Source organism: Cibotium barometz, chromosome 14 (assembly GCF_041138505.1).
Source record: "Cibotium barometz isolate CiBa-2024 chromosome 14, ASM4113850v1, whole genome shotgun sequence".
Lineage (NCBI taxonomy): Eukaryota > Viridiplantae > Streptophyta > Polypodiopsida > Cyatheales > Cibotiaceae > Cibotium > Cibotium barometz.
This window is the reverse complement of record NC_141059.1, coordinates 18,298,816-18,370,904: the sequence shown is the minus strand read 5'-3', so window position 1 is coordinate 18,370,904 and position 72,089 is coordinate 18,298,816. Positions and strand designations below refer to the sequence as shown.

At 41.8% G+C, this 72,089-nt stretch overlaps 1 protein-coding gene across 12 annotated transcripts; it reads right to left on the bottom strand.

The window, feature by feature from the left end:
• Positions 1-14,903: 14,903 nt before the first annotated feature.
• Positions 14,904-39,736, bottom strand: LOC147631736 (homeobox-leucine zipper protein HOX32-like). Of its 12 annotated transcripts, none has more exons than XM_086808264.1 (20): positions 39,092-39,702; positions 38,956-38,995; positions 37,394-37,671; positions 37,085-37,292; positions 34,836-34,939; positions 34,645-34,738; positions 34,346-34,441; positions 34,103-34,216; positions 33,204-33,287; positions 32,946-33,101; positions 32,769-32,843; positions 32,575-32,678; positions 32,289-32,484; positions 32,072-32,212; positions 31,668-31,742; positions 31,426-31,560; positions 31,012-31,328; positions 15,699-15,801; positions 15,424-15,573; positions 14,904-15,232 (listed from the first exon to the last, which is right to left on the bottom strand). In XM_086808264.1, the coding sequence occupies exons 3-20, from the start codon at positions 37,606-37,608 to the stop codon at positions 15,074-15,076; spliced, it is 2,526 nt and encodes an 841-aa protein (XP_086664390.1). In that variant the 5' UTR covers positions 37,609-37,671; positions 38,956-38,995; positions 39,092-39,702; the 3' UTR covers positions 14,904-15,073. The 12 variants fall into 12 exon arrangements, with proteins under 12 accessions (XP_086664390.1, XP_086664398.1, XP_086664397.1 ...); XM_086808272.1 differs by having other exon boundaries at positions 34,645-34,735; XM_086808271.1 differs by lacking the exon at positions 38,956-38,995 and having other exon boundaries at positions 39,092-39,736.
• Between the last annotated feature and the right edge of the window lie 32,353 nt (positions 39,737-72,089).

The following is a 72,089-nucleotide window of genomic DNA, read 5'->3' as shown; positions in this document are numbered from 1 at the left end:
CATAACAAATTCAAGTATTGAATTTGGGTCATGGAGACTTGAAGAAAAATCAAGAAATTTATTTTTTCTCAAAGGTCATTGGGTTGGAGCAAATTTGAAGGCTTTTCTACAAATTCAAAATACTTGCGGGGAAGAGGAGAATTTACAAAAAGCATGCAGCAAGGGTACAAGAGCTTTGGACAAAGATAGGGTTCATTCAAAAATCCCAAGGGCAAAGGGGGAAAAAGCAAAAAGACCTTTGGTCAATGGTTTATGGGAAATTTTTGGACCGTCGGATCAAGACTTCGATCAAGGGATCAAGGGTTGAGGTTTAAAGCCACCTTCATACATAAAACCACTTTTTCTTGAAGTGAAACCACCCTTCTTCTCCCAAAACCACCTTCTTTAATTCTAATCCTCTCCATAATCCATCTGTATGGACCATCTATATGGATGAGATCAGATCTTTGAGGAGATTATTGGTCTAATTTCAGAATTGCTAAACTTGCCCTCCGCTCAATTTGTATAATGGAAGGCTCTTATTAATCCTGCAAATACCATGAATTTCCAAATGTCCTCATGGGAGATTTTAGCACTGCATACATAAAACCACTTTTTCACCTTCATGCATAAAACCACTTTTTCTTGAAGTGAAACCACCCTTCTTCTCCCAAAACCACCTTCTTTAATTCTAATCCTCTCCATAATCCATCTGTATGGATGAAATCAGATCTTTGAGGAGATTACTGGTCATGGGAGATTTTAGCGCTGCATCAATTTCAAGAGAGAGGGAGAAGTCTAAAGTTTTAAGATCAAATCTTTAAAAATATGTTCCTTCTCTCCTCTCCCTCCACTCCACGGAAGCCCTTCTAAACTTCTTAATTTTCTCTAATTCGCACTACGCACGAGGGCAGGTTTTCGTTTGTGCACAGTCTACAGGGCCTTAACACAAAAGCTTAGTTTAAAATCTTTAAAAGTTAAAGCTTTTGTCTCTCTTTAAAGCCTTAACACAAAAGCTTACAAAATAAAGCTTATACATAACAACAAGAGGGATTACCAACTACACCTTGCTCCAAATCTCAGCAACAAAAATTTCAGATTTTGGAAAGAAAAAAAACCTCATAACAGAATTTTTGCAAATTGTTCAAGGTGGAAAATCTAGCAAGTGTTCTCGAACTTCTTTCCGAATTGTCGACATCAAGGCAATATTGGATTATTATTCTTATTGTTCATTGGATGCCATCAACTTCGAGCGCTTCAACAAGCCTTTGTTTGAATACACGGGAGTCAGATAAGCTTGTTATTTTCCTATTTTATTTCCGCATTATTTTGCTTGCTTCTACTATAATGGCAACCTATCCTCTACCGCCAACTATCCAAGATCAATTAAATGCACTTCAAGCTCAACTCGTCAGTGAGGGTAGTCAAAGAGAATAACTTGAGAGAAGAATTTCACACAAGAAAAGAAGAAGGTTGTCTTCCGGATTCGATTCTTCAAATTTCGAGGGGCATCGCATACGCGAGACAATACATGCTACTCTTTAAGCACATGCAAGGAAGAAGGAAAGTAAGATTAGCCGTAAAGCTTTCACTTTTCAAAATTTTGATGGTAAGAAGGAACCAAAGATTGTATTATCATGGCTTAGTCAACTTGACGACTATTTTTCTAGGGAACAATTTTTGGAGAAAGACCAAGTCAAATGTGCTACCAACCATTTAGTTGAAAGTGCATCTCTATGGTGGATGCCGTCAAGCAAGGAAAAAATAAACCAAGGACTTGTAAGGAATTTTAAAAGCTCATTAAATAAATTTTCCAATTAATTATACAAAGGCATTGTGAGTGAATCCAATTATTATGAGAAGACATTGTGAGTGAATCTGATTAATTATGTGTGATGCATGGTTTATGTGTGTTGCACGGTTTATGTGTGAAGCATGATAGTGAATTTAGATAATGATTTTCACTTGTCAGTATTATTTTGTGATTCCAAAGTAATTGTGATCTAACACTGTGGACTGTCTTTTGTGAGTGATTGCGATCTAACAATGTGGACTATCTTTTAGTATAGATCATAAGCTTGGGACAACAAAGGTGGACATTAGATGGAATTATCTAGCCGTGCACATGTGTGTAAAGTAATTAATTTTATATGGTTTGGCGCATTGTACATATGTTGGGCAAGGTTTATTTTTTATGAGATACTTCAAAAGCATTGGACTATGGTTTAATTTTGTAAAAGCCCAATTTTGAAAAAGCTATGCTATTTATGGCTCCAAGGGTTAAATTTATGAAATATAATTTAAATACCGTGTGTGGGAGTGGAGCCACACGTCGGGGGGAGGATTGCACCCAATTTTGTGTTCTTTGATATTCATGCTCTTGAGTTATGCTATGGTATCTATGGTTTATTTCTTTTATTATTCAATTTGTGGAATATTCAAATCTCCATGTACTAAAGGTCCTGTGACAATGCATACCACTTTTAAAGATATGATTGTTGATACCAACTTCTGGAGGTCACTCTATTTTCTTCACCAAACCCTTCGTGTCCTCCAAACAAGGAAGAGCCGCTACTAGAAAGAGTATCTAGGGCAGCAGGTCCTACATACTCTTTGTGTCCTCTATTTTCTTCACCAAACCCTTCATATCCTCCAAACAAGGAAGAGCCTACAAAGAGTATCTAGGGCAGCAAGCCCTGCAGCAATAGATTCTGAGGATGAAATCTCCATCAAGTAGGGGGGATGTTAACCCCATTTTGAGGTTAACCTAGTATCTCTCCATTTACATAAGGAAGATAGCACAATAAATGTCGTGAAACGGCACTATAAACACTGTAATTATGAGAATGGCTAGTAATGCCATAAATCTATGTTCCTTGTAATCATTGAGTTCATCTTGCATTAAGTTTTGGGCTCCTAAGTGTGAATAAGAGCCAATTGTATAGATAACAACATTCTCATAATGCAAGACACAATCCCTATTTGTGCCAATTGATTCTAGTCTTATCTCCTTTCTCTCTTGTGTTTATGGGAGGGAGAGAGAGAGCTTCATTCTTGGTGCATGTTCCTCTTATGCTTGTGTTCATAAGTGTGATAGTAGAGAGGAGTGGGTTTCTTTGTATAAAGAAAGATAATCTCATGGTGATAACTTGAGGAGGAGGCAAGAGAGTGGAGCTAGCTACCACTATCATAGCTTGAAGTCTCCAGAGATACACGCTTGGATATCAGGGCAAGTTCCCCATGGCGTGTTAACGCAAGCATTGTCCATTGCATTAGAAGAGGGATGGTGTAGCCTGTAAACAGTACTAACTTTAACATCTCCATTCTCGTCTACATTTATGGTCGTTCTTTTGTCCTCACAATTCCTTCATCATAGCTCCTACTTATGTTATCCTAACCATTTCTTTATCATAGTTCCTAATGTTATCATCTAATCTATGGAACTCTTGATATGCCCTAGGCCTTCTTGATCTTTTTATCCTCCTATACATGCTCATATGTTAGTAGTGAGATTCCAAATATTGGAATTTTTCTTCTTGCTTAGCCTCTATTTCTTCTTCCTTAGCCTCAACAAATAGAATTATGTTGGCCAAGTGAAGCCTTGTGAGATTCAATGTAGCAATAGATAATATCATGCATGCTTAATTCTAAGAAGCTCCTTATAAGACAAAGCATGTGTAGAGTTGATGCATCATTAAATTGGCATGTGCAACCTCTCTCAAAAGTACAGGTGTAATCTAGGTAAGCCAATTTCTATTAAATATCCAATGGCATCTTTAGTACTCTCTTCCTTGCGCTAAACCCATACTATGAAAACTCAAGAAAGGAAATAGATGTTGAATGCTTTAACCTTCTATTTTCCTACATAACTCATAGTATCTAAGTGTGTAAGAGAAAATAATACTCAAAATATAAAACTCGCATAATAATATGTTAATTACTCTCTCTCTCTCTCTCTCTCTCTCTCTCTCTCTCTCTCTCTCTCTCTCTCTCTCTCTCTCATACATACAATCACAAGTTTTTTACATTAAGATAAACCTAGCAATAGGGGTTTGATCATGTGAATATTATTAAAAGATAGGGAGGAATGTGATAAAGCCCATGCCTATAGAAGATTACAAAATTTTGGACTTTCTTTTTGCCTCTTTATAAAAAACATAAGGTTCCTAAATGTCTCTAACTTTATAAGAAATTTTGAAAGCCAAGAGATTAGGTTTAATGAAGACTACCAAAGCCACTTAACATATAGTGTACACATGGTAACATAAAATGTCAATGATGGGGCAATGTCTTGAGCCTCTTGAGATTAAGGATGACATAATAGCCATATAGAATGTGTGTAAAGGTGATAAAGAGTTTTGTAGTAACTATATAGAATGTGTAAAAAGGTGATAAAGTGTTTTGTAGTAACTATATAGAATGTGTGTATGTGTGTAAATATGTGTAATAACTATATAGACTATGTGTAATAACTATATAGAATGTATGTAAAGGTGATAAATAGTTTTTAAAGCCAAAAATGTCACTTTTAAAGATGATAATTCCATTTCATTTCAGTGGTATCTCATTAAAAGATTTTCTCACAAGTTCATTAGATCTTTCTAAAAACATGGGAAACACATCAAAGCTTGAAATAGGGAAATTGTAAGGATACAAGAATTGAAGCAATTTTTTAGAATTACTTTATTTGGTAGCTTATTACACACGAGCTCCACTTTTATTAGCAACAAATTACTTGAAATATAATTTAAACAAGCACATTAGGATATAATATTAATGTCACGTATAAATTACAATTACCAATATCATATTAATGTCACATTAGCACATTAGGCTAGAATATTAACGTCACATATACATAACAATTATTAGTATCATATAAACATTGTTGTCAAGAGTGGGAATACATAAAAGTGATCGAGAAAAACTAAAAAGAAAAGAGAACTTGAAAGAGATAACATGCCTAAGTGGGAGACAAATAAAGGTAGCTCAATGTCCTTTTTTTACATTAAACAAAAGAAAAGAAAAAGAAAAGTTTCATATGTGTTGCCCTATGAGTAGTTAGCCTATGCAATACTTTATTCACACTTCTATTATACAAAATTCCTTGAGAAGTTAAATAGTATTTTTAATATTCCTTGTTGACATTGTTTCAGTCCCATTATTTTAATGCTAAATAGATTGTCTTGTCCAAAAACTGTGAACGTTGCAACCACACCACATCTGAGTAATTTTTTTTCTTCAACCTCCCATCATGAACCTTATATTCCTTTATTTTTCCCTTTCTTTTTTGATACTCTCCATATATTAGCTCGCCTTTTCATATCACAACATCGTGTGTTACTTTTGTTATTATGCATAAATAAAGTAAAGTGGTCTTTACTTTTGTTACTATGCATAAAGTGGTCTTTACTTTTGTTATTATGCGTAAAGTGGTCTTATTATATTAATTTCTTTAATTGTAAGTCCTTTGTGAGAAGGAGAGGTCATGAATTATCATATACAAAACATCATGCACAAAAGGACTATAGGATCCACATTGAGTTTCAAACATGAAAGAGCACACACCCTTATTAGAGGCCACTAGGGATAAATGTTACAAATTTCAATGCTAATTTCCATGTAAAATTTGATGGGAAGACCAAAATATTACAAGTGACATATGTCCAAAACAGCTAAAGACATGCATTTAGAAGATCCCTAATTTTTGTGTTTCTTATGGTATCACTAATACAAAAGTATCATATGTCTTGACCACACAAGAGATGGTTTTTTCGCTAGGTATAATCATAATCTTCAAAGTTATAGGAAGTTTTGCCTTGTGGCAAGAGTGTTCAAAAATTCATCTTACACGTGTGCACACTTTTCTTGGGATTATTTTCAAAAACATGTGAATACGACCTATTTTTTATTGCCTTGTGATTACAGAGACTTCTATAGAGCGAGGCCCTTGGTGCCATGTAGTATTATCCATGTTTTCCTCAAATAATTATCAGGATTATTGATATATGCTTTTTTGAATAAGCACTTGGCTTCTTTTATGTAAACACCTTTGTGAATTTACAATAGTCTTTCAAAAAAGTTCGGAGTTTTGTCTAATGCCATATATTCTACCTTTTTGAGTTTCAAAACATTCTCCAAAAAGTAGCAAAGCTTCTTTTGTAAACTCTAGTTATTTGAAGGAACTTCTTTTCTACACCAATCAAATGTTGACTTAAAAATGACACACACTTCAATGGCACTATAAGGCTTGCTTCTCCGAACTGCCTTTGTTTTGTGAGGACTAGTCTTCACCCAAACTTTTTTCTTCAATGATCCGCATTGACACCAAATCTGTAAAGTTGGGAATGTTCTCCTCCCAAGTCTAAATATACGTCTTGAATGCCTAGAAACACCAATAAATGCAAGTGATTCCACAATGTCCTTGATCTTCAAGGCATGATCATTCACAGACATGTTTTTCTTCTCCACAGTATGAAGCTCATTCTTCAACTAAATCTTTTATGCCTTGGTATTAGTTTCATACAACTTCAACAAGGTGTCCCATGCCTCCTTGGGTGACTTGGCAGCTTGTATATGCCCAATCATGGTGTCATGTATACTAATAGAAAGCCAATATATGGCTTTCCTTACTCCTTGATTCCAATCCTTATATTCTTTTATATCTACAGAAGTTGGATTAATCCCAGGTATTTCTAGAACCTCCTCCTGTTCACCCTTCAATGTAGACCCAGTAGCCTTTTCCCATCAAAAAATTTGTTAATCTAAACCTCCAAGCATGGAAGTTATTCTTGTCAAGCTTCTCTGCAACAATCTAGTTAATTCCATCATTTGACATCTTATCTACAACACAAATTCACCAAGATAGCACTCTTGTTTAACCTGCACAAATTGATGTATTCTCTGCCAGTGGTACTATAGTGCACCCATTCTGTCACAACCAGTGACCACAATTTGCATACATACACCCAATAACACCTGTAAGACCTCTTTACAGTACACACAATGTGTCTACACAACCAAATTTTCTTCCTACAATTCTAAAAATAGAGTTCTGCTGTGCAGAGTATCGAAACTTACCTGCAGTACATGCGAACGCCTGCTAACTCAAAAACGGAGGTCATGGCGCGCTCAAAACGATAGCACAGCTACCCTGAAGCTCTACTCCCCTCGCGAAGAAAGCTCCTCAATCGGAGTTCATGGCCGATGCCTCCTGAACCAGGCAATCGATAGCAACACTTTGTTAGCTACCAAGGCTCTAGAGGCCAAATCAAGCTTTGTGCTACTGGGTTCTTGACTGCTCTAGACTAATATCGCAAGTTTCTAGTAACAAGATCCTCGAGGAGAAGGAGTCAAAAAGGTGATAATAATAGGTGCATTTAGGTAGACAACCATTCATTAAATGTCCTAGTTGATGGCATCTTAAACACTTACATTCCTTTCTAAGCTGGGAACTACAAATTCAAAGGCATTCTAGGAAAAGAATCATGTCCTTTAGACCTACTAAATTTTGATGCTTGGTTCCATCATTTCCCCTATTTATATTTTACTTTAGCAAACCAGAATTAGATGGAGCTCTCTTCGTGGGAGCGAGAGGGGGGAAAAAGTTCTTTTGTTGCGCAGCCTCCTTATAGGAAAAGCTTACACAAAAAGTCCTCAACCATACTTACTACTTCGATTATCAAACAAGGTTTTGCATTCTTTACTAATCTATTGAGGGGAAGGCTCCACTGATAAACCAATGGAGAAGGGTCTCATCATTCATTTTATAAGATCATATCAAACTAGGCTTGCATAAGACTTGCAATATGCTTTGTGATAGGTTTTCTTACCTGAGATAACTCTAGGAACTCATTCACCTTCTCTTCTTGAAATCTAGGGGGACAAAACATTTGGTGGAGGTAAGTCTTCATGTCTTCCCATCTTAGCTACTCCTGGTTGAGATGGTTAGATTCAATGCGGTTACTCCAAACTGTCTTCCCATCTCAGTTGGTCCAAGTTGAGATGGAGGAAAGTCTACATGTATTCCCATCTCAGTTAGTCCTTGTTGAGATGGTTAGATTCAATGTGGTTCCTCCAATTTTCTTACGGGCACAACAACACTAGTAACAAGATCCATCTTACTTCTATCATTGTATATTGTATTATCAAAGTACTCTATCCAATTCAACACTACATCTATGAGGTTATTATGCTTGCCTTGCAATGGTCCTGGGTTGAGATCTATGGAGCACCTCCTTGACATTGTTGTCCAATGCCTCAATTTTGGGTACAATGTTAATCATGTCCCCTATTTCTTTGCTCCTTGGCATTAGGAATTCCATTTTAGATCTATTTAGAGATGGCCAAGGAGTCCATCTTGTGGTTGGGAAACCATTTCTTATTTCGAAGTGCTCTCGCCCAGTTATGGTAGCACATATCTAGAGCCAATATGTAGCTACTTATGAGAGGATGCCACACCATCGCCAATTATGTAGCTACTTATGAGAGGATGCCACACCATCGCCAATTATGTAGCTACCTTATGGGAGGATGCCACACCATTGCTAGTTATGGTGGCACATATCTAGATCCAATATGTTGCTTACGGAAGGATTTCACACCATTGCCACATTCCCTTTTACTTTACAAAGCAATTATATATAGAGTTATGGTGGCACATATCTAGAGCCAATATGTAGCTGCTTATGGGAGGATTATTCTTCACCATTTCAAGATTCCCTTTTACTTTGCAAATCAATTATATATAGAGTTTGTATTGGGATTAGTGGTGGACTATAGTACCGCACATCCTAAGGGTGGTGTAGTAGGGATTGCTTGGGTGAGTACGGTAGGTTATGACCCCCCCTCCCCCCCTTCCGCCGAACCTTTGAGATGTTGAGGCATACTCGAACTTTCTACCACTTTTGAGTGTTGAGGGTCTTGGATTTCAGTTTGGGGTTGATGTACGGCTTGCCATAGAGAGCATCCCAGCACATGGTGTGGCTATTTTCACACATAGTGTGACAACACCAAATCTTTCAAGACGCCATAGCAAGAGGCCATCCAACTCCATTGCGGGCTATGTGCATAGCCATGCATAAGTCCGCTACTATGCCTCCAACAATCTAATGATCTTGACTCCCCACAAAATGGGTTATTAGAGAGTTGAAGAAAGAAGTTGAGTTGGAGAAGTACACACACGGGCAACTCATCACCTGCATATTTCACTATAGGCATCACATTGTTTTTCACTTCTCGCATTACGACACACATATACAAATGCACCTGCACCTAATCTCATTCTTGAATCCCCACAAAATGGGTTATCAAAGAAACTAGCAAGACCTACATATTTCACTATGGGCACCACATTTTTTCCACTTCTCGCATTACATCACACATACAAATGCACTTGCACCTAACCTCGTTAATGCCAACCCTTTAGGCACATCTCTAGATGGGGAGACCAGCACAGGCACATTCTTGGCCCATGGTCTGATCCATCACCTAGAAAACCCTCGACCTTGCAAGTACTTCCAAAGCATTTTAATGCATATAACCTCTTCTTTGCCTCCAAATCAACACTAACACCACCAACGTATAGTAGCCCAATGTCAAGCATTACACTATATGAGATCCAAATATAAGACCCTATCACACCACGATGTCCTAAACCTCGATCCATCCATACCAATCATTTTCATGGGGACTTGGCACTCATTTTGCCTCTAAAAACTACCTCATCTATCTCATGTTAAAGGGTTCACACCACTTCCGCAACCAATAGAGGCTCGTCAGCATAAAGCACCTCTACATCGTCTATCACTTTCCATGTCACCTTGACAAGCTACCTGTCTCATATCAGGGATGTGAAAAAATTGGGGGAGGAGAGAGAGCGCTTGAGCTGCAAGCACACACACACTCACATAACAATGGATAACACACACACACACACACACAAAGATGGAAGGCTAAAATTTTTGTCTTCTTATTGCTCTCCAAAGAGTTCTATAAATGATAAGTGAAAACCAACATAAGTACTACATTACTATGTATAAGTGGTCCATAATGTGTACTTACTAAGTAGGTGAGCTGGCAAGATAAGTATGCCATAACTCGATTAGACTAGGTAAGTGTAGTCCAATTGTAGAATCACTAATGAAGCTTTCCTTCTCTAAAGGCCTTGGTGAAAATGTCAGCTACTTGCTCCTCTATGCTGACATACATGAGATCAACATCTCCTTTCCAAGACCTTCTCTCTTTTGTGAGGAAGTGATAATGGACCTCTATATGTTTGGTCCGCACATGAAATACTAGGCTCTTAGCCAACTATATGCTACTACTAAGGTTGTCGCAACAATAGATGACAACCTATATGTCCACATGTATCCCCAAATATCCAAGTAGCTTACGTAACTAGGCTACCTCACATCCTATCACCATGGCCAGCACCCTTTTACTCTGCAGAGTCCTTGGCCATGTGACCAAGCTTGCCATAGTAGTAACATATATATTTTTTTCTCTGGATGCACCTCTTTCGTAGGTGCCTCCTCCTTGTCCTCTGCTTCTTCCTACATAGACCCCCTGGATGTGAAGAGGGCTTGATCTCTGGATGTTGATGTAGGAACTCCCTCAGTGCCTTGTTTTATCTTCTTCAAATATTGTAGCTTACACCTTCTCTAGTGAGGTCTAGTAAGTTTCGCAAGGTGGTGACAACTGTTTTGAACTCTTCTCCTTCCATGCTCTTGAGAGAAGGACTATCATAGCATCATCTTCTGCTCTAGTGATTCAATGATGGCTAATTGTTGTGTCAAGGACTTTAATTTGCTCGTGTGATCTGGAAATAATTCTTTTTCTTTCAGCCTCAGACCATAAAATTCAATCGAATATCATATTCTGATAAGGCAATTGTTGTCTACTTCTTGTTGATCTATGTAATAGCACCACTCCCAAAGAAAAACATATATCACTAGTAGATCTTCTGTCCAAGATACTACTAGCCTAATCTGTATCAATGGATCCATACATCTGCAACTATATGCTAGCCTCATAGAAGAGACCATAATCGCTACTAGTAGATCTTTTGTCCAAGATACTACTAGCCTAATATGTATCAATGTATCCATACACCTGTAACTATATGCTAGCCTCATAGAAGAGACCATAATCCATAGTGTGGACCTCACGTAGCATAGTGTGTGCTTTAGACTATCCAAATATGGCTTCCGAGCGAGGAACCTACATAAACTGACTCTCCAACCTAACTGTGTAGTTCATGTATGGCCTGGTGATCATCATGTAAATCAAGCTACCTACTATCTTCCTGTACATAGTGGCATTCTCCAATATCTCACCTGAGCTTGCACTCAACTTGCCATTCAGGTCTAACGGTATAGAAATCGACTTACAGCCAGCCATACCATATTTGGACAACATATCCAATGCATACTAACTTCACCACAGCCATATGCCCTCAAGCATCCTAATGACTTCAATGCCAAGAAAGTATCTCAGCTCACCCAAATCCTTCATGTCTAACTTCTTCCTGAGGAGACCCTTTGCATTCTCAATTTCCTCTTCATTGTCACCCCCAACAATCAAGTCATCCACATAGATGGTGATGACCACAATCCCCTTATCACTCTTTGGCACATGGAGTGAATGATAGCATCTACCATATGAAAGCCAATGGTGATAAGATATTGTGCAATCTTATCATGACATGCTCTCGGTGCCTACTTCAAGCCATACACGGCTTTATGTAGCTGGCATGCATAATTCGGGTGACTTAAATCCTCATAACCAAGTGGTTGTTCCAAATGGATGCAAGAACACATTCTTGCATCCATTTGATGTAAAACCCAATGTTTTGATGCAGCCCACTGCAATAATAGCTCTCACATTTGCCATCTTGGCAACAAGGTTGAATGTCTTATCATAATCAATGATGTAGGTTTGAGCATAACCTTAGGAAATTAATCTCATCTATTGTACTTGCTAATGCTTTCATCTAAGTTATGCTTCACTTTGTAGACCCACTTACATCTAATAGCCTTTTTTCCCTCAGGCAAAGGCACCAATTTCCCTATCTTATTTGCATGCAATGCAGCCATTTCTTCATCCATGGCTTTCTCCCAATGTACATGCCCAATAGCATCCTCAAAACATGTGGGTTCAACCACCTAGACAACCTTTGTCATGTATGCACAATGGTGAGCTACGTAACCATCATACATCAATCTTTGAACAAGGTTTTTAACCATATTTGACTTGCATGGTCCTAGATCTATCTTTGTTGTTGTGTCTACTTTAGACTTTCTTGCACCAGGTGTCCTAATCGCTAGAATCCCAAACTCCTCATCAAAGCTATGCTCTAAGCCACTAGACTCTACATTAACATAGGAGGGCCCTTCTGAAATGTCAGGCATACCAAGAGACTCATCAACCTTCTCTTTACCTTTATATGATGTATGCTAAACCTGCACGACTAATTTTGCCATTAGGCTCTGCCTGTCAGTGAGAATAGGAGTAGGGGTGTCTGAACGGACACAAACATCCTCCGTCAATCTTCTCAACCACACACATTCAACTATCACAGTGAATGTTTTACAGAGATGTTGGCCAACATCTCTGTCAAATCGTTGATGATAGTTAAATCGAATCGACGATAGAAAACTGCTGAAAATCTAGTGTAGTGTACGCCCAAAGACTAGAGCTTCTGGTGTGGTAATTGGCCTCCTCTGTTGCCTCCTCTCTGAACTAATCATAGGGTCCTTTCTTGCTCCCTTTCTCTTCCCTTGCCATCTACTTCTCCTACCCTTATAATAGGTCCACCAAGTCAAGAGCCCTTAGTTATGCGTAGGAGATGTGCAAGTGAAGGTGCTGACCTCCAAAGGTGCTAGATGTTGAAGGCTTTGTGTGGGAGTTTCTCACAGTGTGCGCTCTCATGGACCCAACCAAAGATGATGGCACATCTAGTCTAGTACCTGACTACCAATGGTACAGTCAATTCCTCGCCTTCTTGAAATGGTCTACCCTTAGCTATCATCTCCTGGCTAACTTTCTTCTAGCCAAGGAACTACTATGATCTAATCACCCGATCTAATAGTGCCCCAACTTGTTTATTGGTACCTTTGGTAACTTCTTCCTTCTTTGATACTAGAGTTAGCACTATGACTTTGTTCTTAGCCCTTTCCTACAACCTTCTCATAACCTCCATGTGAATTCCCTTTCATCCAACCCTTTAGATCATTCCATGGGCCTAGGTTTCCTTGTAGTGACATTCCTATAGGAATTCTCACTTTAAAAATGAGGAGAAAATTTTGACATCGTGAGGTCTACACTCTCTCACTAGGTATTGGACTTGGACACAAACAAGAATGTGAAATCGGTAGAAGCTCGTTGGATGGAGGAATGTGAAATGTCCTCAACGAGAATCTTTGTGACTCTCAAGAGTCACGGATTTGACTCCCAATCATAGCTCTAGGGTAGACCAATTCATGACCTTGCTAGCCTTGAGCTTACTTGAAAAAATTTCCTGGACAAGGTTTTGCACTTCCTCAAGTTTACGTTCGACTACAAGAGGAAGCCCCCTAAAAGTAAGGGATTCAAACGAGCACGTGTCACTTGCTTTGTTGATAAGGTTCTATGCAAGTTGATCTTAGACTTGACCTTCCTTGCCTTGCCATCAAGGCATTGGCCTAAAGTCCCACCTTGGTCAAGTCATCTACATGCCCAAATGCTTTGCAAACCTAATAGAACCTCTCTAAACATCAAACTTTAGTCGTGAAGGCTGCTCATTAGCCTTGTCGGTTAGCTTCAAGGTTTCTTGCCACTTGAGCCACTCACATGGCCACCCTTCTTCCCATAACTTGTGCCAGTCTAAGCATATCTATTATACAGGCCAAGGTTGGAGGTGTGCATGCAGGTGATGGGAAAATTACACCCCCTCTTATGAAAAAGCTCACAGAGGAGCATGTTAGGGTTGGTGGAGCAACTGAGTGGGAGATACCTATGTCAAATGACTATGCGCAACTCATCTCCCAAGTGAGGGCTTGACGTCTCTTTGCCATTGCTACTCTAAACTTCTTAGCGGGGTCGGGGTGGGGGGGAAGGTGGGTGGTGGTGTGTTAGTTTGGGTCTCTACACGTGGGCATGAGCCTAAGCTCGACAGACAGTACGATTGGCCACCCATAGCAGTAGGTGTATCCAAGGTCGAGCCAGTCAGCTCTGTTGGTCGATGGCAAAGAGCAGCTTCCATCCCACCAACATGAAGGAGACCCTGCCCAGGTGCAAGTAAGGCAAAGGTCCAAGCTATGTTAGTGCCCTCTCAAAGACCTCAGACCAGAAGGACCTCCATCCAGAAGTCAGTAAACTTTTCTATTGAGAGGGCATTACCATAGCTTGGACCTTTGCCTTACTTGCCCAGGTGCAAGTAAGGCAAAGGTCCAAGCTATGGTAGTGCCCTCTCAAAGACCTCAGACCAGAAGGACCTCAATCCAGAAGTCAGTAAACTTTTCTGTTGAAAACATTCACGCTTCCTCTCTTGATTATGAAACCGGGAAATTCGAAGAAACGGCCATATGTTATGAAGTTTCACACTAATATCACATTTTGTTCAACTATGTCAAATCTTCTTAGAGAGAATCCCATCCAATTCTTTTGAAATTTCAACGGGCTGAAGGATAAGCTAAGGCACCACTTTCTGCAACACTGCCTCACTGCACATGGCAATGATGTTTGACTTTTTATGGGAAAAGACAGTGTATGGCATATAGTGTTTGTAGAAAATGTGCCTTCAATTTATTTCCATCTTAATTATGTTTTAGTACAAAAAATTTGCAGGACTGCAAAAATAGCTAATTTTTAGACAAGCTGCTATTTTCTATGCGCACTTGCCTTCATTCCCGGTGCTACGAAATATACCTTTAAGCAGGGCAGCATTAAAGCAAATTCTGAAAATCTCTATTCTCCTCCATCCATGTTATTTATCAATTTAAAAGAAGCTTAATTAAATAAAGCCTTGCCTACTACATGAGAAACCTTTCATCTAAAGAGCTCTTCTCCAAATAGTCAAATGACAACTGCTAGCATAAAAGAATCATATACAACATCAACAAGACCTTGTGAAAGACCAGTTATTAAACATAAAGGCTGCAACTTGCATTTTTCCATCATCTACCAACACCTTCCATCCAATAGCATGCTGAAAAGAAACACCTCGGCCTTTGCTAGTAATGCACATCCCTGCTTGTAGATGCATGTAGCCCTGCTGCAAACATTAACACATATGATCAGTTTCTTTCACTAACAACACACAAGAATTTTGGATCTAGATTGTGTTTAAGCTGCATTGCATATGGCGAAGAGCAGGAGCGGGAGAGCGGGGATCATCCAAGTCCACAGCATGCTTGTGCAGAAAGTGTACAGCATATATAATGCGCCCAAGTCAGGTTCACTAACCTTGTTATGCATGAAAGGGGGAGGTTTTGAATAGTCAGTACTTGTATTGTCAGTGAGCATTCTTTGTAAAGACATTTCTCTCAAACCCAACGGACTGGTTTCCAACATCTCCATGGCAGCACAATTTGCAAGTAGGAACTCTGGAAAAGGCTGCCCTTGGAAATACACACAACACCACGAAACAGAGAAAATAACTATGATGGAACCAAACAAAGTTGTGATTAGGAAGCAGAATGAGACTTTTTCTCAAATGAACCACAATATTTGATACAAACCTTCCACACGCAGCAAATGATGGCTTCCTTGAGAGAAAAAAAATTCTTCACAACTGCTTCCGCACTTCCAATTGTTGTTAAGAGCTCCACACCTACATGAAGCCTATACAAGAGCAACTGCTTTAAGACTCTCTCTCTCTCTCTCTCTCTCTCTCTCTCTCTCTCTCTCTCTCTCTCTATTTATGTTTTCTTTCTGTTTTATTTTCCATTCCATGATGAGATATGCCATGGACATTATTGTATCACTTTGGTCTCATAGGCCCATTGGGTCTTTAGTAGACGCTTAATATATCTTTCTTTTTTTCTTTCTCTCTCTCTCTCTCTCTCTCTCTCTCTCTCTCTCTCACACACACACACACACCCACAGATCATGGACGACACACCCGAGTTTGCCAAGAGAGGGCCCATGGGACCCAAGATCTACTCCCGCTTCGCACACATGGACTCATCAGGGATTGGGCACAGTCACTTTAGAGAGCTTCACACCAAGATCCAGCCCATCTGCCCAACCAGCAGATCCAGATCTGGGATATACTCCAGCACCATAGAGCAGCACCACCCTTGGTGGTGGACATTGACCCCATGTATACTTTATTAGAAGAAAACGACACATGATAAGACACACTGGTTTCATTTGCCTCACCTTTCATTGTACATGAAGGACCCACGTAGTACGTGAGCCTTTTTCCTTTTAGCACTTTTTAATGTTTGTAATATACACATTGAACAAGTGTACTCTTTGGTCTCATATACTCATTGAATCTTTAAGAGAGATTAATAAACACTTTCTTTCTTTCTCTGGACGCCAGAGACCCTCACCACAGGAGGCAGCCATACACACACTCTCCAAACAACTAACTGCCTCTAAGAGCCCTTAGACCAAAGCAAGGATCTCTCATACCACGAGAATATCAAAAGGGACCCAAAGAGCAATCAGAGAAACATTCCTTAGGCACACCAAGCGATGAGCACAGCCCCTCAAAAGATTACTTTTTCAGACTATCAATAATCACCTACATACATCATGTGTACACAGTGGATGCGAACCGCCTCCTGTGGCCAGCTGGTTTGAGCAACATGGCCTTCAAATGGACAGCCTCTCCCCCTTTTACTTTGGTCTTGACTCACCTTTCTCTCCCAGTAAGAGATCAACCACTGCACCGCCTTATCCGCCTCGACTTGACAGGGCTCAACACGAACCACACATGAATGCCCCCCTCTGAGCTCCCCACAAAACTCCAGTTCTACAGAGAGCTCTTCCTGCAGGTCTCCGATGATGGATTCATTATGAGTGTTGGATACCTTCACTGGCACATGTCACATGCCATGCAGATCACCATTGGCTAGTCGAGTGTATCGTCACACTGGGTTGATTCTAGCACAGCAGAAAGCATCCATTGGGGCACGGGTATGCAAGGTATGCACGACCGGGGACAGAGGAGCACTACTTGTGTAGATGCCTACCCTACTATGAGATTCATAAAAGATTACAGTGTCTTTTCCAAGATGGATTTGGCCCTATCTCACGGGTTATGGAGAATGAGAATCAGAGATGCTTGGCTTATGGAGAATGAAGATCAGAGATGCTTGGGGTATGTCTTTTCCGAGATGGATTTGGCCCTCTCACAGATTATGGAGAATGAGGATCAGAGATGCTTAGGTACATACCTACCGGAGCTCCATCGACACCGGGATGCAGTGCTCAGGCAGCGCCCAAGGCATCAGCACAGTAAGATGCTTCTCGGACCTCCAATACAGACTTCTTTGGGCTGCCTCAGCCTGCGACAGAGGAGACCACTCAAGACCCACATGTACAGAGGGATCACACAAGCCATCGACTAAACAAAGCGCGGGACTCTTTGGCCCCACAGAGTCACTAGGGAGAAATCCCAATACCTTATGAGAGCCAGCCCCCCGAGATCCCGACCTTCCACCCGTCAGCTGCAGATCCGGGACATACTCCGGCAACATGTACCATGGGAAGTAGACTTCATCACAGCTCTGTGATCGGTTATGGAGGATGGTACTATTATTGGATGAGGCTGTACATGCTGGCACCTTGTGTTAGCCACATGGCTACCAGCACTACCTTTTGGACGTGTGCTCATGGCATAGGTAGCTAGTTTCTTCTTCAATTTTCATGTTTTTCCCCATGGAGCTATTGTACTACTCTTTGGTCTCATAGACATCAGCATAATCTCTCTCTCTCTCTCTCTCTCTCTCTCTCTCTCTCTCTCGGGGGCTGATGCTCCTCTCATGTTTCATGTTCCTGGTATTCCATGATGAGATTTCCATGGACAGTTTCGTATCACTCCAATGAGATAGTTTTGCTTTGTTTCTATATCTCCTGAGTAATGCACATCGTGCAGACCCTTTCTTTTCATGGAAAACCCTCTACTCCTACCTCTATGCACAGCTGGTGGGAAGATACTCTGAGCTGACCAATGGAAATTCTCATGGCATGAGACATGTCTCTTTAGAGATATCCAGGCTTTGCAACGAAATCATCATCTGTGACTCTCTGGAAAAGTAATCTATAAAAGTGAAGTTTCGTAAGAAGTTCCAAAAGGGTCAGCCAAGTCTAATGTGTACGGAGTTGGATCAAGCTAGCCGGATGCTGCACTTGATCACCTGCATACATACATACGTGCATATATATGAGACAGAAAGAAAGAAAGAAAGAAAGATCTATTGTTGTCTACAAAAGACCCGAAGGGCCTAGCAGCAGAGCACTACTTGTTCAGATGTCCAATCTATTATGAGATACTGAGGAGATTCCATTGCCTCTTCAGAGAGGGTTTCGGTCTTTTTTCACAAGTGGTTGTCACGTAGCTTGTAACCGGCTACGTAGTGCCCAACCGGACATGGAGCCCGATCGCCAGAGAGCGATTGGCGAGAGTATCCGGGGTTCAAGGGTGAGGCGCCGGGTCGGAGGACTGCGGGCGGCCGGGCAAGTGTGGACAGGCAGGCCACTACATAAGCCCGGCAGTGTGGATTCTTATCCACATTCCTCTACGGCTGGGTGGTTAACAAGAGCCCTCATCTCCTCCCTCATCTCAGTGGCTTCCTATGGGCAATGCAACATTGGTATTAGAGCCGCGTTCTGATAGGCTCTCACTCTCAAATCACTCTGCGCGCGACCTTGCTCCAAAACAAGATAAGATTTTTGTGGAATGGTTCAAATCTCATCATTTTTTTTCTGTTGCTGTGTGGATAAGGTTTACACAGAAAAACAGAGCGAATTCTTTCTCTTGAATTGGAAGCAGAACTTTTTTTTTGGGTGCATTGGCGAACAGACCGTGTTTGTCTTTGTGGCCTATACACAAAGAAAACGAAAATTTTCTGGAGTGTGTGTGTGTGTGTGTGTGTTACACACACAGCTTGCTAGCTCTAGTTGTCAAGGGGCTGGACTGGATCTCTAACAACTGGCTGGGCGCCTTCTACAGCCGTGTGTGAGCCTTGTGGAGAGGGTGACAGCACGGCAACAGTAACATTGGCAGTGCACAAAACCAACAGCAAGACTGTCCGGCACAACCACTGACAAGGGTGCGCAGCACATGCACCATGTTTGGGTACAAGGCAAGGCCCAAGCTGCCCCGCGCAACTATACTACCAACGAGCAGCGCCAACATCACCTGCCACCAACAAGGGGTGCATTAGTGCCTTCAATCCACATGAGCGGAGGGACGTGAACTGGTACCGGACGCGTGGCGCCGCTGTGCAGGACTGGTTGCTCGTATAACTTGTGGCACGCCCATCTCCAAACATTGTCTACCGGAGGGTGATGTTGTCTACCATTCCTTGCAGTGGGGAGGGGGACAGCATGTCAGGCCAGAACGTTCACCACCTAGAGAATGTGAGGGCGGGCTTCATCTTTGCAACAACAGTTTCATCGTAGCCTGCAAGCTTGAGAAATGCAAGTGGGCGGTGAAAATGGCATGTGAAATGAAAATGCTACTGCTGTAGAGAAGATTAAAGAGAAGTTCGTAAACCTTTCCCCCCAACAAACTTTATCACCCCCATTAAAAAAAGGTGCCAAATGGTAGCAAAGGGTCCACCCCCGAGCTCTCCGTCTTAAGAGACCCGTCTAGTCTCTCTGGACTAGAACTGCAAATGCGCACACCTACAGCAAGCCAAACCTCTGAATAAGATGGATCATGCTCACACAAACCACGTCGTGAATCCAAGAACTTGTTCTTGAATATGGTGAAGCTCAACTCGCATGCGACTCGGTGCATCCACTACTACGTTAAATTTACCTCTTTGGTAACGAAGTTGAAGGTCAAACTCTTGTAGGATCTCCGCCCACCTTGCTTTTCTACCTTTCAACTCATTTTGGGTTGAAAGCCATTTCAAGCTTCATGGTCCATACGGACATCAATATAAATAATGTTGCCACTTTTTTAAGAGCATGAACTACTGCAAGTGTCATGACCCTGTGAAATTGGTATAGCACAAGTGTGGGCATGGTGGTCGGTGAGCAGGATAAACATTTAATTGTTCATACTTGGGTGCCCGGACAAAAGGTTAATGTGTGGACATCCCCAAGTGTGAAGGGGGACCAAGGGATTTAATATTTTAATGTTTATAACCTTGGGTGGCCCCTAGGCATAAGTTTTAATAAACTTATGAAGGGCCTTAGGGCCTTAGGATTTTTATGGAGGGAAGGGGCTACTCCGTTTTTGGAAGTACACGCCTCTCTCCCTTCTTTCTCTCTCTTGCTTTTAGAAAGAGCAAGGCTGGCTGAAGCATGGAAGGGCAGGCGTGGAGTTTCTAAGAGAGAAAAAGTGCAAACAGCAGGCTGCAGGCTGCACCGCTTGGATTCCTGCTTTTGGGGGGATAGTGGACAGGCTGCAGGCGTGGAGATCTTGCTGGAAAAAAAGAAGCGCATACAAGGCTGGGCTGATGGCAGGCGTGGAAAAGACTGATGCACAGAACCGGCTGATGGGCTGCGCTGAAATACACACAACCTGAACTCCACAGACAGGCTTGCTTTTTGGGAAAAGTACACGGGCTGGTTGCTGTTCAGCAGAGAAGACAGGCGCAGACTGAATCCTTCTTCTTCTTCTTGGCTTTTGGAGGGCTGTCTGGCCTGCTGCGCAACAGTATACACAGGCTAGACTTTCTCCTTTTCCTGTGTGTTTGGCAAGGGACTGGCTGGCTGTACTGCTGTCCATACAGGCAGAGCTGACATCGAAACGTGGACTGTAGGAAGGAGAACAAGGCTGGACAGCAAGTTCACCTCAAGTGTTCTCTCTCTCTATCACGTCGAATCAGGTGTTGGACTGCAGGCGGCTACAAGACAAGAAGGCAGGACAGAACGGGGCTTTTCCTCGTGTCTTTTTCTTTCTTGTGGAAACCGACATCAAGTCTGTAAGTTTCTCTTTCTTTGTGAGCAAGTGGGACTGCAGGTGATGTCTTTTGAAGTCTCTCTTTTCACTGGCTCAAGACTGCTCTAGATCTCTAGCCCTTTGTGAGAGGAAGGGTTTGGCAGTTCAGAGGGTGGAAACAGGACAAGTTTGTGGGCTGTTTTGGATGAGTTTGTGGACTGGTTTTCATGGCTGAGATTATGGTTATGTGCATGGTTCAATCAGATGCTTATTCAAAGCCTCATGGATGTACAAACTTAGCAGTTTAGAGGTGATAACAGTGTGGTGTTCTTGGGACACAAGGCTGTGTAACTTGTATGCCAAGAGGTACTGAGGATTGGCAGATTGGACTTGCAAACATACAAGCCATGGATGGTCATGTTGTAATCATCTAAATCTTTCCATTGAAATTGAATAAAGAAGTACCGAAAGGGGCGCCAAGCTTTGGGGCCAACAGGTGTCGTTCTTCTTTTTGTTTTGGACCACTCTAGCTCCTGTTTATTTGTTTATTGTTTGGACTACAATTGGATTGGGTGACTGCTAGTCTACCACACTTTGGTTTCTACCAGAGGCCGGTTTCAGCAAGCAACACTTGCTCATAGGCCGAGTAGTTACATTTGTTTCTACGACAAACACTTCATTAGGGTCCACTATACTCAAGGTAGATGGAGTTGCGATTGCAACCTTGAGTTTCTCAAAACTACTTCGTTGTGGATCCTCCCAACGGATAGTTTTGCCTTTAGTTCTCAGCTGATCTGTCAACAGGACTGCGGTCTTCGCATAGTCCTTTACATAATGTCAATAAAACCCCGACAAACCTAGAAAAATTTGTAGTTCTTCGAAGTTTTTTGGCTTGGGCCTTTTGAGAACAGAATTCACTTTCTCAAGATCCATCCGCGTTTCCTCAACAGATATAACGTCCTAGATAATGAATTTGCTTAGCAAAGAATTCGCATTTACTTTCCTTCGCAATAACCTGTTCTTTCTAAGTAATTCGAACACTAAGCATAAATGCTCTACGTATTTCTTTCTCGACTTACTGTAAACAGTTGTCCATAAGCATCATAAATGTAGCTGAAGCGTTAGTTAAACCAAACGGCATGACCAAAAACTCATAATGCCCAAATCAAGTTCTAAATGCGGTCTTGGGAACATCCTATTTTCTAATCCTGCCTTAGGTCAATTTTGAAAAAATATCGTGCACCATTGAGTTGGTGAAAAAACTCGTCCATGCGGGACATAGATACTTGTTCTTAATTGTAATCTGATTAAGAGCACGGTAATCCACATAGAACCATCTTTCTTTTTACCAAAAGAACAGACGAAGCCTATGGCGAAGAACTAGGTTTTATGATACCTTTTCTCGCATAATTGGCCAATTGCCGCTCCACCTCCTTTGCTTCGAAGTGGCTAAGTCTATAAGAAGGCTTGCTGATAGGCTTGAAACCTAGTAGTACATCAACGGAATGGTCTACCTCCCTAGATGGTGGGACACCATCCGGAAGATCCTCATGAAAAACATCCCGATACTCTTGCAATAAAGAATTTAAAGTAACGAAAACTCTTCTCAAGGGGGAGGTAATTGAAAGAATGCAAAGTAGAAGATGGGAAAGTGGAAACACAGGAGAGAGAGAGAGAGAGAGAGAGAGAGAGAGAGAGAGAGAGAGGAGAAGATGGAGAGAAAACACAGGTGTATACCTGCTCTCAATATCACTAAACAAGAAGCACAAGCTGGTACAAGTCTTGAGCAAGAGGAAAAGATGGCCTCGTATGTGAGGGACTACAGCAAGCCAATACGCAGAGGCACTAAGGCATGCAAGAGGCACATAGCCAAGTCAAGTGTGAGAAGGGAATGGCCCAGCTATATATATGCCAAAGTAGGGACAGCCAACCAGCTGTCTCACGACTAGGGAAAAAACCAAGACTCCATAAAATGGAGAAAAATGGGAATATGATGTGAGGGTGACCAGCCCCTCTAGCTAACATGGTTAGCACTAAAGGCTAAAATAGGACACCACAAAGGAAGCCAGCAACAAGGGGATGATGATGTCAACACCCCCTCTCAGCACCGGATGGGTGTGGCACCATTATTTGGAGCAGCACGATACAGCCTACATGGTTGCTTTCTTCCAGAGGAGCGGTGTACCTGGTAGCTCGTTCTGTTGCCTTTGTAGCTGAGTTGTTGAGGAGATTGCTTGTGGAGCTTTCCTAGTACCTATTGCTGTAATCTTTCATCTTTGATCGAGGACGACATCTCTGGCTTCTTGGAGTTCAGTGTAAGAACACTCCCCGAAGTCGACTATCATGTTTCCAGCCTAGAGAAGGTCTGTAAAACCTCATAACCAACCAAGATCAGATCCTGTAGATAATCAATCCTAGGAGAAGCAGGCTGCTCCTCACTAGAACCCTCTGAGTCCATCTACTCAAACTCCGTAACAAGAGTTGCCAAACGCTGAAAAGAAGCATCCTCTGGAAAGGTCGGCATCACAAGATGTAAAGACTCTATAGAAAAAAATGGGGTCCATCTGCTCAAACTCTGTACCATGAGTTGCCCAATGCTGTGCATAAGCACACTCCACTGAGGTGGGCATCACCAAATGAAAGGACTCCACATCCCCCTCTAAGTTGTCGGACTAGTACAAGCCCAACCTAATTATGATCATTGTGCCACTGTGCCCCAGGCACAGTAAACAACCACAGATCCAAAGCATCCCACCGGGTCCAAAAGTCCATCCTCCAAAAGTCCATCCTCCAAAACAACAACCCTGCACACCGCATCAAACCAAATGCAAAACTAGCGAGGGGAGGGGCAACCTCAAAAGCATCACAAAGAGAGGCAGAGGTAGACTCCTCACAATGAGGAAGGGAAGCAGGAATATAAACTGCAGTGGTAACAAAGTCCTCAAAAGCATCACTAAGAGCAGAAGACTCTTCCATAGAATCAGATCCCAAGAATCAGCCAACAAACAAATGATCCCTATGAAAGGATCACCTCACAGGCAAAACACCCGCCTTTCTCTGCAAACACTGCAAAGAACATAGGCTCGGACAAAATAAACTCTGCTCAGGATCTCTGAAAAGATCACTACTCTCATCAAAAAAGAACTACTCTCCTCCAAAATTTGTAAACTCCTGTCACAGAAGAAAGTCTCCACAGATACAAAACAGCTCCTGAAAACTAATCCTAAGTGAAGTAGCTGGAGATGGCGTAGCAAACTCCTTTGGGAAGCAAAACACAGCCAAAACACTGCTGTCCAGCAAAAAACAGCACTCCACCGCCAACAGAAGGCAAGGAACATGAAGAAACCGGGAAACCATGTAGGCCAGAAACAAAACGCAAGTACAGATGCTCCAAAAAACAGCAAAACGCAGACCGACATCAGAAATTCAGTGTCCTCCTCAGGTACCAAACCGTCACCAAAGCCACAATCCACACAAGACCCCCTCTGCAAGTGATATGTGTCCATTGGAGAAGAAAACGCAGCCAACCAGAGGGCTGCAAACCTGAAAATACAGGCCAACCAGCTTCCACACCTCATATGAGGCTGAAGAGAAGGTACCTTCGGGTCCAACTGATGAAGCCCAAGTGAATGTAGAGCTACCAGCAGGAACAGTCCTGTGAAAGGGGTAGTAGATAGGGCAGAATCTGGAAATGCATAAGTGAAAGGTACCACAAAGCCTCGGATCAACCAATCAGCATCAGCAAACAAGCCTGTAGGAGGAAAACGCAGCACATACACTGCTGCTGCCCTGCACAGAGCAGGCCGACAGCACTACAAGAGTCCTTGGGACAGATGCTGATGAAGATTGACAACAAAACTGCAACGGTGTAGCGCCACGAAGAGGGCAAACTGACCAGCAGCAGATCTGGAAAAAAAACGCAGGAAAGAGGAGGGAGCAGGTAACACTGCAAGTCACCGGCGCTCTGATACCATGAAAGAATGCACAGCGGAAGATGGGAGAGCGGAAACACAGGGGGGGGGAGAGAGAGAGAGAGAGAGAGAGAGAGAGAGAAAACACAAGTGTATACCTGCTCTCAATATCACCAAACAAGAAGCACAATCTGGTACAAGTCCTGAGCAAGAGGGAAAGATGACCTCGTATGTGAGGGACTGTAGCAAGCCAATATGCAAAGGCACTAAGGCATGCAAGAGGCAAATACCCAAGTCAAGTGTGAGGAGGGAATGGCCCGGCTATATATATGCCAAAGTAGGGGCAACCGACCAGCTCTCTCACGACTAGGGAAAAAACCAAGACTCCCTAAAATGGGGAAAAATGGGAATATGATGTGAGGGGTGACCAGCCCCTCTAGCTAACATGGTCAGCCCTAAAGGCTAAAATAAGACACCACAAAGGAAGCCAGCAAAGGGGATGATGTTGTCTGGCACGTCAAGACACATCGGTAGGGGAGCATTCCGTCTCAGGTAGAAGCACCAGTGTAAGCAAGTGTGGACAAAGCGGAAGCGAGAATGTCGACTTGAGTAACGCAAACATTGGTGAGAATCCAATGCCTCAAAAACTAATAGTAATGTCACGTAGCTTGTAACCGGCTACGTAGGGCTCGACCAGACATGGAGCCCGATCGCCGGAGAGCAATTGGCAAGAGTGTCTGAGGTTCAGGGGTGAGGCGCCCAGGTCGGGGGACTGCGGGCGGCCGGGCAAGTGTGGGCAGGCAGGCCACTACACAAGCCCGGCAATGTGGATTCTTATCCACGTTCCTCTACGGCTGGGTGGTGAACAAGAGCCCTCCTCTCCTCCGTGGCTTCCTATGAGCAATGCAACAGGTGCACTACAGAGATCAGAGATGCCTCAGTATGTACTTGATAGAGCTTTGTCATCATAGAGAGTCTTTGATGCTGCTACACTCCAGAGGGCAAGATCAGCAGGATACTACACAAACAAACCACCATCACAAATTTCTTTGGCCAGCTCCAAACAGCCATGACGAGTAACCAGTTGCGACGGCACCAAAGAAAACACGTAAATCGTGGATGATACTACCTCTCCTCTCACCAATGCTACCACTCAGCACACCCAGGTCACCAAAGCGAGGGCCTAGTATCTCCAGAAAGCCAGCCACCTACATCCGTGGAGATTCCGACCCTCCTCGCATCAACTCCAAAATAGAGACTCTAGCAACATAGAGCTGCACTGACGCAGGCAATGGAGGTGGGGGCTATGTATTCTGCTATGATGAGGATGACATATGATTCCCCCTTTTGTTTTGGATACAAGTGACTCTTTTGTATAAAAGGGTTCGCGTAGTATGCAATCCTTTAGCTTCTTAGGTTCTTGCTTTTTTTTACCATGTTTTGATTTTGACAAATTAGTCCACTCATGCAACACGTGCTACCTTTTGGTCTCATAGACCCTTGAGTCTTTCATAGACATTAATAAAATCAATCAATCAATCGTGTCTCTCTCTCTCTCTCTCTCTCTCTCTTCCATGGACATAATGTAATCTTTTGGTCTCATAGGTCGTTTTGGCCTTTTGTAGACATGAACATAACTCTCTCTCTTTTTTCTTTTTTCTTTTTCGTGGAAAACTCTCTCTCTCTCTCCCCCTCTCTCTCTCTCTCTCTCTCGGAGGGTGATTATCACTGAGCGACGTGCCCAATGACGATGCGAGACCCCTGGAACTACAATGGCGCCTTGAGGACACATGCAGGTCTGTTCGAGGAGACATTTAGAGGGAGAGACTTGGTCTTATACACAGAGACATTAGTGCCAGGGGAGTCGGCTTCCAGAGGTGAGAGGATACAGATGGGAGTATGTTCACCGCCCACACCCACGCACAACAAGGGGTACCCGGGGGTCGGGAGGGGTGGCTTTCCTATACAGGGAGGAGCTTCAACATGTGATACAGGTGGTCGGACGGGATGAGGCTGCACGGTTTTTGTGGGTGAGGATCCAAACAGAGAGGGCCCGAGACATCTACCTTGCAGTGTGCTACTTTGCACCCTCCACTTCTAAATATGCCACCCATGGAGAGTCCCCGTACCTACCCCTTTATGATGACATTATGAAGTTTTCCAGTCTAGGGGACATCCTCCTAGCTAGAGACTTCAATGCCCGCACCACAGGTGCACAGGTACCCTTCTTTGAGACAAATGATCCCCTGTACCACGAGATTGACACGGTGGGTACGGATCTGGAGCGGACATCACAGGATACAATAGCCCGCACAGACTATGGAGAGTATCGCTTAGCCCTCGTGGGGCTCATAGGCTAGCCATTTATAATGGCCTGGCTAGATGGCCTAGATCCAACTCCTTCACCTCCTACCCCTTCAAACATGGAGCCAGTAGACTATCTAATGGGATCCCTCTCTCTAATCCCACTCATTCCGGAGTTTACCATCTCGCCTCGCCCATCAGTGTTGGGGCCGACCATGCATACCTGGCCTTCTCCCTCACATGGCGATACACCATCCAACCACCTGCTTTGCCCCATCACCGTTCGAGATACCACTTCACCAAAGAGACCTCTTCCATATATTCTAGTCACGTCTACCACATCCTCTCCGACCTCGACCCCCACATCCCACTTGATGAGCTTACCACACACCTCTGAGCCACCCTCCATACGTCCGCTGCAGCCGCCTTCCCGCACTCCAGAGCCAACCCTACATCACCAGGAGGGACTGTCCCGCATAATAGCTGGTACGACGAGGAATGTCATGATACCCGAGTCCATCTACATCAGGAGATGGCGCTAGGATCCACCACTCACCAACAGGCGCAAGTGATCTTTCGACATCTCACACAAAGAAAGAAGAAAGCCTACCTAGCCAGGCTTGAGCAGGAGCTATACCAGCTATTTCTTGGAAGGGACTGTAAGGAGGCCTGGAGGATCTTCCAGGATCATCGCCTTCTGACTCCGATTACTTCACCCGGCACCTGCTGGCACACCTATGCCACCTCTCTCTACCATGCCCCCGAGCACCCACCTCTCCCCCATCCACCCGAACCTCGTCCCCCGCACTCTTCCTTCTTTCACCTCACCATGGTGAGAGATGCTATTGACAGGATGCAGACTGGGAGAGCACAGGATCATGATGGACTCCTCACCGAGCATTTCTCCCATGCTAGGGACACGCTAGCCCCTTTACTGGTTCACATGTTTAACAGGGCTTTATGTGAGGGCTTCCCCGCCAGCTGGTCATCGAATACTACTGTACCTATCTTGAAAGCAGGTGACCCCATGGACCCCAACAACTACAGGACTATCATGATTGGTCACACCTTGGCCAAGATTTATGGTTCGATTTTGGAGTATGAGCTTAGTAAATGGTCCGAGGAGAAGAGACTCGGAGCACCAGGGCAGGCAGGCTTCAGGAGAGGGCACTCCACACTAGATCATATCTTTACACTACGGGGGATCATTGAGCAGGGGAGAGCTCATGGGCATCAAATATACTGCTGCTTTGTGGATTTCCTCAAAGCTTTTGATACCGTCCCACGGGCCAGACTGATGAGGAGACTGCAGGATATGGGAGTGCTAGCAGAGATGCTTTGGGGGATCATTACACTCTATGAGTCAGTCATAGGCAGAGTACGAGCTCTAGAGGTGACTTAGAGATCATACACAGCACTATCGGGGTGAAGCAGGGCTGCCCCTTGTCTCCTACTCTATTTGGTCTATACATTTACGAGATCTCGGATTACATAGACATACAAGGAGGACCAGGAGCACATTTGGCAGGAGCCTTGATACCGAACCTCTTGTATGCAGATGATATTGTTCTTATTTCTGATTCACCAGAGGGGCTGCAGAGGCATTTGGATGCATTATGGGCCTTTTGCGAGGACCCGGACCTCACTGTGAACCTTGGAAAGACCAAGGTCATGATCTTTAACACCTCCTCACAGTGGATAAGTAGATCTGCAGTACAGTTTTCATACAGTGGAGAGCCTGTAGAGTATGTTACCTCATATGTATACCTTGGGATCACTTTTGTTTGACCTGAGTTCTTGATGCGGAAGGCGGCCGAAGCTAGATTAACGAGGGGATATGCAGCCCTTGGCTCGCTAGAGAGGCAATGCTCACAGGTACAATTTCAGGAGCTGAGGACGAAGCTTTGGCTACTTGATACTCTAGTTACACCTGCACTACTGCATGGTGCCCCCATCTCGGGTCCTAGCTTATACCACAAGAGGAGATAGAGGAGAGAGCCGGCCAAGACAGATACAGAGGAGGTATATGATGGGTGGAAGCCGGCCAAGACAGATACAGAGAGCCGGCCAAGACAGATACAGAGGAGAGAGCCGGCCAAGACAGATACAGAGGAGGTATATGATGGGTGGAAGCCGATGGAGAGGCCCCTAGTGGCGATGATCTCACACATGATTAGCAGTAAGCCATAAGTGCCACATGAGATTGTGCGGGCAGAGATGGGGGCTGCACCGATAGTGACAGAGGCTCTATTCCAAACAGTGACATACTGGCACAGGCTATGGGAGCTTCCACTTGATAGATACCCCCGGCTAGCCATGGAGTCCTCGAGACAGCTGACACTTGAGGGAGATACATAGTGCTGGTATGCACAGGTAGGCACTTGGTTTGGCATGCACGGTATGCAAATGGAGGCACTCCCCCCATTCCAGTACAGCATAGAGGCCCCGTCATTTGCTCTCAACCGCACAGAGTGGAATAGGGTTATCAGGAAGGACATTGTCAGACTGGATACTCAGAGGACATGGAGTTCACCTAGTCGTCCACTGGGAACGAAGATGGCCTTCTACAAAGATCACCTCCTATGCCTGACAGAGGATGGTTTCATCATCCGCCCACGCTACATGGACACACACCTATCCTTTGGGGTGAGATGCGCGATCGGCCCAGATCCGCACCTCGTCCCACCGACTGAGAGTGGAGACTGCCAGATATGGGCCAAGGGTGGCCGCACCAGAGGACACGATATGCCAACTCTGTCACACATAGCCCGAGATAGAGGATCATTACATATGCCGATGCCCTGTATACTATGAGATTCGGGGGAGGTTCGACTGCCTCTTCCGAGCTGGGTTCAGACCCACTTTCCAAGATCATGGACTTCCCGGATCAGAGATGCCTGGGACTTTTTCTTCTAGATCTCTGTAGACACAGGGAGTCGTTAGTGAGATCCAGATCAGTTGTACTTGCTCGAGGACCAGCACAGAGAGCTCTCACCGACTTCTTCCATACCAGCACCCCGAGGGCCGATCCACCCATCATACCCAAACCACAGGCTAGTGCAGGAGCTCGGCCGAGAGGTGTGACACTCGACAGAGCCACTGAGTTATGCAGAGCTCAACGCCCCAGACCCCATGGCCCTCGCCCACGGCCACGCCACCACAGGAGGATCCAGGCCATCATCACAGGACCTTCTCACGCCAGCCCAGTTTTACCACCTTGAGCACCATGTCACAGCGGCCCATGAGGGATGTATTAGGGTGATATGAGAGCTCTCTGCTCATGTACCTAGATCAGATTTTATAGTTCTAGATTTTTATTATCTTTCTTTATTACTATTTTGTACCCAGGATGATGTACCTCATGGATATGATGATGTAACCTTTTGGTCTTATAGGTCATTTTGGCCTTTTGAAGACGTTAATACAACTCTCTCATGTACCTAGATCAGATTTTATAGTTCTAGATTTTTATTATCTTTCTTTATTACTATTTTGTACCCAGGATGATGTACCTCATGGATATGATGATGTAACCTTTTGGTCTTATAGGTCATTTTGGCCTTTTGAAGACGTTAATACCCAGAGTGGAATGTAAATGGATGTACCTGATCTGTCCCATAGGTCGGATTCGGCCTCCCGTGGACGTTAATATAACTTTCTCTCTCTCTCTCTCTCTCTCTCTCTCTCTCTCTCTCTCTCTCTCACACACACACACACACGCACACATACACCCTTTATCTTTCCTTCTCTCTATCTCTCAAGACACACCTGTAGCTGTCAGCGATTCTGCATACCAAGTTAAAGCCATCCACATCTGGAAAATGGCCCTTGTTGTGCAATAATCCAGAGGAGAACAAAGGAGTAGCAGTATGAACAAAATCTAGAATTCCTTGCACATGTTGTTGCGCTTTGAGAGCAACAGTGTCGTGCAAGTTGGCTTCATACACAAATTGGAAAGCCATTGTTAGAACATATTGCTGATGATGTGATGACAAGCCAGGGTGGCTGTCACTTTGTCTACCACTAAGTACTCCATCCTCAAGCGTGGAAGTCAAATCCAAAGTCTGTGAAAAGCATGAAATGTCCTGCATCAAAGACATGTAGCAAGAGCAGTCGTATAAATCCTCAGGGATGTCAAAGACGTATCCAGAAGAAAGCCTATTCATATGATAAGTTACTCACCTTGCTGTTATCCAAGCGGAAGATACGAAAGCCGGAGGGCAGAAGGGGTGCATCATCAGGAATAGATGCACTTATAGGAGCATAGATCATTTGAGTAGAACCACCAGCTGATTCTTCACCTAGACCACTACACAGCTTCAAAAGCATGAAAAACAACTCAACATGGTCAAATGTACAGCAACAGAATCCCATCGGCTCTGCTACAGCAGCAATGATATGTCAATAGTTGGTATAGGAGCTACCTGCAGCATGAATGTTTCATGCCCATTGTCTGCTTTTGAAGGCTTACTGGTTTCAAGTCTTACAACTTCCAGAACCTACAGAGGCAAACAGATTACTATGATAAGGCAATATAGATTGATTGAGTGATATGTGTGCTGCGATTTCAATATTTGAGTTGTATTTGGTTCACGGTTGTATGATTTGTGAGTTCAAACTTTTTTTGTCGTTGGATGATTGTGAGTGTGTTATTGTATGTCAATATTTTTTTTATTGATACACACTTTTTTAGTGAAACCACTGTCTCATTAGAAGATACACACACACACATATAGAGATACATACATACATACATACACGTGCATGTGCCTCATGTGTGTGTGCTACTAAAACTTGCATCATCAAGAACACATCTAAAACTTGATACCTCGTCTACTCCGACAGCAGGATTGAGGACCTGCACAGAACTATACTTTGGCATGGCTCCTTGGCATAGCTCCGTACCAAGCTGTGTCCAAGCTGTATAATGCTCTTGCATGAAATGCACAAACGATACAGGAGACACACCCTATACCACCTTGTACCATCAGCATCCACTCATAGAACATAGTGAAACACTAAAATGTAGTCAAGGAAAAGCTTACCTGAAGCAAGACAGAAGCCTTAGCACAAATAATGCCACCTCCTACTACAGGGTTAACATCATTCAACGAATCAGACTGGCCTGGCTGTCTGCAATTTGGATATGGATTCAAATATACACTAACTGGGCCCATGCGGACACTAGATAATAAAATCCAGCCATCCTCTGACAAGCCATTCACTGCATTATTGAAACCTCTGCAATACACAAAAAAAAAACCATGTCAATTATGTGTCTCTGTTTTCCCCATATGGCATTTGAGACTAAAAAATAGGAGCATGGGCAACCTGACAAGGCGTCGGGTGAAACCCCGTAGTGAACTAGCACGGTGATTGCCTACAGAGACCCCTCCCTTCAGTTCTCTTGCAATGCTTTGTAGATGGCACAGGACCTGAAGGAATCTCAAGTCACAAATTAGCTGCACCAACCATTGCTATTTGGAAAGGAAAAAAAAAAGCATCAAGAGGACTTGGTTGCTTACTTTATGAGTCATTTTCTGCACAAGCACGAGCTCTGACTCATAGAAGGGATTCAAGGTTCCAGAAATGCTTTCTAGCTGCAAAGGCATACAGGAGATCAAACACACGGCTACAAGGTTTGAGAACGGGCCAAAAGCTGATTAATAATGATGCCACAGCCATGTAAATGAAGAGAGTACCTCAAAGTTCAAGTTGTCAATAGCCATCACCAATGACCCACCATTATCATGAGGTCTAATCAAATACCCACTTGGCAGCATCGATGTCCTGGAAAACCCTGGTATGGGTGGGCTTATCTGAACCCCACATGTACTGTTCAAAGACCTTTCACAAATCTGCATTATTCATGACAAAGATTTGAGTTCTAAGCTGTTATATGTTACAAAAACAATGGCAGATCATATGATGATATTCCAGTCAAAGCTTCAAGGGATTACCACCAAGCTGCCATCCTCGGTACAAATGGTGTATCTGAGGGTGCATAAATCCCGTGCTGGAGCTAGTGTGCTAGGAGCATACATCTACAAAAGGTGGACACCTGAAATAGTGAGAATCTACAGCTCTCGACAGCATAAAGGGAAAAGAAAAATTTAACATCCTATACGCTACGGAGATGGCAGAGAAGAATGAGGAGGAGGAGGAGGAGGACCATCACCACCACAAAAATGATGAAAAAGATGATGATGATGATGATGAAAAAGAGTAGGAACAGGAGCAAAAAGAGTGTAGTCCCCAAAAGACGCAAGTAGACTGGAAATACTGATGAAGATAGACTAATGCTAAATAGCAGCTCTAATGAAGGATACTTGACGCTAATTGACTATTACTAAGTTACTAATTGATAGACCAGTGTAAAGTGACATAAAAGTTGTGTAAACCCTCACCTAGCATCTATATCTAAGTGAGGTTTAGGCTCATTATTGGACCCAGGAAATCAGGAACCAGATCAACTCGTTCAAGCCTAACATCATGGATGGTGGACCCTTGGTATGGAACATCAGGGCTCAGGTGAGGACTTCAGGCATGGCATTGGTCTACCCTCAGGCTTGGAGGTGCTCCTCAAGGGAGCTATAGCTAGGGTGGTGAGCTGCCAGTCTCTCCAAATTCCAAGCAGGCCCATCAAACCAACTAATGATTAGCTAAAGCTGTTTGAGAGATCTTCATTAACCCACTCTGGGTACATGTCAGAAACCTTAATTCCTTTGTGTGTGCATTTCAAGGAGAAATAGAAATAGGTTGTCATTGTTAACCTGATTATGGCCCATGGAAGCATGAGAGGAAGCAGAGAAAGGGGGGGGGGCGGGGGGCGGGGGGCGGCACAGAGAATATAGTATACCTGTGTATGGACGAGTTCCAACACTCCACCATTCTCCGCAGTGAATGTGGCTAAAACATCTGTTCGCCTACATTCCTCGAGCCAATGGGGCCTATGCTTCACAATCTCTGCCACCTGAATGTCCGTACTCCACAATATCAATCAAGGACAATTTTACTGCACCTCCATTTCTTCTGACAAAAATGAGAGTACAAAATTTGGAGCTTTTTACTGAATTGCAGTAAAAGTTTACCCATATGTCACCTTAAAAGGCTCCAATTCCACCAGGCTGCAAGCTCGTGCAGCTACTCCACCCCAAAATTGTGAAACAGCTACCGCTCCAATGGAATCCGGACCAGGCTAAAGTCACATAAATATACAATTTACTCATAATAGTCTTTCATGATATCTATTTCTTGTTGAAAGAGAATTGTGCGCACGTGTGTGTGTGTACACGTGCGTGCGTGCATGCGTGTGTACAAACATACGTTTATTTATACATGCATGCTACTCTCCTTCATATTTTATCTTTCCAAAAAACATCATCTGAAACATTATCTGACCTTCATCCCAGGCATCTGGATCCATTCCACCATACTTCCTGTTGTCTTCGCGAGAAAATCCATCAATGTCTTTTCTGCAATGGTTATGAGTCTGCTATGAACACAAGGAATCCCACTTAGCATGTGACAGATAGCCCTTAAGAGAGCAATGCACTGAAAAAAAAAAAGAGAAAATAAAAGAAGAAGGTAACTGTAAGATGCTTGTATCTTGGGATAGATGCAGAGGAGACAGCTTATGATGCTGTCCACTCGTGACTACAGATTCAGAACTAGTGTCGGTTGTGGCCATCAGAACCTGCAACCCGGTCATCAATGCATTTACAAGGGTGCACACTTCACTATGAATTAAACAATACACAACAAACATTCTTACCAGGAAAAATGAGAACAGATCAACGAAATGCCAAACACCTTATCGAACTCAAAGCAATGTGCCTATCCTTGCAGTTCATAAAAGAATAATATACATGCCTATTAAACCTTTCCTTCCATCCAATGTCCTCATTTTCTCACATCGATTGAGTAAATTATTCTATAAGATCGACTAGAATTTCCTCTGTTACATTACCCAAATTTACAAGATTTCCCTTATCAGCGCACCCATCCTTAGGGGATTGCGTAATTACAGTTGATGCAATCATAAGGACAGGTGGGCTGATCTGGAAATTTAAATGGCTAGGCCAGTGGGTGAGATGGAAAATTTTAAGAGAACGGACTCACTAACACAATTTCCAAAAAATATGAATGTTTTTATCAAATGAATGTGCTGACAAAGGAGTCTAGAGAGCTAGGCCAGTGGGTGAGGTGGCCATTTTGAAGAGAAATGCTCAAGGGAGAGCCCCAAGCATTAATTTATGTTTCTAAAGGCGAAGGCCTAAAAGGGGGAATTTAACCTTAGGATGAAATTGGCCACATGTCAGTGGGTAAGGGGTGACTCAGTCAAGCATGTGATAGAAGCCAAATTGTAAAGCTCCCATAGTGGGATCCAAGGAAGATATGTACATGTGAGATTGATCAAGGCTAGGACGAAAATCAAAAGAAGAGGCCCAATTTGGGCTGAGAATTGACGTTGGTGTTAATCCTTTTCTATTACATGGTAAGGTTTCATGAGAAATCAATGTCAGTGATTAAGCTTGGGAGCAGCTTTTCCTATCTTTGTATTTATTGTGAACTGACCACAATACCTAGGTGATTGCTTCACAAATTTGAGAGTCTTTAAGGTGTCAAAACATGCAAGGCATCTACATGAGCTATGCATCCAACCTTTGGTTAAACATTGAGACGGAATATAAGAGGTCAGTCCACCCTCCATCTCATTCACCCCCGTTATGGCTTGCTGGCCCCTTTCATGAGTTCTCAGAAGCCCCCTAAACCCACATCACGATATAGACATGTTGCAAATATCCAGTCAGAGATCTCATGGCAATCAATGTTTTGGGACAGCCCCCCACACGTGAGCACATGGGACCAGTAAGAATGAGCAATTGGGTCTCACACAAGCACCATGCAGCATGGGAAGGCAAGGTGGCATGAGCAGCTCCACGACTACTAGACAGGCACTTTACATCCCTTGTATGGGCACCAAGGGGGACCAACCTGGCAGCCAGCAGCCTCAACCAGCAAGTACTAGGTGTACAGCCAGCATGAGGCCACCAGCCCAGTCAAGGCAAACTTGTAGAGATACCTAACACCTATTTAAAAGGCCCCAATGCATCCGTAGCACACTCTGGACAAGAAAGCCCAGCCCTCTTCACTCAGCATCCGGCCTCCATCAAACCATTTCCCACATTTGGAGTCCATTGCAAAGAGATTGTGGTCATCTGTTGTCTGAGACAGCAGCCACGTTACATTCACCACTTATTCTGTCATGCCATTTGAGTATAAGACTTGTGCTTCTGACATCCTCTTATTGTGCATACAATTCAGGAAGTTTCAAAGAGAGCCTTAAGATCCATTCATTCAGGTTTAACACTTTTGGGTTGGGCAGTGTCATCTGTTTACAGGTGCAGACACTGGGTATCCATGCAACACTCTTGGATGGTGCGTGCTGCCGTAGTTAGTAAGGTGTTTTTCCATGAAGAACCTGGTAAGAGTATAGTTTTATATGTCCTCTAAGCTCTATTTTCATGTGTATATGCTGTAATTAACTGTTGTAAGTGGTTTGGTTCACTTCTGTCAATGCCTCGAACACTTGTGTGTGTGGAGGTAGCATTTTTAAGGGTAAAAACTAGGCCTCGTGACCATGCGGTCACGGATGATCTAGAAAATGCATTTTGAACACTGCAAATTTTCACTAATCAAAACTCGAAGAAAAATTCTTGAAGAAGACAACACATTGCAGCTTTGCATAAAAACTCAGCCCCGCATGGAAGCTGAAAAACAAGAAAATCATTTTTGTACAAAAACCAGGGAGTTTCCCTTAGACCACATGTTGGTAAACCTGCAGCGGTGGTGTAGGACGATGGTTCATGTCCGTGTTCACATGTGGCATTTGAAGCTGCTGCCGTAGATACTGGTTCTCAGTGCTCAACTGGGCAGCTAGTTTTTGCAGCCTATCATTTTCTTCCAATAGAATTTGGTTCATAGCATTCAGCTTTGTATTCCAGTTCTGGAGACGCCCTGTTTCCTTGCGCTGCTTCTCCCGACACCTGCATGCCCATGGATCAAGAAAGTTCCACAGTCAATTCAGCTTACAGATGACTCTTACTCTCATACTCCAAGAAGCCACACCACAGTCAAAAACACATACCTTCTGTTCTGAAACCACACTTTGAGCTGCTTCTGCCCTATGTTGGACAAAATGGGAAGCTCTTTGATGATTTGTTGACGGCGGCTAGAACTAGGTTTTGGGCACTCATTGTAGATTTTCTCAAGAACTTCAACCTGCTCGGTAGTATAGCGGACATACTTGCTTGAATCCACCCCACTTTTTCCATCCTTTGCCTTCCCCATTCCCATCTTCATCAACACAAGTGGCTCACATTATCCTGCCACGATATGCAGCCTTGCCTCCAGCCTAAGCTATTGCTGTGTTACAAGGATCGAAAAGGTTAGCCAAGATCATGATAGTCGTGATATGATGCGTGCATTCATGTGCTTGGAAAAGAAAAACAGTTGAAAATAAATAGTGCAGGAGGGAAATGATTGATACTATACATCCTTCACAAGGAGTCTCACATGTCTACCTTGTAGTGATGGTGGAGTAGAGGCCACAAAAAGTGATTAGATATGCTATTTGCTTAGACTAATCTTCTAATAAGAGACAGGAGACTTGATAGAGCCAAGGTTTGGACTTAAGGGCTCTCTTTGCAAGGAGCATTGCCCAAGGTAAATATAGATAAGGTACATGAACAAAACACAATCAGGCTAACTGACTGCAGAAAGGACAGGGAATGCCTAATACAATGTACTAATATAACATTAGAGCTGATATTGATGGAAGCGTATGTAAAGCCCACTTATACATGGTAGTTGTGGTGGTGATGGGATGGCTGTGGGGGGGGGGGGGTGTGTGTTATTTTTGGGGTGGAGAGACGAGGGGGGGGGGGGGGGGGGTTTGTCTTAGGAGCAAGTAAGTAGTAAAGAGGGAATAATCTCACACGTAGTCAACATTCTCATTCAAATAGCAATTCCTTCAACGTCCCACTTGCAACAAATACCCGCAAGGGAACAGAAAGCAAGAAAGCAGGCCAAGTGACCCACTTAACCATACAATACAATACAATATATTTTTCAAGTGCAGACAGGAAAAGCTATGGGGGTAAGCTTCAAAGAGACGAAAAACTGCTGTGTGTACCCCATTGGTAAGGTAAAGAGCATCAATCCCAAAAAGTGACAGCAACCTCCCAAGGACAAGAGACACAATCTAACAAATCCCACATACTACGAGGACTAGTGTCTTTGTGACCCACAAGGGTGGGGGCCGTTAATACCCACCCACCAAACAAAAGCCCTAGCGCACAGAAAGCACCACTTTTGGATCAGAAAACAAGCACCCAAATGCCCCAAAACACAGGATTTGGAGCCCAAAACCAACTGGGCGACTGAAAATCAAGCACCTCTCTCCTTTAATCACATAAAGTTGCCGCAAGGGCGATTGAAACTAAAGCGCCCAATGCCATAAAACGGCCCAAAACACTATATGGGCGAGGGACACTAAATCTCTTGAATCGCCCAAATCGGCCCAAAATACCATTTGAGCGCCCTAATTGGCTCAAAACACGAGTTGCTCTTGAGAAATCAAGCGCCACATTGCTTGAAACACCCAAAATTGACCCAAAACACGAGAAGGGCGATTTACAAAGTATGTACCTCGTTGGTCGATTTATAAAAACCCCCAAATTGCTTTGCCCTATCAGAGTGAAGCACACACTTACATTATTCAATAAAGAAAGTGCAGTTGGGGAGTTTTCAAAGAATAGAGATGAGGGGTGTGACAGCAACGTACCTTGCAGGGCCGCCTTGAAGAAAGAAAAGGGACCGTGTGTGGGAGAGTGGACTGTTTTCACTACTGTTGCTGTGTGGCAGGTTCCACATCTAAAGCTGCTGCCGCAATTTCTATGCTGTGCCCGATACAGCCTTCTCCTGCAGAGATTGATTGAGAAACAAGATACAGTGCTTGGCCTCTTGTGTGTGTGAGGGTGTGTGGGTGTGTGGGTGTGTGGAGCGCCACGGGGGCGGGGGGGACGGCCCGGGGGTGTTGTTGAACATACATTGAACATATCACATCCAGAACTATTCTTCCATTTCTTTAACTACCCACAGCTTTTGCAGGGCTTGCATATAGAAAGATACAGACACCAAAGCGCCCTTTGTACTCCCATGGCTTTGGAATTGGAACAGTGCGAAAACGGGCTCCGGAATGTGTTATGTAGTAGGCCAATGATGACCATTGGCGGTGGTGGGGCGCAAGCTGCAGGGGGGGTGGAGAATTATCAGTCCAAGCAAGGGCATTTAAATAGAAGAGAGATGTTTGCCAAGCTCTTTAAAGGTGTGCAACTGCAGAAGAGGCAGGAGGGTGCAGAGAGAGTGTTTAAGTAAGAGGACGTTCCGACGAGCGCTGAACTTCTGAAGACGATGCGATGTTGAAGTTAATGTCTGGCCAGGCCCCAAGTGCACATGATGTTAAATTAAAGTAACACCTAAACTTTACTGAGGTTTGTGGGTGAGTTAAGGCCCCTAGTGCACATGTTACAACACTCCTAGTGATATTTAAACTCACCTAGTAATCCATAAAAGCCCCTTTCCATGCCCTTCAATCGGTTTTAAAGTTTGGAATGACACACATGCATTTGTTTGTGACAATGACATACATATTCCAACTTCCAATTTACCTCTATATTGCCATAGACTGGTGGTTAAGGCAGTCAGAGTCCTACAGGTGCTTTTACATCCTAGAGGGTGGGGACCATAGACTAGTGGTTAATGCAGACAGAGTCCTACAGGTGCTTCTACATCCTAGGGGGTGGGGACCTTCCTCGTACTCGACGCGAGTTCGATTGTGGCCCACCCTTCCCCCTCACTCCACAAACGGGTGAGAGACTATGCGTGCGTGTTCTTCTCTTTTTTTAAGGTGCTCCTACATCCTATACGTCCTCTTTGCACATCTATCTCACTCGGCTTTTTATGCCTGTTTTAGGGCAATTTGGCCATTAAATATTGTGAGTGATCGCTATAAAAATTAAGATAGAATGTGAAAAAAACGAGCAATATTCTACTAAACCCATCATGCTGAAGGCTAACCTAACCTATCAAAAATCATGCTTGATCTCACCCATCCATGGGGAAGGACATCCTTTGGACGAACAAGACTAAACCTTTTTTATGGTGGTGATGGCACATGGACCCACCTGGATATGGGGTGTTCACTAGCCCCTTATTTATTTTAGCACAATAATAAATCAAATCCAAAGCACCTAGTGCCTACTACTCATTATAAGTTGCCAAATTCCAGTGGCAATAGGCACTCATATTATGTAAGTGCTAAAAATGCCAAAAATCATTATTGAAACTGGCAAAAATCAATCAATCAAATATGCGCCACAAATTCTAGGAGCAAAATGTCTATGTAATAAAAAAGAGACTAGGGAGACCCATTCCATCTCTTTCAAGGTATAAAATCTCATATAAACTTCCATTCAACAAGGGTATGGACCAAAACTTAAAGAGTGCTACACTACCAAAAGTTTTAGCTAGAGAAAGCAATATGTTTGTAGATCATGAAGGATGCACAAATAAAATGTAAAACTATTGTTATATCACGAAATATAACCAAGGTGTTCATGCCAGCTTGGTAGATAGCTTACGTAGAAACAATTAGGCCTATAGATTAACAAAAATCATGGCTACATAGAAGAACGTGCAGTCCTTAAAGAAGCATATGATGTTATCTAAATTAAACCAATTGAGTATATCTTCTTTTTTTATAAAGGTCATAAGATTGATACGAGGCTCATGAGAGAAGTGTCAAGGGGCCAATATGAGAAGTGTCAAGGCCAATATGAGAAGGCTATGAGTTGTTGAGCCAAAGGCCAATGCCACTCTACGACGTTCTCAATGTGCACATCTGGCCACTATTGCAAAGCTCCAACCTCCCAGTAGAGCCCAAATCCAAATGAAGAATGACCCTACTAAATCTACTCTCTTCATAAGATCACATAGTCTACAAAACGTAACCTAAGGTAGCGCTTAAATTACCCTACCAATTGAAATGGGGATTGAACATCATTGCCCTCTCACACCAACTAGTAGCACATTTATTAAAAAAAGATAAACTATAGAATGATCAAAATCAACATGTAATTACAAAATCAACATGTAATTACAAAAGAGAAATAAAAACCCTAATGATTAGAAGGCCTTAGACCATTAAACTTTAAGGATGATCAAAATCAACATGTAATTACAAAAGAGAAATAAAAACCATAATGATTAGAAGGCCTTAGACCATTAAACTTTAAGGATGAACACTATGTCCTAGGGAGGACTAGTAACATCTTAAAGCTGATGTGTCATGTTTGAGAGTAGAAAATGTGTTCTTGATCTAGATCTTAGGTATCCCTAAATATATCCCCACATATGCTAAATTTGATTCTCGTTGCTTTTGAAGTTCTCTTAGCCATGTTCTTCAAGCCTTAGTGTGTCTTGTTTGATCGTGAAAAATGTGCTCTTGATCTCTAAACCTTGGATATGCCTCGATCCCCCCTATGAAAGATATGGTTTTCATAGCTCTTATGCTACTCTCTAGCCATGCTCTTGGAACTAATATCTTCATGAAACTATGCGCATGTTTTAGAAAGATAATATATTTACATACCCATTGAGAAAAGATATTGAGCAAAGTGAAAAGTCATATGCTATCCATAAATTAGACACTTTCGTGTGTGAAGAACGTAAGAACCTAGCTTTGCAAATGAACACACATCATAATCAATAAACTTGTATTGAAATTGAATGTAAGGAACCAAATGTTTTACCCTTGTATGGAGTATATGACCCTACCTCGAGAGATCACATTGAGAAAAGATATTGAGCAAAGTGAAAAGTCATATGCTATCCATAAATTAGACACTTTGGTGTGTGAAGAACGTAAGAACCTAGCTTTGCAAATGAACACACATCATAATCAATAAACTTGTATTGAAATTGAATGTAAGGAACCAAATGTTTTACCCTTGTATGGAGTATATGACCCTACCTCGAGAGATCACATTGTTATGTGAACGGTGGTGGTTAAAATGTCAAATGAAGGACTTAGGACTCATACCAATCATCACATATGAAAAAATCATCACTAGAAAAATAGTTTTGAAGGTTGCTTGAGATAAAAGCATGAAAAAGTAGACAAATGATGTAAGCTTTGTAAAAGGATTGTACATGAAACTTATGCCCTTGCTTTAGAGTGGTTAAATAATGGTTGATTCATTTACACTATGGACAATCCTCGTCTATAGGGGCATTTATCACAAAAGGATAAGAGCTGTCAATATCTCTATTCCCTAAATATTTAATATCCCACAACATAAGCTATCATTTGTATAAAAACATGATGATTAAAGGAGAAAAAGATGCTATGGGGAAAATAAACCCTAAAATGATAAAACATGAACTAGCAATGTGTTACTCTAGAAAAATGCTTTAAGATGAAAAGGCCCATTTCATGTATTCTTCTAACTACAAATGATCGATATGTATTTAATCCTAATCATCTAATAATCCCGAATCTCTCTACATTCATTATATTATGAACAATGCTTTGAGTATCTTGCAAGAACAAGGAATGGAGTTGACTTCCAAAAGATAAAATTTATGTGGTGAAACTTTTGCAAACTTTGAGAAAATGACATAAGAATGAATTGATAAGGGTTGGGACATTTTTAGAAGCTCTTGAAACTCTTTAATGTCTCACGAAAGTTAAATCATTTTGGGTAAAGAAAAGTTAGAAATAGTAACAAGAGTGTATATCATGAGTTCAATAAATGACTTGTTTGTACTAAGATACAATAACATAGTGGTAAGATTTTCTAGCATATCTGATTATTGCTTCATAAATAATTATTCAAGGTCTCTTTGAAAGTGTTATTCTCTAAGGCTACATGGAGAAAATTGGGTTATCACTAGACTTGCAAGGGAAATAATTCAATGAGCTCAAGGTAGTAATTCTTTCCAAAAAGTAGGAAGGTGGCTTATATATCGATGCCTTGGTGGAGAAGAGCGTGCACGCGTGCATGTGTGTGTTACAACAACAACTATGACATTTAAATAATGGTTGTGATAGGGAGGGGAAGTTTGAGGAATAGCAAAATAAGACCAAGTGTAAGCAAAGGAGATATAGGAGACAAAATCTAGTCAACTTGTGTCCACTACGACCAACCACAACTAGCACTTGGAGAGTTTCCCATGTACATACAGGAGGGTGTAGCTTTGGTGGGCAGGAGGGCTCCCACTCCTACCCACCACCCTTACCCAAAAGATAGGCCATAGGAGATACTAAATGAGGGGCACCATTGGATCCCATATAGGAAACCCATCCACACATATGCGTGCATACGGGGTATTTATGGTAGCATGTAGCTCTAGTAATGTGCACAATTTGACCTCTAACACCCACTCCAATAATGTGAGGAGAGGAGCAACCAAGGGATCGTAGATTCTAGCTCTGATACCATGTCAAAAGAAAAAGTCCAGCCATCTCGTGTTCAGTCAACAACCACGGCTAGCACCAAGAGATCTTTGCATGTGCATACATGAGGGTGTGGATTTAGAGGGAGGGCTCCCACTCCTTCCTACCACCGCTACCCCAAAGATAGGTTTGGGGATATATTTTATAAGAGGCACCACTGGATCCCATATAGGAAGCCCATCCACACACATGTGTGCATATGGGATATCTAATGGTAGTCTGCAAACATAGTGGCAACATCCCCAACAACTTGTGCACTCCAACAAGAGATTCGAGTTGAGAGTATATGATGAGAATTAAGGGGAGCCAAATATGAGAGAGAGAGAGAGAGAGAGAGAGAGAGAGAGAGAGAGAGAGAGGGGGGGGGAAGGTTTAACTATATATAATGTATAGAGTGTTTATATGTGTTAATCACATAAATAAACATTTTTAATAACATTATGTAGTGTGTGTGTGTGTGTGTGTGTGTGTGTGTGTAACATACACACACACACACACACACACACACACACACATAAGCTTGAGTGTAACGTGCAAGTGTCCCTCACCATTCTTGATGTGGTCACCACAAGGTGGGCTGGTCCCCCACCAATAGTGTAAAGCAATAATAAAAGAAAAGGGTGATGATGTTAAAAATGAATGTTTTGGATATTCAATTTATACAAAGTATAGTCCATATTGAATGTGTAACAACCCATTTAAAAAATAAGCTCCTACATAGTAAAACAAAAGGAATATTTCAAAGGTATCTCCAAGTTCCTAACATTTTGTAGAAGAGTAATAATGTGTGTAGAGTTTAGATTTGGGATAACATGACCAATGGTTGATGAGGGGAAAACTAAGGAGTGTGTGTGTGTGTGTGTGTGTGTGTGTGTCTGTGTGTGATATTGGATTTGACACTTGCATACAATGACCATATAAATAGAGTTGAAGAGAATATATATTTTGACTATATAAATAGAGATGAAGAGGATATATTCTAAAATTTAACAAGCTAGTAAACCTAATTTCAATTCAAGGTTGAAAATTTAAAAGATGGAATATCCAATATGATGTTTAGTATTGATGTAAAAAAATTGGAAGTTTTGTGGAAGTGGATAATGTACAAGGTAGACCATAAGCCAATTCCAATTCATAAAAAGGGAAAGGAATATTACCTACCATCACCCCAAAAAATGAAGCAAGTTATAACTCGAAATGTGTTTAAGGGTGTGTCAACACCCAATTCCCCTTGTTATCGATGTCACGTCTTTATAGAATGAGGATTGACAACCGTTGTCTTCCTAATCATCATAATAAAGTATCAAAAGATAGTATACGCAAGTACATGGTTAGGGGTTATGAATTTTCCCCAACTTAAAGGCAAGGCATGAATGTAGCTAATTAGTATTGATTAGCTCTATCACTAGCCATAACTGAAGTGTCAATTTTATGAAGAGGTGGTTTCATGACTCCAAGTAGTTGTTGGGATGAAGGTAGCAAGGCACATGCTCTCATGTTAAGCGGGGAAAGTTAGAGATATGGTTGTGTTGATAGAAAGAGTTTGAGTATGCTCAATGAATAGCAAACTAAGATCATGTGTAAGTAGAGGAGAGTGGAGTTGAGAGTGTGGAATCTTATGAGGATTACTAAAGGAGGAGACTACCATATTGGCAGCAAGAATTGGTGGTGGCTATTATAATCAGTGGTAGATAGAGGGACATTGAACCAATATCTAAACGAAGATATGGTGGCATTGCTTATGTGAAGAGTGAGAGAGCTGAACACATTTATAGCCACTACACTTCAGCTACATCACAGGAGGGGCTATTGAAACAATCGTTGATTGTTTGCGACTCAGTAAAAGGCCTTAGTGAAGTGACATGCATGGGAGAAGAGACACAAAGGGAGAGAGGGGGAGAAAATGAGAGAGAGAGAGAGAGAGAGAGAGAGAGAGAGAGAGAGAATGAGGGAAAGTTTTTGCACTTATGCACATAGTGCTTAAAAGATTGATAAAAATGAGGTTGCGGTGGGTAGTGCAATAACTAATGATGAGAGAGAGAGAGAGAGAGAGAGAGAGAGAGAGAGAGAGAGAGAGAGAGAGAGAGAGAGAGAGAGAGAGAGAGAGAGAGAGAGAGAGAGAGATGTGCGTGTGTGAATAAAACATATATATATATATATATATATATATATATATATATATATATATATATAGAGAGAGAGAGAGAGAGAGAGAGAGAGAGAGAGAGAGAGAGAGAGAGAGAGAGAGAGAGAGAGAGATGTGTGCGTGTGTGAATAAAATATACATAATAAATCAATGCATTTCTATATAAAAATTATATAAATGAGTATTATTTCAATTACAACAAGGAAAAAAACAATACAATAGTAGAAAGTTTCAAAGTAATGTGTGTATGTGTGTGTGTTCATTTGTATGTGTTACAATGACTATGACATTTAAGTGTGTGCGTATGTCACAATGACTATGACAGCTAAGAGTGGTGTGTGTGTGTGTGTTACAATGACTATGACATTAAGTGTTTCCAATCCTAGCATGGAAATTGGATTTCTAAGAGGTTACATCTAACTTTAATGTGAAAAATCTCAATTAAATATTAAAATCATACTTTAATCATCTTTACAATAATTCTCTTCAAGTAACATACATCCTTATCAAAAGGGCTTGGAGCTAACTAGTGGCAAAAGCTAGAGGCATGCTTTAAGATCTTAATGTAAAATTAAAGAATAACTACATATAAATAGCTCCCTTTTCAAACTTAGAACTAAGATGTCTTCTCCATTGAAAGAGTTTTTCATAATTTTCAAGGCTCCTAGTGCAACTTTCTAATTTTTTGTAATGCTTTCGCAAAAGACAAAGAAGAAGAGTAGCATAACTCTTTTCCATTTCCTTTTCTACATGGAGAGAATCTATGCAGCTTTTCTTTGAACACAAATTGCTTGCTTCTCACCTAAGTGTGTGCCTATGACTTGCAAAAAGTGGTAACAAATCTTTATACAACATTGCACGGGATCAAAGTGAACTTCTACATCTACAAATTGATGAAGCAAGAACTTCTTTGACATGGCAAGGGCTCTAAAACTTCCAATGGCTACATTCATGAGTCTCCTCATGAAAGATCATGGCTTGGAGGTCAAAATTGGCTCATAGTAGTGAGAGTTTTGAAAGCAAAAAGGGCACACTAAAAGTATTTGCAATGATGCTGAAATCTATAAAAGTATTTAGAAACCACATGTGCCATTGAAGTGTGTGTCATTTTTAAGTCAACATTTGATTGGTGTAAAAAAGAAGTTCCTTCCAATGACTAGAGTTTACAAAAGAAGCCTTGCTACTGTCTGGAGAATGTTTTGAAACTCAAAAAAGTAGAATATATGGCATTAGACAAAACTCCAAACTTTTTTGAAAGACTATTGCAAATTCACAAAGGTGTTTACATAAAAGAAGCCAAGTGCTTATTCAAAAAAGCATATATCAATAATCCTGATAATTATTTGAGGAAAACATGGATAATACTACATGGCACCAAGGGCCTCGCTCTATAGAAGTCTCTGTAATCACAAGGCAATAAAAAATTGGCCGTATTCACATGTTTTTGAAAATAATCCCAAGAAAAGTGTGCACACGTGTAAGATGAATTTTTGAACACTCTTGCCACAAGGCAAAACTTCCTATAACTTTGAAGATTATGATTATACCTAGCCAAAAAACCATCTCTTGTGTGGTCAAGACATATGATACTTTGGTATTAGTGATACCATAAGAAACACAAAAATTAGGGATCTTTTAAATGCATGTCTTTAGCTGTTTTGGACATATGTCACTTGTAATATTTTGGTCTTCCCATCAAATTTTACATGGAAATTAGCATTGAAATTTGTAACATTTATCCCTAGTGGCCTCTAATAAGGGTGTGTGCTCTTTCATGTTTGAAACTCAATGTGGATCCTATAGTCCTTTTATGCATGATGTTTTGTATATGATAATTCATGACCTCTCCTTCTCACAAAGGACTTACAATTAAAGAAATTAATATAATAAGACCACTTTACGCATAATAACAAAAGTAAAGACCACTTTATGCATAGTAACAAAAGTAAAGACCACTTTACTTTATTTATGCATAATAACAAAAGTAACACACGATGTTGTGATATGAAAAGGCGAGCTAATATATGGAGCGTATCAAAAAAGAAAGGGAAAAATAAAGGAATAGAAGGTTCATGATGGGAGGTTGAAGAAAAAAAATTACTCAGATGTGGTGTGGTTGCAACGTTCACAGTTTTTGGACAAGACAATCTATTTAGCATTAAAATAATGGGACTGAAACAATGTCAACAAGACAATCTATTTAGCATTAAAATAATGGGACTGAAACAATGTCAACAAGGCATATCAAAAATACTATTTAACTTCTCAAGGAATTTTGTATAATAGAAGTGTGAATAAAGTATTGCATAGGCTAACTACTCATAGGGCAACACATATGAAACTTTTCTTTTTCTTTTCTTTTGTTTAATGTAAAGAAAGGACATTGAGCTACCTTTATTTGTCTCCCACTTAGGCATGTTATCTCTTTCAAGTTCTCTTTTCTTTTTAGTTTTTCCCGATCACTTTTATGTATTCCCACTCTTGACAACACTGTTTATATGATACTAATAATTGTTATGTATATGTGACGTTAATATTCTAGCCTAATGTGCTAATGTGACGTTAATATGATATTGTTAATTGTAATTTATACGTGACATTAATATTATATCCTAATGTGCTTGTTTAAATTATATTTCAAGTAATTTTGTTGCTAATAAAAGTGGAGCTAGTGTGTAATAAGCTACCAAATAAAGTAATTCTAAAAAATTGCTTCAATTCTTGTATCCTTACAATTTCCCTATTTCAAGCTTTGATGTGTTTCCCATGTTTTTAGAAAGATCTAATGAACTTGTGAGAAAATCTTTTAATGAGATACCACTGAAATGAAATGGAATTATCATCTTTAAAAGTGACATTTTTGGCTTTAAAAACTATTTATCACCTTTACATACATTCTATATAGTTATTACACACATTCTATATAGCTACTACAAAACTCTTTATCACCTTTACACACATTCTATATGGCTATTATGTCATCCTTAACCTCAAGAGGCTCAAGACATTTGGCCCCATCATTGACATTTTATGTTGCCATGTTACAATATATGTTAAGTGGCTTTGGTAGTCTTCATTAAACCTAATCTCTTGGCTTTCAAAATTTCTTATAAAAGTTAGAGACATTTAGGAACCTTATGTTTTTTATAAAGAGGTAAAAAGAAAGTCCAAAATTTTGTAATCTTCTATAGGCATGGGCTTTATCACATTCCTCCCTATCTTTTAATAATATTCACATGATCAAACCCCTATTGCTAGGTTTATCTTAATGTAAAAAACTTGTGATTGTATGTATGTGTGTGTGTGTGTGAGAGAGAGAGAGAGAGAGAGAGAGAGAGAGAGAGAGAGAGAGTAATTAACATATTATTATGCAAGTTTTATATTTTGAGTATTATTTTCTCTTACACACTTAGATACTATGAGTTATGTAGGAAAATAGAAGGTTAAAGCATTCAACATCTATTTCCTTTCTTGAGTTTTCATAATATGGGTTTAGCGCAAGGAAGAGAGTACTAAAGATGCCACTGGATATTTAATAGAAATTGGCTTACCTACATTACACCTGTACTTTTGAGAGAGGTTGCACATGCCAATTTAATGATGCATCAACTCTACACATGCTTTGTCTTATAAGGAGCTTCTTAGAATTAAGTATGCATGATATTATCTATTGCTACATTGAAGCTCACAAGGCTTCACTGGGCCAACATAATTCTATTTATTGAGGCTAAGGAAGAAGAAATAGAGGCTAAGCAAGAAGAAAAATTCCAATATTTGGAATCTCACTACTAACATGTGAGCATGTATAGGAGGATAAAAAGACAAAGAAGGCCTAGGGCATATCAAGAGTTCCATAGATTAGATGATAACATTAGGAACTATGATAAAGAAATGGTTAGGATAACATAAGTAGGAGCTATGATGAAGGAATTGTGAGGACAAAAGAACGACCATAAATGTAGACGAGAATGGAGATGTTAAAGTTAGTACTGTTTACAGGCTGCACCATCCCTCTTCTAATGCAATGGACAATGCTTGCGTTAACACGCCATAGGGAACTTGCCCTGATATCCAAGCGTGTATCTCTGGAGACTTCAAGCTATGATAGTGGTAGCTAGCTCCACTCTCTTGCCTCCTCCTCAAGTTATCACCATGAGGTTATCTTTCTTTATATACAAAGAAACCCACTCCTCTCTACTATCACACTTATGAACACAAGCATAAGAGGAACATGCACCAAGAATGAAGCTCTCTCTCTCCCTCCCATAAACACAAGAGAGAAAGGAGATAAGACTAGAATCAATTGGCACAAATAGGGATTGTGTCTTGCATTATGAGAATGTTGTTATTTATACAATTGGCTCTTATTCACACTTAGGAGCCCAAAACTTAATGCAAGATGAACTCAATGATTACAAGGAACATAGATTTATGGCATTACTAGCCATTCTCATAATTACAATGTTTATAGTGCCGTTTCATGACATTTATTGTGCTATCTTTCTTATGTAAATGGAGAGATACTAGGTTAACCTCAAAATGGGGTTAACATCCCCCCTACTTGATGGAGATTTCATCCTCAGAATCTATTGCTGCAGGGCTTGCTGCCCTAGATACTCTTTGTAGGCTCTTCCTTGTTTGGAGGATATGAAGGGTTTGGTGAAGAAAATAGAGGACACAAAGAGTATGTAGGACCTGCTGTCCTAGATACTCTTTGTAGTAGCGGCTCTTCCTTGTTTGGAGGACACGAAGGGTTTGGTGAAGAAAATATGAAAAGATGCAGGGGGGAAGAGAGCTTGAGCTCTTGCAAGCACACACACACTCACAAAACCCTAATAGAGAACATACAAGGTGAGAGGCTGGAAATGTTCTTCTTCTTCACTCAACACTCAACACTCCATATACAAGATAAGAGTACACATAATATGAAAGGTACTTAACCAATACATACGAGGGTTCTCTATAGTGTGAACCCAACTAAATGAGCTGGCGCTATAACTATGCCAGTCTCTAGAAAGGCTGTCACACAGCCTGTCATCTCACTGGCCGCATATCACCCAAGATCTCACCAACCATGCCAGTGGTGTAAGTGTGGGGCCTATCCCCCAGGCGGGTCATCAGTGTCCACCGTCTCACTAGATGAGCTCGATATCTCAACACTCCCCCTCGAGCTCAACTCCATCTTATGTACACCAAGTGAAGCCCTGAATCTGCGGAGCTTCTCTGTACCCAATGCTTTGGTGAAGATGTCAGCTACCTGATCCTCTGTGCTGACATAAACAAGGTCAAGGTCTCCTGCCACCAAGACCTTCTCTCTGACGAAATGGTAGTGGACCTCTATATGCTTCGTGCGAGCATGAAAAACTGGGTTTCTGGCCAACTGTATACTGCTAATGTTATCACAGAAAATGACAACTTGTCTATCCACTGATAGACCCAAATCTGCAAGTAGCTTTCTCAACCAAGCTACCTCACATGCTGCCATAGCAGCTCCTCTGTACTCGGCCTCTGTACTAGATAGAGCAACCATAGGCTGCTTCTTGCTGCTCCAAGTCACAGTAGCACTCCCTAAAGAAAACATGAATCCACTGGTAGATCTTCTATCTGAGATACTACCAGCCCAATCAGCATTTGTGTACCCATGTACACATATCTCTGTCCCAGTCTCATAGAATAGTCCACAATGCAAAGTAGACCTCACATACCTCAGTATGCGTCTCAATGCATCCAAATGCGGTTTCTGTGGAATCTGCATAAACTGACTCACCAACCCAACAGCATAGCTCAAATCTGGTCTGGTGATCATCATATAGATTAAGCTTCCTACTATGCGCCTACACATAGTAGGATCCTCCAAAATCTCTCCTGAATCTGCACTCAACTTGCCATTCTGATCCAATGGCAAGGGAAGAAACTACTCACATAGAGATATTTTCATATAAAATGGATAAAATATGCATTTTCTTACTTAAATTAAACTTATTTTTTGATAGATTCACCATGATTAGCACTACGTTCTCACATAAAATTATTGCATGATCATATAATTTTTTTAAATAATTGATTTACTAATTATGTTCAATTTCTCTAAGACTTTGAAGTGAATTTCCAATAGAGATCTTGAAAAATCTATAACTTTAAAAAATGAAATTGAACCATAGGGCCACATTATCCGCATAATTACATGTCCTCAGGTCATTCAATCAAGTAAAAATAAATAATTTTTGTTATAAAGATATGTGTACAAAAAGTACTCTTTTTGTATACCATCAAAACATATAATAATTCATTCAAAGTAAAAAATTACATACAAAAATTACTTTCAATAAATCAAGTTAAGATCAACATATATACCTCTCTTGGGTACAAAGTGAGGATGGAATTGGAGTTAAAACAAGGAAGTTATCAACATTTTATGATCGTACTATCTACGTATTCAAGTTTGGGACATATATACTATATTTGTGATGCAAAAAATTTAGCATTTGAAATTTTTGATTTTTTATTGAACCATATGTTTAAGTGTAAGACTAAGGGTGTGATGTTTTATTAGAAGAGATTAATGTTAAATTCCTTTTCCAAGTGGATGAGATTAGCTAATTTTAGTGAAAAAATGGACGTTTTTTGCTACAAAAAAGCTTGGAAGGTGAACCAAGTGAGGACCCTTATTATATAACCATCTAGATAAGAAAAGGATTGTTGGGAGCACACTTGGTCTTGCGCTAGTGTGGTGCACTAGTTGCAGGGGCTTTGATAAATCAAACACTAAAAAAGGCATACGACATGTTGGCTTTGATGAATCAGCTCATCTATGCCTACTGCATGGAGTACATGGAGTGCAACCTTCACCTCCATGGGAAACTCGGGGTGGATGACCCGATGAACTTAAATGGTACGTAACTGGCCAATTCTTGAAGTATTGTCTTGAAATATGGTGTCAATGGAAAAATGATAATAATATTGAAAAAATGAAGCATGAGAGGGTTGAGGAGATGCTTAGTTGGGATACTACCGAGACGCTTGTAAGTCCTCGAGAAGGCATGAGGTCCGGAGGAAGCCTAGTGAGGTCCCGATCGGGTCGAGGAGACACTTAGCTGGGATACTACTGAGACGCTTGTAAGTCTGTGAGAAGGCATGAGGTCCGGAGGAAGCCCAGCAAGGTCCCGATTGAGGGTCGAGGAGACACTTAGTTGGGATACTACCGAGTTGCTTGTAAGACTCAATGAGAAGGCATGAGCACTGGGGAGGAAGCCCAACGAGGTCCTGAGATACCTATCGAGATGCCCGTAAGACCCATTGAAAAGGCATAAGGTCCAAATAAAAGGTTCACTGAGGTCCCTATTGAGTTGCATGTAAGGAAAAGAAACAAACAAAAACCAAAATGGAAATATTAAAAGCATAAGAAAATGATGTATTGATTTCTAGAATGCAGTTACTTCTTGGGTGTTGTAATTTCGTGATCCAAGGGAGGACTCACCTTGTGGACTTCCAAAGATGAAGCAGACTTCCAAGACACATGGAGTAGAAGCAGGTGGCTTCATCGACACATATGGTAGCACACTTGAGTACTCATGGACAAGATTCTTCACCAGCATATCTTCATTAGATTGTTGGAAATCGTCTTCCCACCATCTCCTTGTTCTACCCCATCAATTTTTGTGGTTCTATGATATATTGTATAACTTGAAGTGGCTTGCATTGTACCTTTGGGCAGCCACTTATTCACAGATTTTTATGATGTACTTGGCATTCATAGGAGATAGTACACTCCAACTAAATAAAGGGGAAGAGAGGTGTTGATGGGTATGTACACTCTCTAACATTTTTGGCATTAGCTTGGGTGTGAACACACCCTAGCATTTGAAGCATTAACTTAGGCTAATGAGTTGTGGGATTTTCTTATTACAAGATGTCATATCAAGAAGTGGATACAAGATGGCTAGTGTGGAGTTAGGAGATCTTGTGGAGAATATGGGAGCCCAATAGTCACATGGGTAGCCCAAGAGTCACATGGGTATCCCAAGAGTCACATGGCTGGATGGATATATAAAGCCCCTCTTGTCTGCAAATTGGACATGACATGACTATTGTATGGACATGATTCTTGTACACACAATATGTGATACATGGATATGGAATACACTATGATGTTATGTTGTTATGCTTGTGTCTTTTATCTTGTGGTTATGCTTGTATGTTTATCTTGTGTCTTTTATCTTGTTGTTGATCCATGCCTCCTACTCCATGCTTGTATGTTTATCTTGTGTCTTTTATCTTGTTGTTGATCCATGCCTCCTACTCCATGCTCATGTGTACATATATACTCCATGGCTATGTATGTAGGAGCATGTGTGTGTTCCCCCATGTTAGCAAGGGGATGCTAACACTCTCTTATTTATTTTTAATCTTATTTCCCATGGCTTACATAGGGGCTTGTCCATGCTTTCCCATGCTTACATAGGCTTGCATAGGATTGCATAGGATTGCCCTATGGATTTCCATGGCTTTCCCCCCATGTCTTGCATAGGCTTACCCATGCCTTTTTCCCCCCATGCTTGCATATGTTTGCCCATGGCTTGCATAGTTGCCTACGCAAGCCTATGTATAGGCCATGCATGCCTATGCTTGCCCATGCTTGCTTATTCTTGTTGGCCATACTTGCATAGGCTTGCCCATAAATTGCATAGGTAGGTTTGCTTCTTATGCTTGCCCGTGGCTTGCATAGGCTTGCCTATGCTTGCCCATGGTTTGTATAGGTTTTCCCATGCTTGCATAGGCTTGCCTATGCCTACATAGACATGCCACCCACCTAGGCATACACCCACCTAGGCATACACCCACCCACCTATACATACACCCCTTCACTAAAGTGCTTGGTCTTGATTCTCACCCACCTATGCATACACCCTTCATTTAAGTGCTAGGTCTTGGTTCTCACCCACCTACTTGTTTGTGTGGTGTTTGTGTGTGTCTACAGGAAAATGACAAAACTTGCCCCACGAATCAAGTAACAAGCTACGAATAAAGTGTGTGTGAGGTAAACATTTTATGCTTATTTCTATTTTGATTTTTTGTTCAAGTTAAAGGCCCTATGGCCCATGCACAGTCCTGCATGTGAAAGTTTACCCTTGGAGAGAGATGGTAGGTAGGACATACATAGCGTGGTGCTTGCATATAGTCGTGGCTTGAATATAACCTTGGTTGTGCTTGCATATAGCCTTGCATGTACTTTCATATATATCTTTTTATTACATAAAGGTGGTTACAAGATGAAGTTATCTTGTTTTGTTTAGTGGGTGCCCTTGGGTTTAGCCTGAAAAGAGGTAAATTTTCAAGAAAAATGGCTAATCTCTCCTAGTTAGCCAAGGAGTTTCACTTCAAGGTCTTCTAATGAAACATCACATGCAAAGTTAGGCAACTAAAACTATAATCTAATCGAATATCCAATAATTGCAAAGCCCCTTTATTTCAGTACAAAATTGTGTATAAGCCCTACCCTAAGTTTGGAGGTACACTAAATGTGAATAAATTGCATATAACTTTTACATTATTACTCATATGATGTTCCCACTTTACATATTAGAAATTCACATAACATAGAACTTAACGTGATTTATCGAATAACTTTTTATGTGTTTTTCTAATTTTTATATTATTTAAAAGGAATTAGAATTGTTAAAAAACATACTATTTTGTCCTTCCACCACATCTACCATTTAAAATGATTAATTTGTATGGATTCGTTGATGATTGGATTGGGAAATATTAGTAGAATGTGGATCTAAGGTAAAATTACAAATCTAATGACAAGGGTGTAGTCGCCAACACAAATAGGGAAGAGTAGATGAAGTTCTTACCCTCGTACTGCTTCCTATGCTTCTCTTGCTTGCAGCTCAGTCCTTATCATGAACCAGGCTCTGATACCATGAAAAGATGTAGGGGAGAAGAGAGCTTGAGCTCTTGCAAGCACACACACACTCACAAAACCCTAAAAGAGAACACACAAGGTGAGAGGCTGAAAATCTTCTTCTTCTTTACTCAACACTCAACACTCAACACACCATATACAGAGATAAGAGGACCCACCATATGAAAAGGTACTCAACCAAATACATACTAGTCAAACAACTTGAGGCAACCTTCCACCAATGGGGGTGTCTAATGGGCAATCGCAAAGAGTGTGGTGTGAAGAAACTAGCTTGTTTTCCACTTGAGAGAAACAAGAAAGGAAATAGTATTATTGTGAAGGTTTTTGAATACGTGGAGACACACTTGACAAGCAGGAAAACAAGAAGAAGAGAAAATATTTTGTGTGTAAAGAATTGGAATGTCGAGTTTCTTCTATTGCTAAAGAGCAAGCTCAAGGTTTTCATCATGTGCACAAATACCTTGCACATTAGCAAGGTTTGTAATTCAAGGAGTGTATTCTGAAGTTCCCTGATGTGGTTGTGTCAGTAGTACACTTTGGAGAGAACTTTGGCCTTAAGAAGAAAAATGAGATTTAGAGTATGCATTGGCATTCTACATAGGTGACAATATTGGTCCATATCTCTTACTATCAGCAAGGTGAAGTCATTAAAACTTACCGCTTTTACATTTCAGATGATAGACTCCATGACACACTCTTTGTTCAACACTATTTCTTATTGCATGTGCAAAGTGGTTACAAAAACATGAGATTACACCCAAATGGCATTGGGTGTAGTCAAATGGGACTGCATCATAGTTCAAGACTTGTAGACCCTTTAACTTTGTTACAAGGTATACTAGAATGATAGTAGGCATGGGAGATGATGTGGAATTTCTTGGCAAGCGATCACGGCAAAGGAGAGCATGATGGGTCTGGAGATGTTGTAGAAAGAACATTGACACATTGTTATGCCTGACCACACCTCCAAGAGGGAACTCTACACATTCACCTAATGGATGAGCAATGAAACACAACCGTCGTGGGGTACTTACCAATGCTTCGAGCTCGAAGCCTCCAAGCTCGCATGTATGCTCCAAACTCCTAGCTCCACCTCCACACTATCACCGTGGAGTTGCTCACACCATCACATACGCCAATCACACTCTCTCTCGCTCTCTCATACAAGGCACAATGCTAGAATGCTCTCACTCCTCACTCTTTCACAAGTACAAGGGAAGAACTCTCAATAGCACAAAGGGGATTGTGTCCTTTCATTATGAGAAAATACCTTATATACAATTGGCCCTTATTCACACTTGGGCGCCCAAAACTTACTAACTAGGCCTTGGGTGGCCAATGTCTCATAATGTACAACCTTTATAATGCCTTTACATGACACTTATTAATGTCCTCAATTGAGGATCATGGTGTTAATCCAAATGGGATTAAGATTCCCCCTTTCCTAAAGTAGGTTCTGTCGCTCAGAACCTGTTACCGAGGTCTGAAGACCTGGTCACCGAATTCGTGGTGGCGATAGAAGTTATGGCGAGAGTGAAGTTTTTTGAGTGTGCACTGGAATGCCGAATGGGACTACCAAAACCCAGTGTCGATCATGTCTTCAAATGCTATGTGCATATACCTGGAAGACATCTTAGACGATGGTAATATAGCATTATACCTCTGTCTAATGGCCCTTGGTTCATGTTGAACTGTAGATGCTGAGCCTCATAACTATCATAAGGTTCTCTAGGTTGGTCTATCAGAACCACTAATAACTTCATGAACTTGACATTGGCTACAATTGCAGGATCTAGAATTTTTCGCTAAGCTCTGATCCAATTAAGCAGTTGTTGTCTTTGTGCTTGAATACTGGCAAATGTTGCTGGGTTAAATATTGGAAAATTGTAGCAGATATGAGAATCCCTTTCTTTTGCAGCTTGAAACTCCATCGGTGTCAACCTCCTCTTGATAGGCATGTAGAGTGGATCCACTCGTAATGTTGGCAACGCACTCATTTAAATGCTACTATATTTAGTTACTGTTAAAAATTCCTTTCTCCAATGAAGGTTGGGGGTCATGGAGGAGTGTGTCAAGGCCTTCCAATGTATCCTGGAGAAATTGTTGAGAATCCATCTCCTTGAAAGAACCAAGATGCGACAGTGGCTCATCTTCATCCAATCTTCTTTGTTTGCTTGGCATGGACATCTTTGGGGAGTGTGGCTTCTTGCTAGATTCTGCTGGCTTCTCTAATTCTTGTTGTGCAACTGATGCCTCCTTGTATGCTGGTCCTTCCAAGGTAGGATCTTTATGTGTTTGTTCTCCAGCTTCCTCTGTGTGTATCTCCGCTAGATTTGAATCGTTGAGAGGTCTTTGAATATTAGTTGTGCAGGGCTCGTTAGAGGGGAGAGCTATTGGTGTTGTTCCTGCATAGTAGGGCTTTGTAGTTTTTCTTGGAGAGCCTCTTGGTATGTCTTGATCTCTGATGCCACAGCTGCTTCCAATTGCTGAGATTCTGTGTGGTGAGATCCACTAGTAGCTCTCTCATCCTTTTGTCAGTCTTCTTCTTTCAATCTTTCTTCTTGATTGACTTTATGAGCTGTTCTGTCTCCATTAACACTGCTTGTCCTTCATCCACCCTTCTAGCAGTAGATTCGGTAGGTTGACTGGGGGTTAGGGCTAGCGACAGGTTTTTCTTTGGTTCATCTTTCACTAGCCGCTATGCCACATGGTTAAGTAAATGTGTTAACAGGTACGGGTTGCTGACCTTGGACTGATGTGCCTTGAGATAATTTTCCATTTCTTTGTGCATAGAAAAGGCCCAGTCGTCCTCCTTCTCTTCATGAGATTTTGGCAATCCTGTTAAGGCTGACCCTATTATACTTGTCAACTGGTTTGATTTACATCATTAATGACATTGCCCTGCAAGCTTTCTCCGTGGCTTTATCCTTGATGTTCTTGTACTCTGCCCCATTGGAGTTATAAGAATCTCTCTTTAGCATTTCCTTGACGGGCATTGTATCGATTGTGTATCTGTGGGCCTTGACTGCTCGGGGAGCTGTAAAGCATCTCTCTGATGAGGTCTTCTATTATGAGTAGCTCTTTTGTGGTACCATCTGCCTTTGTAATTTTTCCTCTCTTTGTTTACTTGTCATATGTACAGAGATATTCTGCACAGAGATCTGTGTCGATCCCTCTGGGTAGCACTATAGCCATTCTACCATGTGGTCAACTTTTTCCAGCTTATCCTTACTTCCGCAGCTTCCAATAGATGGAGGCACTCCTTACTTTGGCATTGCAGAGTGATTTTCCCATGTGGTGTAGTGACCTGTCTTCTGATGAGAGTTCCCTCGAAGGACTGGGCGTAAGGGCCCAAGAAGTTGCTCCTCAGCTTGCTGGCACTCTGGGATGAAGGAGCAAGAAACAAGTGGAAGAGAGCATGTGGTGGGTGTGAATCAAGAAGAGAGGGCACACCACAACCCTCAAAAATATATTAGGATAGACACTTGGGTGGAACCGGTTCGGAGTGAACCGTGTTCACACTGTAACTGTAACATAAAGTGTACATGAGGCGGCACAGGGCCTTAACCCCAACAACCTCCCACCTGAAGGCAATGTGCCTCAAGGAAAAAAAAATCAGAAATTACAGCAAGTACATATAAAATGTACAAGGCCAAAACATGAGTACTGCTGTCTTAACAGCTTCTGCCCAAAAACCATGGGTCAATCCTGCTTGTGAGAGCATGCTAAGAGTCCTCTCCTGAATGGTCCTATTTGCCCTTTCAGCCACGCCATTTTGTGGAGGATTGTAGGGAGCGGGCAACTCCCTCTTTATCCCCTTCTCCTCACAAAATGTAGTAAATTCCCTTGAGAGGTATTCCCCTCCATTATCAGACCTGAGGCATTTAAGCTTCTTTCTTGTCTGATTCTCAACAAGTGCCAACCAAGTCTTGAAGACTTTGAACACATCACTCTTATGCTTAATGGGATAGACCCATATCTTCCTGGATGCATCATCAATAAAAGTGACAAAATAATTGGCACCGCCCAAAGAAAGGTTGGGCATTTCACACACATTTGTATGTACCAAAGTTAGGACTTCCTGCCTAACATTTCCAGCCTTTTTATGGGCGGATTGCTTATGTTTGCCATAAATACAATGATCACATGCTGAAAAATCAGAAAAATTAAGTCTCGGCAAGTAACCCAAAGAAGACAATACTTTCATTCCTTTCAGGCTCATATGGCCCAACCGGCTATGCCACAATGAAGTGTGTGGCTGCTCGGTCACATGGATTACATTAGCATCAACACCCTCAACATACAATGGATACAAGGTGCCTGATTTGCAGCCCTTGGCCACAACCATATTTCCCTTAAGCACCTTCCACATGGAATGACCAAATTGGGTGAGATACCCTGCATCATCAAGCTGCCCAGTGGATATCAAGCTCTTCCTGAGCTGTGGCACATGTCTCACATTGTGCAAGACAAATTCAGAACCATTTGGGAATTTTAGATGCACATCCCCAATGCCAACAATGTCATAGGCAGAATCATTCCCAAGTTTCACGCATCCTCTTTTTCCTGCATCATACGAAGCAAACCACTGCTCATGAGGAGTAACATGATAGGATGCACCTGAGTCCAATAGCCAATCGTGTGCATACGAGCCATCATTGGCCACAAGAAAAGAACTATCACCAGAGGAGGCAACAAGTATGACATCGTCATTATCTTCATCACTGCATTGAGCTCCTCAATTTTAGCCTTGCCCTTGGTGTCTTTAGCATCTCTTTTAGCATCTTTGTCCTCTTCTTTTCCTTCCTTATCCTTGCATTTGTTTTTCAGCTGAAAACAGTCCTTTTTGATATGCCCCTTTTTATGGCAATAGTGGCATTCAAGGTCCTTCTTAGGACGTGACTTACTGCGAGATTTCCCTTTATGACTTTCCCCTCTATTTTGCTGCCTACCTCTGCCCACAGCCAATGCACTTGCATTCTTATTTTCACTGCTATTCTTACGCCTTACCTCTTCCTGCAGAAGAGCGCTCTCCACATCTTGGCATGACAATCCTGTGAAGGCAGGGGCTGAATTGCTTATGGCTGTAGCAAAAGTATCCCAACTGTCAGGGAGGGTACTCAAGAGGAAAATGGCCTTCACCTCATCATCAAAATTCATTTTCTGATTTGTGAGTTGGCTGAATATAGAGTGAAACTCATTGAGGTGAAGTGAGAGGGCTGTCCCCTCTTTCATGCTTAGTTTCATGAGCCTCTTCAACCAAAACACTTTACTAGTTGCACTCTGACTCTCGAAAAGGGACTCAAGTTTTTGCCATATGCTGTAAGCGGTGGCTTCATTCTCTACATTGAAGTAGATCTTCTTAGAGATGGTCAAAAGAATGGTACTCTTGGCCTTCTCATCCATGGTTTCCCACTGAAAGTCACTCACCTCATCTGGCTTGACCCCTTTATACTTGATCGGCATATCTTGATCTTTGTGGACCAACACATTGTATATTTGCTTCTTCCAATAGGAGAAATTTGCATTCCCCTCCAACTTCTCGATGTTCCAATAGTTGCCTTCGTTGCTTGAAGACATGATGATAAGCCCAAATAGAAGCAAATAAATACACCTAAGACACAGAGAGCCTCAAAGTCACGTGCTGTGACTAAATGCAATGTTGTCCACTCTCCAAAACTGTCAAAAAACAGTTAAAAAAAACAACACTCTAAAAGTGCCCAAATCTCTTTCAAAATTGTGCCTGCACTTGTACAAAACTGTCACAAAGGTTTTCGAGCCTTGACAAGTGACCAAATGTCACTCTAGAATGAGAAATACAGTTCTGTAATTAGTTTCCAGCAAGCAATAAATGCTCCAAATGTCACTCTAGCGGAATGATCAAGTGACATAACAATCCCAGATTGTTTAGCAGGTGTTTGTACAGAATCAAGGTGTTTATGCAGGGATTCTTTGCCGCATAACCTGAATTGCTTGAAAGGCAGCCTGTTCTTCAGAAGCTTGCCCTTCTTCTTGGTGAACTGTGCTTCGGGAAAAAGGAAGCAGTGGATTTTGCTCCATTTGCAGAGGTGCTCCAACCGAATAACTCTATTCCATTGAAGCACTAAATGTCTTGGGAAGTATCACTCCAATGCAAGCACATCCATATAATGTAAAGTAGGCTCACGTCCACAGATTTCCACTGTCTAGAACCTGTAGCCTACAGTTTTCAGCTCCCTTTTAAGCAGGATCATAAGGCTTCAAACACAACTACTGGACACCCTTTATAAGCCAAATCAGCTACCCAATTTTGCCAGCAGAATCACCAATAGTCCCCGCAGGAGCAATATCCTTCTCTGAAATGGTGAAACCATGTAGCATCTCGCACAATAATCTCCCGCTTACAAATATATGCAAAATACTTTGTGGCCAAGTTTTCAATTTGACACTGTCCAGCAGCAGCCCCTGCTTTGTGCCTTGCTTAGCACACTGCATTAAACACCTGCTTTGTGCCTTGCTTAGCACACTGCATTAAACACGGATCTGACAATTCAATGCAGCGCCACACTTGCCATACATGCTCACACAAGAGCACCGCAATTGGCACACTGAAAATTGGCAGTAGCCTCATACACAATCGCTCTCAAGAGAGCTCCAATTGAGCACCGAACTTAGCATACATGCTCCTCTCTGCGCAGCAGCGACTGCTTTGCGATTATGCCGCCTAACAGACACAAAAAAAAAGCCCTTACCTTGCAAGCTTCAAGCCAATCTACGAGTCGTAGATTTGCACCAGCCCTTGCAATTCCAAGCTCCAATCCAAGGCCAATCTGACCTCAATCTACCGCTCTTAATCCGGCTCCGATTCACCGCTCTTAATCCGGCTCCGATTCACCGCTCTCAAAGCTTCCGATTCAAAGCACCGATCTCTTCATGCGCCATAGCCATGCACACAACACCGCACCCGCACCTGTGCTCTGATACCAATTGAAGGAGCAAGAAACAAGTGGAAGAGAGCATGTGGTGGGTGTGAATCAAGAAGAGAGGGCACACCACAACCCTCAAGAATATATTAGGATAGACACTTGGGTGGAACCGGTTTGGAGTGAACCGTGTTCACACTGTAACTGTAACATAAAGTGTACATGAGGCGGCACAGGGCCTTAACCCCAACATGGGACCCTATGGCACTGCTGGCTTGTGTTGGAGGTGGTTGCTCCTCCCGGGACTCAGATTCTGACATAGACATCTGTACAACCATATATTGTCAGTCGAATGACTGGTGGAAGCCACCTTTTTTTTTGGTTAATTAGTGTTAGTATGTTAGGGAAAGGTTCGTGAGGGCCTTCCCATATAGTAGAAGGTGTGAATTTGAAGGCATGAAAGGCCTCCTGTTGTGAAGTTGCAGATTCGGGGACGTGAAGGTCTTCCGTGAAGTTCGGGGACGTGAAGTTCTCCCGTGAAGTTCGAGGACGTGAAGGTCTCCCGTGAAGTTCGGGGACGTGAAGGTCTCCCGTGAAGTTCGGGGACGTGAAGTTTGGGGACATGAAATTCTCCCATGAAGTTCGGGGATGTGAAGTTCTCCCATGAAGTTTGGGGACGTGAAGGTCTCCCGTGAAGTTCGGGGATGTGAAGTTCTCCCATGAAGTTTGGGGATGTGAAGGTCTCCCGTGAAGTTCGGGGGGGGGGGGGGCGTGAAGTTCTCCCGTGAAGTTTGGGGACGTGAAGGTCTCCTGTGAAGTTGCAGACTTGGAGACGTGAAGGTCTCCCGTGTAGATTTGGGGATGTGAAGGTCTCCCATGAAGTTGCAGATTTGGGGACGTGAAGGTCTCTTGTGAAGTTGCAGATTTTACAAATTTTGCGTGACAATGAGGCTAGATTTTTTGTTTTCTACACCTTATGTATTCATGCAGATTTTTCTTGGAAGGTTGGTATCTTACGTTTTTACATTTGCATTTTTATGTTTCTTTTATTGATCAGTCCATGAATTGGTGATAATAATCAAAAGAGATACAATTTCAACACTCGTCAAAAAATATACCCATTCAAAAGAAACAACAAAAAACAAAGAATAAAAAAGAAAGAGAGGAAAGGTATAGCTCCCACCTTGAGAGGTCAGGAAGGCGATGTCGAGAGCAGGGAGTCAAAAGCACACAAGGAATCGATGAAAGAAAAGTGAAATCACCAGTGTAAGTGACGAAATCAAGAAAGTAAATCAATTTTATAGCGTAGCCATCGGACAAGGTGGCCACATTAAATGATCAATCCATGTGTCATTTTGTGATTGGTTTTGCAGTTCTTACCGTTTCACGGCGTGAACTTCTTTGCACTTTTTCTTCACGGCGTGAAACACTAACAAAGGTTCACGTCGTGAAACAGTTTGGGGTTCTTCATGGCGTGAAACACCGAAAATAGTTCACGTCGTGAAATATTTTGGGTACTTCACGGCGTGAAGTATTTTTCTGCTGTTTCATGTGAACTTTATAAAATCGAATTTTTGTGCTCAAACACACCCGCATGCACATGATGATGCATTGATTTTCCTTTTCTTTTAATTTTACCATGGAAACCAAGGGTTTTCTTTGGTACTTCTAGGCATTTTTTGATGAAATCTTTTTAATTCTAATTGGGAGATTTTTAGTGTTCCTTCCACCTAATTAAATATTTTTGTTGCGGTGTCTGGTTGTGTATTGCTTATACTGGGGACACCCTTGCTTTTTCCTTCACACATATTGTTCAATTCTGTATTTACTTTGGGTATTGTTGTTGCTTGAGTCATTCTCAACTCAGGTTGCTGAATTTGCTTCCTTCTCCACACAAGTGTAGGTGTAGGGTTTGTCCTTTTGGGGAGTTTATGCTGAAAGCTCTTACCCTCTTTTGTATATTGATTCAAACCTGTTGTGGTGTCTGTCATCATAGATTTTCTTTTGGGTAGCCATATTGTTGTATTGCCTTGATAATAGCCTTGTGCTCAGTAGGTCCTTTCGGATCAATTGTTGATGGCAGTCATAAGGCTTCTGCAAGTTCTTGACCTTCTGCCACTTTGTAGGTGGTGTCAATGGTTGACTTTTGAACTGGTTTCTCTCATGAGAACGTTCATCATTCATTGGTTCCTCCCTCTTAGGTTGATCCTTTGGGTGAATCTTGGGTACCCATTTATTTGTACTCTTGTATGTTGGGCTTTGTGTAGGCAATTTGAACACGGTGGGTGTAGATTCTGTTTTCTAAAGTACCGCTTCTGCAGCGATTTGTTTGCCTTGATTTGCCGAGGTCCATAATGCTATGGACATGAATTTTTCACCGATGGTTAGCGATGTTGTTCTGTCTTCCCATTGGATATTGCACTTGTTGCACAAATCTAGGATCGTCGTAAGATCATCTCCAGATTGGAGCACCTTTTGGGCTATAATTTCTCCAGCAAAATGCCCGCCTGCTATCCCGAAATGAGACTCTTCCAGTATGGTCACGAATTCATCCTCCCTTACGCATCGTCTGAGCACATTCTGAGCACATTGTCTTTGCCCGGTCTATACAACTCTCCGGCAATCAATTGATATGGCGCTGCAAGCTTAATAAGCCTTCGCATCTTATTCTTATTTAAGGGCACGTCCTGAGGGAAGCCATAAGCCAAATACTCTGAAATCTCTTTGCTCCACTCCGGTACCATATCCAATTTGAATAGACAAGCATCAGGGAGGTCGTCTCGTCTTGACACCAGTTGTGGTTCTCCATTTGGAACTCTGGACAGGTGGTCGGCCAACACATATTGTGTTCCCTTCCTTACCATTGACAGTAAAGTCAAATTCTAACAACAATAGTAGCCAACGTGTGATTCTTCCTGTGTGGTGCAAGGTTTATTCACTAGATATAGCAAAGCTTGATGGTCCACAAAAAATATCAATTTGTTAGCCAAGAGATAATGTCGGTATTTCTTGACTGCATAGACCATGGCTAATCCTTCTCTTTTGGTAGTGGAGTAGTTCGCCTCTACATCATTCAATTGATGACTAGCAAAGCAAACTAGATAGTCTAACTTGAATTCACTAGGTTGGATAGCAAACTGGATAGTCTAACTTGAATTCACTAGGTTGGGCTAGCACACGCAACCAATTGCAAAAATTTGATGCATCGATGTGTACGTGGAGTATAAGATCCCAATTGGAGGGTCGCAAAATGGGTGCGCTTGCTAAGGCTTGCTTCAGATGATCATAAGCCTCTTGACACTCCTTGGTCCACTCAAAGATAATGAGCAGTTTATACAAGGGTTTGGCTATCTCCACAAAAAATACGATGAAGCATCGATAATAACCTACATGATCCATAAACCTTTGCACACCTTTGTAGTTGGTGGGCGGTGGTAGTTCCAAGATCAACTTGACCTTGCTATCATCAGTGGATATGCCATTTTTTGAGACTATATGTCCTAGTATCATACCACCATGCTTGACCTAGAATTGGCACTTCAAAGGGTTTAGTGATATCCGATATAATCGGATATACTACCATGCTTGACCTAGAATTGGCACTTCAAAGGGTTTAGTGATATCCGATATAATCGGCAACGTTCAAACACCTTCCTCAAACAGTTCAAATGATCTTCCCATCGAGAATGTGCACATAGATCATCAATAAACACTTCCAACCACTTTTGCAAGTAGTCCTTAAATGCTGTGCACATCAATCTTTGAAAGGTTGCTGGGGCATTTGTAAGACCGAATGGCATGACCTTGTAAGCGAATGTTCCCCACATGGTATTGAAGGCAGTCTTATATTGGTCTTTTGGTGCTATGGCCACCTGATTGTACCTTGAAAACCCATCCAAGAAGCTATACGCTTCCCTTCCAGCCACTCTTTCCAAGACATGTTTGGTATATGGTAATGAGTAATGATCCTTCGAGTGGCTGCATTTACTTTCTTAAGATCGAGATACTCTCAATTTTCCATTCTTTTTAGGCACTATCACAATGGGTGATAACCAATCCATATGTTTGATCTCATAGATAAAGTCAGCAGCAATGAGCTTATCAATTTCCTCCTTTACAATTGCTGCATATTCTGGATTCATCTGGTATGGTTTCTGCCTACTAGCAAGCCGTGATCCTTCCATAATTGGAATTGTATGTTGTACCACCTCGGGTGGTACCCCTTTCATTTCCTCATAGTTCCAGGTGAAACAATCCTTGTATTCCTTGAGAAGAGCAATAAGCTCTACTTCCCATTAGGAACTCAATGGAGTCTTCTTGGGCCCTTTAATTTGCCATGAGGTTATGGAAACGTTTAACTTTTTGACAAATAGGAGCCCGCCATGTAAGCAAAAACCATTGGTTTGTAAGAGAGGTGTAAGAGTGGTCAAAGGGTGCACTTTTTCCCCCAAAAGGGGGGGAGGGCAATTTTACAATTTTTGGACCTCCATAACTTCTACATACAAGCTCCAATCTGAGCGGAGATTACAGATCCATGATCTACGCATCAAGAGCTTTCCATAGATATGTTACATGATATGCTTTTATCCGCTAGATTTTAAATTCCATTTTCCCCCCCAAATTCAAATTCGAATAAAGTAGCCGTTTTGAAGCTTCAAATTAGAAAACGTTTCTTCTTAAGAGAAAAGGTTTGACTCCCTTAAACTGCCAAATAAAAGGGCCCAAGAAGACTCCATTGAGTTCCTAATGTCTATAGAGGTCAAATCCTTGGCAATATATACGTGCCTTGCTTCTTCCCCTGATTCCACAATATCAACCTCCTTGACTTCTACCGGGCCATCGTATGATGTCGACAATCCTTCTTCTTTTACCCTAGTGGCTGTTAATTGGACCACTCTTCGATCATCAATTGTATCGTTCTTGAAATGGTTAGGGCACTGAGAGTACATCCATTTTGTCCTCATTGTCTTTTTTGGTTTTTTCCATGATTTTCTTGGCCTCACGTTCTGCCTCTGCCAAGGCTTTGTTGCATTTTCGACGTCCCATTTTTGTAAGTTTGAGTGTATTGGTTTTCATAACGGTGCTTTTCTCTAGATTCCTCCCTAGATTGGGTGTATTGGTTTTCATAACGGTGCTTTTCTCTAGATTCCTCCCTTCTAATGATATTTTACTCAACTCTTCGCCCCAATCCTTGGAGAATTCATCATGTACCTTTGTAGCCTCAAGGTATCTCAACCATTGGGCATCCGTTGGTTTGCTTTGCAGCAATGCGTTTCGTCGGGCTAGGTACCGTTTTTGTCTCCGCCCCACCATCGCCTGATGCGCTGACTACTGGTTCAAATTCGCGCCACGGTACCTTCTATACTTGTTGATGTCTCCTCCACTAACTCCCCATCCATAGTTTGCCAATCAACCATGCAAATAGAAGTCATAGATATTAAAAACCATTCTAAGGAGGATCAAACACTAGCTCCATTGCATAGTTGAATAGAAATGAAGAAGATGAAGTTAAGCTACTAATCAAGAAGTAATTAGCATAATGATGAGCATAATGACAACATAAGTGAGGGGCAATAAAATGTGTTGATTTCAATAGATGAGAGCCTCTTTATATAGGCTGAAGTACATGAGGATTAAGCTCAAGATTAGGTGTTAATCATCATCTAAATCATCTCCACCTTCCCTCCTAGATTCAAGCACCTAAAAGTGACCACCAACCCTAGAATCTTGCTAATCACACCAATGCTACTTAATCAAGGGATCACGACCCCTTTGGCTGATGTTGAGCTCCTAAATGACTCTTTTACATCATGGTAAGATTGCATAATAACCTTTGTATCCATTTGCCCATAATCTATGACTTTAGTGCATAGTGCTAGTTACAAGGTATGTTTTAGTGAAGGTGTTTGTCATATTTTTTAACACCCCTCCTCAAACACTGAATCCACTCAATGATGCAGTTGGTCATGCTGACTCTCATGAGCCTAATTAACCACCCAATGCTCAGTGATAGCATGCATGAGCGTGGTCTGACTAGCAATGCCATACATAGGTTATGCCAATGTGAACTCAGAGGCTTTAGTCATGCGTACAAAAGAGGTATGGGACAACTTTAGAAGAGTGTGACAAGACGTGGCTACATGTATGAGTGAAGAGGACACCCATGTGTATAGGGCATGCCCTTGCTTTTAGCACTTTAGAATAAATGATTTGATCTAATCATAGATAGGGCCTCATGATGGTGGCCCTTGTCTTCATCTTTTTCTTCTTCTTGGTCTTCTTCCTGCTGCACTTCTTCCATGATGTAGACTCGTTGCATCTTCTTCTTGGCAAAACAATTCTTCTCTACATGGCCAGGTTTGTGACAAAAGTCACAAATGAGATTGTTGTTGTTGTAGCCCTTGTTGTAGTTGCCTTTGTTCTTGCCATACCTACTAGATCCTGCATAATAAGCATTTTCAGTAGACAAGGTTGATGACGATGGAGACTCCATTTGCTTGGTCTTTAGTTTTCTCTCCTCCTCAAGAAGAGATGCTTCAATGTCCACAAGCTTTGATATTGGCATATTGGTCAAGGTTGTGACCACATGGTCATATTCTTCAGGTAAAGATTTAAGTAATACACCAATGGAGACATCTTCATCCATCTTAAGACCTATTCCTGCAAGTTGTGTTAATAGGCCTTTCATGTAGTTCAAATGTGAGACTAGGGATGTGCCAGACTTCATTTCTAGCTTAAAAAATTCAATGAGCAAACCAAACTTTGAACTTTTAGATCGAGCCCCAAATAGAGTTGTGAGTTGGTCCCAAACTTCCTTGGAAGTTTCGCATCCATCCACATGATGAATGTAAGTGTCATCAAGCTCCAATGTGATGATGGCACGAGCTTTGTCATCTCTTACTTCCCAACAAGGAACATCAGCAAGAGTCCTTGGCTTCTTCTCATTCCCATTTACTATGTTGAAGAGCCCCTTCTTCATGAGCATTAACTTGATGCGGGTTTGCCATGTGTGAAAACCATGACCTTTATGGAGAATCCTTGGTAGCCATTATGATATGGAATGAAGGGGGTCTTACCTCTGATGATTGAGGCAGTGTCTACCCTTTTACAAGAGAGATTAAGACCAAAGAATAGTGCTAAATCAAGTTATTTAGCATATGCTTTCCAAAAGATAAAACCAGAAAATATATTGATTTGTGGGAAGCAAGGGAGACACCTAATCAAGGGGCAAATTAAGTGTGAAGTAATAAGGGGATGTAGCAAGTCCCTAATGACATGTATGAACCACTTATTGCACCAAATGATAAGGATTATGATAGATTAATCATTGATTAGTGGAGTTGAATATTCTGCTCACTATGCAGAGAAATGAGCTCACTTGGAGTCAATATTTGAAGGAGTTGCACAAAGAATAAGCTAAAAATCTTCAAGGGCATTGAATATCAGTATGTCTAGATGATTTTAGAGCCCAAAAACACTTGCTTAAGCAACTTAATCAATGAGTAATCTCAAATTTACCAAAGTACCTTTTTTGGCTATGGCAGTTCTGGACAGCACCCTGGTTTTTTGCTTGGTGTGTGAAGCACACTCAATCATTTGCAAAACCCTCTTAGGAGGAGTAAGTTTAGGTTCCAATGAAGCCACACCTAAGAGGAATTAGACCAATTTGATGTGTGTGAGCTGCAACAATACTTTTGGTGGTCGCCTATCAAGAACGTGCCTGTTTTGGGAAAAACGAAGTTGCCGGCGACGTGGAGCTATGAATGGTGCAATTGAGGTGCCATGCCCCTTAGCAATATTGCTGGTGAAGTGCCCACAAAAAGGATTTTGGCAACGGTTACGTGGTTTGTGAGCACCAAGGCCTCCACTCAGCTGCTATTCTAGATCCTATTTTCTAGGAAACCCATAAAAGCTAATGAAACCCTAATTTTCACTAATCTCTTGCTAAGCAAATAAGATGGGGCTTGATTCTAAATGCATGGGCTAGTCCCAGCTCTGATACCATGTTAAAAACCATTCTAAGGAGGATCAAACACTAGCTCCATTGCATAGTTGAATAGAAATGAAGAAGATGAAGTTAAGCTACTAATCAAGAAGTAATTAGCATAATGATGAGCATAATGACAACATAAGTGAGGGGCAATAAAATGTGTTGATTTCAATAGATGAGAGCCTCTTTATATAGGCTGAAGTACATGAGGATTAAGCTCAAGATTAGGTGTTAATCATCATCTAAATCATCTCCACCTTCCCTCCTAGATTCAAGCACCTAAAAGTGACCACCAACCCTAGAATCTTGCTAATCACACCAATGCTACTTAATCAAGGGATCACGACCCCTTTGGCTGATGTTGAGCTCCTAAATGACTCTTTTACATCATGGTAAGATTGCATAATAACCTTTGTATCCATTTGCCCATAATCTATGACTTTAGTGCATAGTGCTAGTTACAAGGTATGTGCCCTACACATCATTTTAGTGAAGGTGTTTGTCATATTTTTTAACAATAGAGATGTTTCCAAATTTCAAATACTGGGTTCCCTTAGGTTGCATCACATCAATTGTGGCCAACACATGCATCCAATTCTCATAGAAATCCGGGGGAGGTAGTGATGCATACATCTCCGTATCCTCCTCATCCTTGGTTTCCCCCTATGTGGACTAGCATATCTGTAGGGATGTGGTTCGCTCTGTTGTGATCGAGTCATTACCGAACAATTGCCCTTCCATGGGGTGTGCCTTCCATGCTCTTAGATCAATCTTTAATGTTTGTGTCCCTGCGTACATATACATGATCCAAAGTCAAATCATGCACCAATTTGGATTCCGTCATGAAAGGTCGTCCCAATATTATGTCATATGTATCAGGTTGGCATAGGAAATCCATGACCACAAATGTATGAAGATGTTGAAACATAAAGAGTTTGAACTTCACATTTTCCAAGAGCCCAATGGGTCTCGAGGATGTTCAATCAGCCATCTTAACGATTAGATATACTCTCTTTAGATCCGGCTTCCCTCAATTTTCCTAGCAATGTTTGGTAATGATGCTGACACCTACCCCACCATCCAGGATGGCCAACGTCTGGTATCCATCATGATGAATCGAAATGGTAGAGTTTGTGTCGTCACTCTCATAGTAGCGTCCCAGTTGGTTAACTGGTATCTTAACCACCTGCATTTTCTTTGTATGCCTCAAGGGTCTTTCTACCAAGGGTGGCAAAACCTCATCCATAGTCTCCGCTGGCCTTAGACCTCCTTCGACCCATTCTTTTACATCTGTCCAC

What these genes read in the sequence shown, in the direction of transcription:
- LOC147631736 (XM_086808271.1), bottom strand. Translation starts at nt 37,608, where the DNA reads ATGAAGATGGGAATGGGGAAGGCAAAGGATGGAAAAAGTGGGGTGGAT. An exon ending in AGAATCGCTGACAGCTACAG is followed by an intron (nt 15,802 to 31,011) that starts GTGTGTCTTGAG and finishes GCTCTTGTATAG; the next exon opens with GCTTCATGTAGGTGTGGAGC. An exon ending in TCATTTGCTGCGTGTGGAAG is followed by an intron (nt 15,574 to 15,698) that starts GTTTGTATCAAA and finishes TTCCAAGGGCAG; the next exon opens with CCTTTTCCAGAGTTCCTACT.